The 72089-nt window shown below is 37.7% G+C and overlaps 1 protein-coding gene across 1 annotated transcript; it reads left to right on the top strand.

The window, feature by feature from the left end:
* Window positions 1–3936: 3936 nt before the first annotated feature.
* LOC140231022 (epithelial sodium channel subunit gamma-2-like) lies at window positions 3937–20440 on the top strand. Its single transcript, XM_072311175.1, has 8 exons — window positions 3937–4288; window positions 6096–6224; window positions 11609–11625; window positions 14029–14306; window positions 15371–15471; window positions 17830–17993; window positions 18831–19029; window positions 20364–20440. Exons 1-8 carry the CDS (start codon window positions 3937–3939, stop codon window positions 20438–20440), a joined length of 1317 nt encoding a protein of 438 aa, XP_072167276.1.
* Window positions 20441–72089: the final 51649 nt, after the last annotated feature.

Raw genomic sequence — 72089 nt, forward strand, 5'->3', positions numbered from 1 at the left:
TATCTTCGATGTATTGAGATATTTCTTTATTTCTGCAAATTCTTTGCAATAACTCAAGAAAAACAGCCCCTATCACCCCCATATTTTGCACATGTTTAGTTGATGTCACGTACATTATTTCATAAAATAACAACTACTTGATCGGACACCATCTTGGGTATGTGAATTAGGGTCAAAGGTCATAAATGTTTTATCCTGTATCTTGGTGAATTGGAGTCTTGTCCTATCTTTCCCATATTTTGCACACGCAAAAACCATTTTACAAGAATCATTTCACAAAATAACTACTTTTTGCTCAGATGCCATCTTTGGTGTGCAAATGGGGTCAAAGGTCAAATATACTTCATTCTGTATCTTCGTTAGTGCATACGGAATTCAGTACCAAAGACGGCAGGTCTGACTCCCTTTTCTAAATGAGACGCCAAACATCACATGGCCAATGTCCCCTCAACACAGATGAAACCTGTATGGTCATGCCTATTGGGATCAGGACTCAAATCATTGATTTCCCAATAGATCGGATCACCTAATTTGTCAGTGTTGACAAATTCCGAGTCTAGTTTTAATTTAGTTTATACTTTCTTCACTGTCCCTGCATGACGTCACAAAATGTTGCAGTCTTCTCGTCCTTGCGACAGCGGTATTGTAGAATTCATTAACTTTTTTGAACGGATTGAACAATTTTTCTTAACCATCACCGATGTATTCCCCTGACGTTGCTGCATTCACTCAATCCACTTTAATATATCATTTGAGTTTCACACGCAGCGGCATGTGGAGACCAAAACCTGAGACAAATCTATGTCATTGCATTGACAAGATAAAGTTTGAAAAACCCCATGAATCACAGCTATTTCATTCTATCTGGTCTTACTGACATTTCATTTCATGACTACAGGTCACATGAACAACGAAGCAGTAGAAAATAAATCTGAATCCATGCTAATTACATTTTTTTTTTCTCTACAGAAGTACTGTATTCATTCATTTCCAAAACTATACATCGAGCTATTCCTTGTTTAAAACAAATATTGATTACCAGTATTGTATAATATTAGACTATGATATTAAGCTACTTCAATTTTTGTCAAAACTTGGTAAGTTGAATAGTCACATCTGTTTTTGTCAAAACTTAGTACAATGTAAGTTAACTCTTTATGGGCCACGTTCGCACGTCCGGCTCAGTCGACGGCGTGCCAACTTCGCATATTCTGCTCAACAAACAAAGCCGCCAAAACCGATCGATAAATCGCTAATCACTGCTAATCCCGCGGCACAATGAAAGCGTTTTTCGTGCTTTTGTTCCTCTCATATACGGCTTGCATTCTATGTGGTAATTGACTATCAAGTGATGTTCCCAACTAGATTTGCTCGTACATTCTACGTTTCTGTCACGGTTTTATGTGCAAAAGTCATGCCTTTACAGTAATGTAGCAACTGGTCACTCGAAAGAGAAATTGAAAAATAGATTCGTCATACAAATTATATCGAAACAAAGTTTGGCATTCCTCTTTAACTTTGCCTACTATTATGCCCATCTTAACAGAAATTTGTAGAGGTCATGCAAATTGGAAAAACATAATTCTTTCTAAAAGCATGACTACCTTCGTGTCTCGGAATAACGTGGCACACAGGGGGTTTCCACCATGGCACATAAAGAGTTAAATAGCCATTTCAAGCGAAGTATAAGTGGAATATTTGCTGCTGCAATGTGGCTTTGGCAATTCATCATCTTAATTTGACTATTGGTGTCGTTGAATATTAACAATTGTCGTGACGGAGAAAAAACTAATACTCCTTTGATATGGTATAGCAGACTTCATGCTAATGTGAACTGACGCAAATCATCCTGGACGTCCTCAACAAGTTTCAGTGGGCAATTACAGTCAATTATGGCTGTCAACGTGATATCACTTGTAACTATTGAATGTTCACCACACTCGTGTATCATAACCGTCTTCTGTAGCTTTTGTTTTGGTATAATTACGTACATCGTTTATGTCTATGCATAGTTTTGTTCTGTAGGCATTTTGCCAGGACTCTGTATTATCATTAAAGTCATTCGAAATCCATGCATAGCATCCATTCATTATTTTTTAATGTATGAAAATTGAGTATAAGGACATTATGTTTCGCGTAGTAAATTAACACTTTGTCTATGCAAGGAAAATATGTTCCAAAATTGTTCAAAAGATTATTGCTCCATGATGTTTTTTAGCTTATAGAGAGAGATTCTATTCAACCTGACATTGTAATTTGTGGTCTATAGAGATCCATGCAAACCGGATAACCGGAGGTTTTAACCGTGGAGGCCAGAGTACACGAAATGGTTCTTACAGGCATTCAAAGCGACGATCCAAGAAATAATCCAAGAAACCGTAGAGCAGGTGCATCTGCTGGTCTCGTATCAGGACAATTACCCCCCCCCCCCCCCTTTCCGGGCAAGTATCCCCGGCTAAACACTAGTTAGTGATAAGGTTAGAGTAAAAATTTCGATTAGGGTTAGGTTTAGGGTAAAGAGTTTGGGTTAGGATTAGGTTCAAGATCAGGACTATATAGGATCAGGGTCAGGGGAAGGGTTCGGGGTAATTGCCCTAGACAATACAATACAATACAATACAATACAATACAATACAATACAATATGGGTACTTATATAGCATTCTTTCAGTGAGTGAACATGTATCTCAGCGCTTCACAGAAATAATTTATGATATCCACCTCACATAGGAAGCAGGAGAGATCTACTTAAAGCTTTTCCTTGAAATTACGTTGGATTATGGAGCAGCATAACTCTGTATAGTTCATAATTGATGAAAGTGAAGGAAAACTACTTTTATACAGATCAAGAGCAGTGTAATTATAGCCAATGCCTATCCTACACCGTATGAAAGCTGATATTCACTTTCACATTTTAACGGACTTATTCATATTGACTTGAAATATGATACGACTTACCGTCCAACACAACCGATAACACTTGGAAAACACACACACACACGCATTTGATTTTGAAAAGTCGTTTACGTATGCGACATGCATTTCAACAATTTTCTGCCGATCACACTTTAACATTGATAGTCATAAACAAAATGCGAAAATTCTATCTTAATCTATAGAAAATGAGATCAAGTGAATGCTCTGCTTAAAGGTTGTTAAGAACAAGTGAATGCTCTGCTACAGTTCACAAGGCTGTTAAAGGAGCACCTCACCAGATATCAATAATTTGTTTCTTTATGAAAAAAAAAAAAATCAGCGCTCTTGAGAATTTGACATTGTTATGTATAAATAGATGCATATCAAAAACACAAGTGATGCGTATAGCGCACTATAAACGCTATATGCTCGATGGTAGCTGGTAAAAGAGAGAACGCATGAAACGCAACTTGGCATTACGTATACGTCTTTCATATTTACATACATGTCGCCCTGAAGAAGACGTATGATTACGCCTAAAACTTGGTTTAAGCAAACATTCTTGTTGGACTTGCAAGTGCACTTTGTATCTCCCTGTTAGGGTCAAGATAATTTACTTTTGTTGTCAATGTCGTATTTGGACCAAATCCGTACTTGCCAGTTGATCTCTGAAATATACAAGGACCTACTGACAAGTTGTACATGGACCGTTTTATAGTTATGTCTATGAGTTTTCCCATAAGTATGAAAAACGGCACAAATCAGAGACGTATCTCCCGCCTCTTTTTTTTTTTTTTTTTTTTGGGGGGGGGGGGGGCAGGGCCTGAGAACGAAAACTGATATTTGAATCTTTTTAAAAGATAAATGCCGGGTTTCTCCTAAAGCTTGGCAAGGACCAATCTTGATGGCAAAGGAAAAGTTCAAATGCTTCAGAACACTAGGAATTGACAAAAACAAAAGGTTCCTGGAATACAGTATTTGTAGTTTTTTATGGATATCTATTATGCCGCAGTGAGGAAACATGGAGATGACCATGAAGACACAAGGCCAAGACGCTAAGGATGAGGAAAAGATGAATGACTCCTCGTCCCCGATGAGTACAGCTGATGCCATCAAGGACTTCGCTGATAACACGACCACGCACGGTGTGCCACAAATCCTGAGATCAGATCGGTCCCGTCTATTCCGTCTTACGTGGGCCGTCATTACAGCGACCGCCCTGAGCGCGCTGCTGTTTCAGGGCTCAAACACCATCATCGACTTCTTCCACAAACGGACGACGTCGAAAATCTCTCTCATCACCAGAAAGGAACTTTACTTCCCGTCGATCACTATTTGCAACCTGAACATGATGAGAAGAAGCAAACTGAACGGTAAAAAAAGGAGGGGTGACCAAATGCCAAAAAAAAAAAAAAAAAAACCTCACGTTAATCAATGTATAGAACGTTGACTGTGGTAAGACGGAAGAAACAATATGAAACAAGTTCATGAAAAGGCCGTAACGAAATAAAGGGCCTTACAGGCTTTCATAATCAGAATCTCATTCTTTTTTTTAAAATCACAATACAGTGATATAACGGTCTCAACCACTGTTATGTAGATGAAGGTAGTAATTTCACAGTTCGCAACTCTTCTTTTGCTCAGAACCACTATCTTTGGTGGAAACACGTTATTTGCCAATTATCAGAAAACTTATGCCCTTTCCTCTTAGATCCTAACATTATTATTTTTTTTTTGTATCATCTCATCGCGAATTATTACAATTTACATTTTATTATTTATCATCCAATGATTAATAAAAGTGCGGGCGTTCCAAAAGTGTCACTTTACTGTGTGTGAAGGCATACAGGGCCCTGTTTCATAAAGCTGTTCGTAAAGTTACGCATGACTTTACGTACGACTGGAATATGAAGTGTCAACATGTGTGCCCATGTATTCCCTTACAGTTTAACAAAGCACGACTGCATGTCAATATTTCATGTACATGGGGGGGGGGGGGGAGAGAAATACACTATCAATTAAAACATTGTGTAAGCATCATAATACAAATAATCATTATCATCTGTAATTTTCAACTTTTCAAATTAACAATGATAAGGAAACCCAATTTGCTTTTCATGTCTAAGTGGTTCGTAAAGTCGTGCGTAACTTCAGGGCCAATGTCTGTATAGCGTATACACATATAAGAAAGGAAGGAGATGTGTTGAAGAATAAGGAGGGAAAGCAGGGAGAGAAAGAGAGAGAGAGAGAAGAGAGAGCTACTACGCTTTACTACTGACTATATACTACTAAACACGATTAAATCGGTGCTTAATTACATCGATATAGGCAGTTATAGAGCAATTTGTAAATGAGTTGCAATACATTGAAACAACTCGAAGTAAGAATTTCATTAATTTGAAAAGACATGGAATGTATGTATAGATATGACAATATAATATGTGACCGTGCATCAAAAAACGAACAAAAAGTCGCACCCTTTGATATTACGTGAGGACTCAAAGGTGAAACGGGTCAACCAAGTCAATCTTGAGTTTTTCATATTTTCTGAAACAGTTATCTTTCTACATTATTCTTAAGTTTGAGATCATAACATGAATGGGAAAGTGTGCTTTGAGCAGTTTTTCTACAAGGCTTTTTGGGGAGAGTGTAATGATCAGGTATGTCTTAGAGGCCCCTTATTATTTGTCTAAGTGCCATACTCTTCACTTTCAAGTCTACTAACTTTTAGAAGGATAAAGCTACTGTTTTGAAAGTTGGCATTAATCATGGACAGAATGTGTTAATAAATCATGCCTAATTTCAGCTTAATTTGATAATCCCTTGATTGTTGCTGCTCCGGTTGCTTACATCCTGTGTTTTGTCCCTTTCATCACAGCTATCGCGGCTTGGTAAAGATTAAGCACTTGAATTATAGACCCTGTACTTCAGAGCCTTTTTTTTTTCTCAATCCACACTTTTCCTGAGTGTGTGCTTTCTTTCCAGTATTCAGATATGTTAGGGGAGTCTATTTGAATTGGGTTATACATCATTTTAAAAGCTTAGAGTCTGCTCGTTCAGAATCTGCCCTGAACTCAAAATCCATATCTGCCCATTTTTTGTTGGTTTTGTGATGCAGGGTCACATTATAGCCTATCTAGGAGGCAGGGGCCTAGATCAAAACTCTTTTGTTCTTATCAGGGACACGTTTCGAAGGACTGGTAGCTTTGGATGAACAGCATGCTCACCTCCAGGACGAATCCACAGCGCAAGGATCAAGCGACAGCAGTTTTGACTTCGGGTTCTCGGATCTGTACCTGGATTCAATCGGTGAATTCATTTATTACCCCACCTGGGAGGACGGGATCATCTCTTCGCGAATTATTGCAATTTACATTTTATCATTTCCTCCAATGGTTAATGAAAGTGTGGGGGTTCCAAAAGGGACACGTTACTATTATATAACCCAATCATACAGGGCCCTGTTTCATAAAACCCCGGTCACACAGCGCTTTACGGCTTAATCATGGCCAAACACCTTAAAAAGTGGTCTCCCGTGAAGCAGACGATGTTGTTCGCATTGATGTCGAGCTTAAAGCCCTGGTCACAACTCGCCGTGCGTGCTTTTCGTCCGTACGTTCTTGGCGGAGGCCACGGCGTTCACGTTTTTTCTAAAAACGTGGGGAGGAAGTGACTAGCGCAGGAAGTACGTCAACGCACGACACTCGCACGGTTGCGCAGGATGTAAGTACGTGGCCCGCACGCCACGCCTGGCCATGAGGGGTTACGTGCATCGTACGTTGTGCACGTGGTATGAGTTGTACGTGCTTACAACTTACAATCTGCGTGAGATTGCTACGTTCTCTTGCGGAGGCTGTAATTACACGTGCTGCTCACGTAAGGTATCCCTACTCTGTCGCATGTTGTAAGTGCGCGCAAGTGCGATGATTTTTTTTTCTCCCCGTCAGATGCTAGGGGTAGGCCTAATTATAGGACCACCTTCCAAGGTTCTTCAGATGTATGATCATACTTCTTCTCCATAGATGTATATGGTAGTTTAACCTTCTGTGTGTCATATTCATTTCATGTCTATAGGTTTTTATATATTCTGTTGAAAGAAATGAGATTGAAATAAATAAACTAAGTGAAATATGTGAAATGTGTGCATATTAAGTTGACTCATTGACAGAGAAAGGGTTAATAGGATATATCAGGTATAGGACCATAGAGCTGTACAGCTCTATGTATAGGACCTAGGTTACATCACGTATAAAATGGCATTGTATACCTGATGTAGGCTAATAGGCTAATGTCAATATCAGGTATACAATGACATCGTATAACATTGTTTGGATTAAAACATCCTAACACATTGGCACTTGAGGTGAGATGCGTATGATTTGCTGTAATGAAGTCTGCCATCTTCCCATTTTCAGAGGTGGTGGCATTTCAGACATGGGGGCATTTTTTAGCTAGATTTATCAGCATACTAATAGAACAATGAATGTAGGCCTATGGGTTTGCAGTTTCATCTGAAACTAAAGGTGTCACGTTTGCAATGAAGGCCCTAAGGTAATACTGTCATAGAAAATTCTTCCTTGCTTAATTTCAAAATATACACATTCTCAATATATTTCAGAGAATGGTACTGACTTTATCACTGTTCTGCATATACAATGATAATTAATGCCTTTTAACCACGCTTGTGCAGATCTTAAATGTAACATTTTTTTTTTCAAAACTCCAAAAATCTTGTCACTTCATGCATTGACCATTAAGAGCTCAAGATTTCTATATGTTTTGCTCCCTCAAGATTTTTTTTTACTTTGCCTTATGTGCCACAAAATATGGTACAAGTGTATACAAGTGTATATATATATATATATATATATATATATATATATATATATATATATATTACTAATCGCTTACCAGGCAGAAGGGTCCTATAACATAATCATTTTGGTTTGTGACACAATTCGAAAGAGTTTTGAAAGCCCTTTCAGGTGATATAACAATCATTTTTATACTGTGTATGCGATTTTTTCGATCCTATAATCCTTACAGGGAGTTTCTGCCCGGTAGGTGAAATAGAACAGTATGAATATTATAATTGCCATCATCATGACATCTTGGAGACGAAAATGATGATACTCGTCCGTCGGCTCGGTTCGTGTACCTTGCAGAGATCACTGCGCACAACTTGCGTTTTAAGTGCGGAGCAGGTGCTTATTCGGCAAGTTCGGTACGGTCTGCGTGCTCTATTGAACAATTGAACTCAGGGCAGTGTCGAATAAGCACGGGCTGCGCACTTATTACGTGCTCAATACGTACGTGCTACGTGTGCCGTCAGCCGAGCAAGTGACGGTGGGAAAATTTTAAAAAACGCACGGAGTCAGTGCGTTGTACGCACGTTCGCTGTAGAGTGCACGTACGTTGCCCGCACTTAGGGTAAATCCGTAACCCGAACGCAGCGAAAGTTCCTCGGGTCCTAAAAGTGCTACGGCGTGTCTGCGTGCTCGAAAATTCGTGCGGAGGCGGTACTTACTACGTACGGATCCCCAAATTTTGCCAACGTTTTTGTAAGTAGACAGCACGCACTTGCAAGTACGGCGAGTTGTGACCACGGCTTAAGACGAGCTCACGGTCGATTTATAGACGTGGGAGGACGCGGGGAAAAATCTTAACGGAGTCGGACGCGGTAAACAATTTGAACTGCTCAAAATTTTATTCCGCGGACAACCACGGGCGGCACACATGGTAAAGACGTGCAACACACGTGCAACACACGTGATAATCCGTGTTCTGGCAGTAATTAAAACTTGGGGAGACGCGGTAAAGACGCGAAAGTTTAGCGGTCTCTCACGGGCAGAGCACGGTCATATGACGCGTGTTACCCGTTGGTATCACTGGAAATAGCGTGTTTTTAGCGGCTTATCGCTGGCAAATGGATTTTTTCCGCGTACACACACGTGGCTGGACGTGGTTAGCCGTGCTCAGGCAGTGCTTCAGCAGTGGAACAGCCGCCAACGGCCGTGCCCCGTATACAAAACACGGCCAAACCAAAATTGACCAAAATATTACCACTTACGACCACGTACACCAGATTTTCATAACTTTTTGTACGTGATTTGGACGTGGAGTGCTGTGTGACCGGGGCTTTAAGCTGTTCGTAAATTTACGAATGACTCTACGAAAGACTGACATATGAAGTTTCAACGTGTGTGCCCATTTTTCCCCTCACGGTTTAACAAAGTACGACTGTCTGTCAATATTTCATCTACATTGGTGGAAAATACACTATCAACTTAAAAAGTGCGTAAGACCGTAAAAACAATGCAACTATTGAAATTAACAATGATTAGGAAACTCACTTTGCTTGCCATATCTATTTAAGTCGTTCGTAAAGTCGTGCGTAACTTCACGAGCAGTTTTATAAAACAGGGCCCAGGTCTGTATGAATATAATGTGTATACTACAGCATATGCGTATACACGTAAGAAAGGAAGGGGATGTGTTCAAGAATAAGGAGGGGAAGGTAGAGAGAGAGAGAGAGAGGAGAGAGAGAGATAGAGAGAGAGAAGAGAGAGCTATAATGTTACGCTTTACTTCTGGCTACTATACTAAACACGATTAAATCGGTGCTAAACTACATCGATGTAGGCAGTGGTATGGCAATTTGTAAATCAGTTGCAATACATTAAATCAACTCGAAGTAAGAATTTCATTAATTTGAATAGACATGCAATTCACGTATAGACATGACAAAATATAGCCAGTGGCGTATCTAGGGAAAACGGCGCCCGGGGCAAGCACGAAAATTGCGCCCCTAATTTCTGAAAAAGTGTTCAACCCCAACCCCATCCCGGTAGGGACTTTAAACAAAGTCCACATGATGCTTTTTCAAGCACTTAAAAGGGATCTTTTGAGGGTGATTTAAATGTAATGAATTTTGATAGATTTTGGCGAGCGAGCGCAGCGAGCGAGCCGAAAATTTTTGTATTTCAGCTTACAAAACATGGAATTCTTGTCATTTTTTGCTTACCAAATCTTAGTGACAGCCTTATAGATATCGATTTATACCAAAAAACTGAGGACTTAAAAAAAATACTCTAAATTAGTGCGCGCGAGTGAGCTGAAATTTGTAATGTCCTCGTCATCATCACGTATTGTTCTTATCTTTTTTTATATAAATTTTGGCGAGCGAGCGCAGCGAGCGAGCCGAAAATTTTTGTATTTCAGCTTACAAAACATGGAATTCTTGTCATTTTTTGCTTATTAAATCTCACAATTATAGTGACGACCTTATAGATAACGATTTATACCAACAAACTCAGGACTTGAAGAAATACTCTAAATTAGTACGAGCGAGTGAGCCGAAATTTGTATATTATTTCTGCGTCATCATTATGTTTTTTTTCTTATCTTTTTTAATTTTTTTTTTGCGCCCCCTCCCCCGTATGTTCGAAACCGTTGGCGTCCTCTTTTGATCCAATCGGCGATCGCTTCAGAACGAATGAAATTGCAGTCGCTGCTCCGTGTAACATTTTTCCTGCTAAATATAAAATGACATGAGTGAACACAATAGACATTATCATTTTGTCCGCGTCATCGTCACGTTTTGTTCTTATCTTCTCCTCTTTATTATACAAATTTTGACGAGCGAGCGCAGCGAGCGAGCCGAAAATGTTCGTATTTCAGCTTACAAATCATGAAACTCTTGTCATTTTTTGCTTATTAAATCTTACAATTCTAATCAAGATATAGTGACGGCCTTATAGATAACGATTTATACCAACAAACTGCGGACTTGAAAAAAATACTCTAAATTAGTACGAGCGAGTGAGCCGAAATTTGTATATTTCCGCGTCATTATTACGTTTTGTTCTTATCTTGTTTGATTTGTTGTTGATTTTTGGCCCCCCCCCCCATGTTCGAAACCGTTGACGCGCTCTTTTGATGCAATTGGCGATCGCTTCAGAACGAATGAAATTGCAGCCGCTGCTCCGTGAAACATTTTGCCTGCTAAATATAAAATGACATGTGTGAACACAATAGACACTGTCATTTTGTCATCATCACGTTTTGTTCTTACCTTCTTTTTTATATAAATTTTGGCGAGCGAGCGCAGCGAGCGAGCCGAAAACTTTTGTATTTTAGCTCACAGAACATGGAATTTTTGTGTGAACACAATAAACATTGTCATTTTGTCCGCGTCATCATGATGTTTTGTTTTTTCTTCTTCTTTTCTTTTTTTTTTTCTTCTTCTTCTTCTTTTTTCTTCTTCTTCGTTTTTTTTTTAATTCGTTTTTTTTGCGCCCCCAAGGAGTGGCGCCCGGGGCACGTGCCCCCCTTGCCCCCCCCCCCCTAGATACGCCACTGTATAATAAAATAGCCTATCTAGAAGGTAGGGGCCTACATCAAAACTCTTTTGTTTGTATCAGGGACACGTTTCGAAGGACTGGTAGCTTTGGATGAGCACCATGCTGTTTGTTTATTTGTTTGTTTTATGTATTTAAACACGGGTTTAAATACTTTCACTCAGCCGTTAGACTGTTTTTTTTAGCAAGTCTGTATGATATACACTGTACAAAAAAAAAACACAAACACATAATTTGGTACAATCAACGTATAGGATTATGCATAGACAATAATCAATATAACGAAACAAAAAAAAATGAGAGAAAAATGCATAACACAACGCTCTTTGGCAGAATCAAATACAAAAACAGTAGAATGCAGAAAGAAATAGATCTCGGAAAGTATGTGAAATCAAAACAGAAATCAATCCTCAGAAATAGAAAAACTTATAAATCAAGTAAGAAAACAGAATCGATATCCTTCAGAATTGTGCTAACCTTGTATAATTATGTTCTCGTGGCTTCCGGTAATTGTTTGAATTATTGAGCTGCTACGTAAATAGTACTACTTTTTCAGAAATGTTTTTTTTTTTTTTGGGTTTTGGTAACAATACTTTAAATGCTGAGTTCCTGAGATTATAATTAGATACTTTTACATTAACTTGATAAGTCAGAAAATCAGGTAAGAGGTTATTTAAGACTTTGTAAATGAAAACAACAAGATCTTTTTTTTCACTTTGGCACTGAGGCAGTCAATGGGCAGCCTCCCATACAAATCTCGTCTATTGTGACGATAATCCACTTTCAGAACAATTAGCAAGGCTCTGTTCTGAAGTATTTGTAGTCTTTTTATGTTACCAGAATTTATTTTCATCCAGATGGTGTTACAGTACTCAAAGTGAGGACAAATCATTGTATTATACAGGGTTAATGCAGTGTCTTGATCAGTGGTCTTGCCCTTCTTGAAGCGTACAAATTACATAACACTTTACTTTTTTAGCTGTCAACTTCTGGTTTCCAAGAAAATTCTGTATCAATGACACAACCTGAATATTTACAACTTTCTACCTTTTCTAAATGAGTAGCATCAATTCTTATACTAACATTTTCAAATTTCTTATGAGTACGTTTGGTACCTATAAACATACATTTAAGTTTTTTTTTTGACATAAGCTAATTATGAAGTAGCCATTCATGCACGGCACGTAAGTCGTCATGAAATACTCTTTCAAGTTCAAGAGGATTACTGGATTCATAATAAATACGAGTATCATCCGCATAAAACGACACTTGACAATTTCTAACTACCCGAGGCAAATCATTCATATACCATGACGAACAACAAAGGCCCCAAAATACTTCCCTGAGGGACCCCACAGAGCACCTCACCCTCCTTTGAAACATTACCATTAACAATGATTAATTAAAGTTTGTTCTTTGACTGAAATAATTTACAAACCAGATAATAGTATCCTCGCAAATTCCGACAAATGTTAATTTTTCGATCAAAATATCAAAAAGGTGCATATCAAAAGCCTGTAAAAGATCGAGGGTTACCACAACAACCACTTGTCCAACATCTATAACTTTATTAACATTTTCAGTGAGGTTAATGCCATTTCTGAAGGAAAATTCGGGCGAAAGCCGTATTGTTTTTTGTCAATAAATCATTTTCATCAAGATAAGCATACACTTGTTAAAACACCAATTTTTCTAAAATCTTTGAAGCTACAGGCAAAACAGATATTGGCCTCTTATTTGAGGGATCAGTTGTAACACCACCCTTGAATAGAGGTGTTATTTTGGCACACTCCCACTCGTTCGGGATACCACCTTCTTTCAATGATAAATTTACTAAGTGGGTGAAAGATTTAGGGATAACTGACACAGTGTCCCATAGGATACAAGCTGGTACGGTGTCAAGCCCAGTAACCTTATTTCGAGGCGTTTTATCAATACACTTCTTTACCTCATCAGCTGACAGTGCAGTGAATTCAAAAATTGAACACACTCCCGTGATTATTTTTCAGTGCATATGCAACATCTTTTGCCCTGTATACTCGATTATCAAAGATAATTTTGTGAACTTTCGTAGAGGATTTAGGGCTCGGGATCAGCTCTCTTAAAATTTTCCACACAAGGATGGAGTTTCCTATATTTTCTCTATTATTATCAATAATAAATTTCCTTGTAGCTTTTCTCACAGATGATGTTACCAGATTACGCAGACTTCTATATTCCTGCCACTCATAATCATTATTCACGCGTTTAGCGGACTATTTTGCCTTATCTCTTTCTCGTATCAAAGCCATGACGCCACTAGTCATCTAGATGACCTCTTTTGTCGAAGCCTCTTCTTTTTGCTTGAGGCATGCTTATCCCACAGAGATCTTAGTTTATGAACCCAGGTGTGATATGCTTTCTCTGTTGATGTTTCTTGTAATATTTCATCCACTGAAGAATCATTTAATTCATTTACAAATATTTCAGTATTTGTTAAGCTTTCTCATGTTGCGTGATGAAATATAACAGTGGTTACCACCTGATTTCGGTTTACGCTTACTCCATGAGAAAAGAACCATTTCATGGTCCCTTATAGGCTGAAAGGCAAGTTTTGCATTGTGAAATATTTTCACTCTGACTAATAAACATGATCAATGAATGTTCTAGAGTGCTTTGTTACCCTTGTTGCCATGGAAACGCATTGAGTCAATGAATATTCTTCTGCTATACTTTGCATGCGAAAAGTATGATACTAGAGTTTCTTGCTCTAGAGATCACACATTCACATCTCCTCACCTGCAGGACGATTCGACAGCGAATCCACAGCGCATTCGTCCTCGAGTTCAATCAGTGAATTCATTTATTACACCTGGGAGGACGGGACAGACCCTAACGACTGGGAGTCTATGTACAATCGATCTCGAATGTCGGATTTTAGCGACCTGCAGGACGACGTGAAACCAACACGGGAAGAGCTGGACGAGTACGGACAGCCTGGCAAGGACTTGATTAGACAGTGCACCTTCGACAAGCAGCCGTGCTCATTTAAGTGCGTTCTGACTTACTGTGGCTGACCAGTGCTTGATATCTTGTTTGTATATTACAATTGTATTTCTCACTCGATGCTGATAGAAGAAAAAATATCATTATTGACCCTTAAAAACACACACACACACAAAAAAAAACACCCGAGTTTGCATCCAGAGGTGCATTAAACACTGAATCTTTTTGGCCAAAATTATTGACTCTTTTCCTTCTTTCCTTTTGGCGGCAACTTGTCAGTGACGTTTATTTTATATGTCTCTGTAAGTAGAATGGTTGTCTTTAACAAATTTTGAACACGTGGAAAATAGGGCTAATGCAACAGAAACTTACGGGTCTAACATGCTTCCTGGCCTTTAACCTGATTTTTAACGTTCCACTTTATAAAGCGCTGGACAAAACTTTTCTCAGGTTAAGATGTTTCGTGGTATATTATAGCCTGTAATGAAGGAGGGCTGTCGTGGCTGAGTGGTTAGGTCGGGCCACACGAATAAGACATAAGTATTAGGCTACCATGTACGTATGAATGTTCGAGTCCGAGCCCGGTAGTAGTGCCCTTTCGCAGGCTAATATAGTCGAGTGCTGAGACCAACACATCACAGTCACTTCGATGACTGAGATTTCCAAAGGATTGATAATCATGATGATATAAATGCCACAAAAAATAGGTATACCTACTCACACAAGATTATGTAACCACCTGTTTCTACTGGTATCAAAATTTAATATTGCAATCTTACATTGAGTTATACATTAACCTTATTGGAAGTAAGATTTGTCATACGTGGGCACAAAGGGAGTAATCAATACTCGCTTCAGAGAAACACTGGACTGACTGTTTTAAGTCTCCACCAAAGGACTATAGGCGATGAGAATAAGTTTTTTTTTTTTTTCGCTTATGGAACAAGAGCGCTCCTGCACGGTTATTCAAATCTGAGATTGATTTCAGGATTTATAACCCATGGACCTTATCTCTCCAGTTATATTTCGCTGTCCGACTATATATATATATATATATATATATATATATATATATATATATATATTCTATTTATCTACTTTGATCCTCAGTGACTTCACGAAGATCCAAGACATTCGCTACGGGAATTGTTACATTTTTAACCAGTTCAAGAAATCGGCCAAAAAAACAAGAAGAACGGGCTCGCAATACGGTAAAATTTGATCAGCGCTTGGCGGCAAATTTTAGGCGTCCGTTATGTTCTTTTGTCAATTCTTTGCCACATTTTGGATGCATTCTAAGGAGAACAACCACACTAAAGTCTTTGTCTTTGAGGTATGCTTTTCCAAATGCATACTAGTACAAAATATGCAGAGCTTAATTCCTAAAGGCGCCGAGTTCCCATTCAGTTACTGCCAGTACATCAAGATTCGCTTTTATTTTCTTTTTCAGTTTTGAATTTATTATCATTTTGTTTCTTAGTTCTCTACCACAGGCCAAGAGGTCATTTTGTTTTGGTATTAGATTTGAGCCAAGTCTTGATAAATGTAAGGAGTTAGAGGAGTTTGGATTAACATATTTATGCAGCAAAACGTTTCGCAGCATAATTTTACACATATTTTTATTTTTTATCTAGTGAGCACGTCATCACCCATGAAAGGTACGTTTATTGTAATAATGTGAAACAGGCCACGATTTCCCCTTCGTAATAGCTGTGTACTAAACATACTATTATGAAATGGTACAACAGTCCATGTAATCATGAATCATTTATCAATTAATATTTTAGGAGGCAATAATGCGGTAATGGTCTCGAGTAAAAATACCCAATGCGGCAGGGGGGTGCCTATTCCTGGTCGGGGCATTTTCCTCAATAAAACAGCTAATGAATATCATGTGTGCTTAGTCCCACTTTATATCACGAGCAGGAGTTACTCGCAAGTGTTACGGGAAGCGACACCTGGTACGGCCTTTTCATCAATGAATGAAATGGCCCTTGCCGCAAATAGGCACCCTGTACAAAGCTTGCCGCAAACACGGTATTTTACTCTATTCGAATATATTATATTAAGAATACTGACAGATCTAATAAAGGGCAATATGGAAGGGGGTAATATTAGAGATCTTTTCTTCAAAATTCTAATAATTGTCAAGTGATAACGTTTATGTACTCGAAAATCAATAATTGATTTTATTAAAACGAACATCACCCATCAATTATTGATGGGTGATGTTCGTTTTAATATTCCGATGGTTCGTTGATCCGAAAATGAACTGAGATGCGTTATTCCGAAACACACAAATTTCCTTTACCTATAAAAATTTAGTTTATCCGGAAATAAAGTAAGGTTTGTTAATCGGAAAATGAACAGAGAAAATTTTGAATCAAAACAAATAGTGCAGATAATCACTGATTAAGAGAGGAATTCACGATATACAGATTCTAAAAAGGTAATAAAGTTTGAAAGCACAATTAAAGTTAATCACTGGAAGAATAAAAACCACAACACCACCTGAACTCGGTATATATTCGTCAAAAAGTTTCCAATCTAATTCTTAATTTGAAAATATCTAAAGGCTTCGGTTATTCGAAAAATAAAAAATGTTAATATTCAAGCGAAGTCGAGCAGTCTATTTTCAATCTTATATGATAAAAGAGGAGAGGAATAGTAGGTAGGCCTATATACATTAGTACATGAAAATGTTAAACTAAATTTTAAATGGTATATTTTAGATGATTTATCTCCGACAGGAGGTAAAGGAATAAACGCTACGAATTTAAACGTTGTTACAACATGGTCGAGTTGATTTCAATCGGATAGCAAAACAAGAGAGGAAACAAAAATTAGTGGTTTAAAATGGTTTAAGAGGGTTTTTTTTTCTTCTTTTATAAAGTGTGATACCCACTTTTAATTTGTATTACATGTATTCAATACAAATTTGGAAAAGCGGCTCTCATCATCTTATAAGAAAGACATAAAAGACTGTTTTCTGTGTGAGTGTGACACTGTAAGGCTATTATGTAGTTATTACTCCCATGAAGTATATAAAATTTTTGGAAACAACCGACTCAAACCACAAGTACAGGAGCCTTTGCAAGTTCTACCTAAAACACCAATTATACACATAACTTTTTCTTTCACATAACCGATGATGTATTCCTGCAATGCTTATATAATGACGAATGTATAATTTCCCTGTAGTAGTAGAAGTCTTCCGTTTTCATGAGATCCCATATCATACAATATTCAAGAAGTAAAACTCTCTTTCTTACATTGTTACAGTCACGACAGTTGCTATTATTCACAATGCGAGTAACCCCTTTCGTCGTCTTACCACCACTACATGCGTCATAACTGATGTGATCTGCGACAAAATGGCATATTTCGTGTATGTTTTCTTGACAAATATAAACGCAATAAATCATCTGTTGTGATATGCATGTACTCAATCAGAGACATACTGAGTGAAATAAAACAAAAACCTGATTATTATATATTTGTTAAATAAATATCTATTACTCACTTGCATTGTTGTTGTTTTTTTTACCTCTCTACATCACAACTTTTAGGTCTGCACTTGACTCTGTTCGTTAATGAGCCAGAATATGTTGGTGTCCTCAGTCCGGAAGTAGGAGTAGTCGTATCCATCAATCATCCATCTATTTTTCCCTTTCCTGAAGATGATGGCATCCTCGTATCTACCGGACAGGTGGCATCCATTGGGCTTAAAAGGGTATATCTTTATTTTTTATTAGCGAAATTAAAAGTAAAACATTGCTTCGGTATGCCTGCCGCATCTGTTAATTTTACTATAAAATGGACACGTTATATCTAAAAGCAATGCGTGCATTAACGCTGTCTGGCATGTAGTTCACTATGACCGATGCCCTAAAAATCAGTGGTGCCTGGTCGGTCACTGGTCGATCACGGTCGTTGTCCGACCGAAATTGGCTAAAAGCTTGCCGACCGGTCGCCGAGAAGGCTGATTTTGGGGGTTGTGACCGTAGCCTAATCGTGATTCTGCAAAGCATATCTGAACGGAGAGGGCGATAGATCATTCCTTCAAAGAAGACTCTCTGTCGTCTGTTTAATATGTATAGAATTTTTTTTTTTAAATGAAACCTAATACAGTTCAAGTTCAAGTTCAAGATTTGAATTAACACGTGGGATAAAAGACGTGTCATACGATCAAAATCATAATACATTTTTGGTCTCCAAATACTCATAACCATAACGACTCATTCTCACTGCAAATAGCGTCAGCCGGACAACTTCCTGGGTGAACTCTTTGCATATACTGCTAGCAAAGCCCCAATAGTGGCAGATGAATTTGAAACCTTCCCATGTTTGAAAATACTACAAGTAGACCTACATGTCAAAACCGGTCTTTTCAGATTTATGATTGTTGATTCTTGTCATTCACATTGTTATTGAAATGATATACATCAAGCATAACAATTCATAAGGAGAGATATGGCGAATCAAAGAAACGCACACACACACACACACACACATACACACAACAAACGGAAACTGAAGTATTTTTGTAATTGTCATCGTTTCCCGAAAGACGCACATCACTCGTCTCCCAGAGCCATACGGGGACTGCGGGAAAGGCGGTGAGGATTACTACGCTAAAGATGAATACGACTTTTCCCAGCGTTCGTGCGTTAAGATGTGCCTGGAAAGAGAGATGTCGAAGCAATGCAATTGTGTCACCGACATCCTCGTCAATGGTACCATGTGCTCCCCTACTAACATAACAGAGAGTAAGTCAATCATTTTTGTTTAAGACTCCTTTTTTGTGTTAGTCTTGGAGTAAACAATTAGTTAATTCTGCCGGGGACTACATTATGATTATAATGTAGTCATAATTATGATTATGTCTCTTAGTGGGCCGCCAAACTTTTTTTTTTTGTGACAAATTTTCTGTGCTGATTTGGTGCTGTTTTCAATTCAATTCAATTTTTGCATCGACCTTTTAATACAAGAGGGGCCCACACTCTACAAGCATTGTCTTTTTAGTGGGTCCCTCCGTTGTTTGTTTGTTGTTGTTTTTTTTGTTTCACACAGTACAACAATTGCAAAGTATCACTACTGTTAGTTTTTTATTATTGTTTTCTCTGTACAAATTGTATGCATTGTTTTTTGTGACTCAAGAAAGTGAGATTTATGTGTATATAATAATTGTGGGAAAAAACGAATAAATTTGAACTTGAACTTGAACTTGATGATAGAAGCAAAAACGCAATGTTGTCTCAAAGAGGAGAAAAGTCGATTTCAGTTCAAGGTCAGGTTTATGGAAATCGTAATCACGGTATTATGGTATTTTCATTAAAAAAGAAAGTCTAAATCAGAGAAATTGAGAGACTCACAAACGAAAAGGAAATACATGTTATATATGGCAAACATGTTATATTCCTAACTATATTCATAAATCACTTTTAATGCAAAGATAGTATTACAGGTACATTTTTTTTTCTTTCACAACCAGATGAGAAGAGAGCAAGATGCATTAAAAATGTTTTCTGAAATCATTGATATTTGATGATAGCTAGATGAGTAGCAGAAACAGACGAAAGTGTAGCTCAATTTGGAATATATTCATAATACCGCTTTAACAAATTGCATGTATCTGTAAAACTAAGAATAACCCAGTCCAGACAGGTACTGATAAACAATGAAACACTTTTCAAACAACGGAAATGATAATGTTCATAGAATGCAATTATGCATTTACTGGCATACATGCACTCTGAAAATTCAAATGGTCAATCTAACACCTCAAATGTTGTCAATCCTTGAACCTTTCGTAAATATCAAATATAACTCTCAAAATGTTGGGTTTACCATTTCCCCCCCCCCCTTTTTTTAAAGAGTGTGCCATTGTGGTGTCGTACACACAGATGAGATGGGACAATTGAAAAAGCGATCATTCCTGTTACAGGGTGCTTTAACAAGTTCTCAACTTCAGCAAAATAAAAACAGAAAAAAAGTTAAAGTTTGCCACATCATCTATCCACGCTTCGCTTTTAGATAATAGTGATCAGACAAACTATTACCGTGTTATTTCATGCCACGTATTCTTCTCATTCACACGAAGAGAAATGCCGTGCTAAAGTCCTCAAAAAGTACATCAGGAATACACTTGGCTGTGAGTGCGAAAACCCGTGCAAGTAAGTACAGTTTGTTTCCATACAACACTTGATTATCAAAATGTGGATGATATCATTTTGATGAAATTTGTCTAGATATTGACAGGCCAAAACATTAAATTCTTCTATGCTTTCATTGATGGGCTATTGTTGTTCAGTCGATAGAAAGGACATTGGACTCGATGGACTGTCCATTCGATCTCCGTATCTCCTTGGTTCCAGTTCACGATTTGCTGTAGTTGCGCCCCCATTAAAAAGCTAAGCGAAGCACGTTCAGCCTCGTTGTTTAGTCCTTGGAAAAGGGGAATTCACTCAAAATAATCATAATATGTGGATTGAGCTAATACAACAATAGGCATGATAGAAGGAAAAGATATCAGTGCATGTGGGGGAAAACGGGACAATCCAGAAAAGACGTCGGGCCCGTGGTTGCATTCATTGCTTTTAATACTTGGCGGGATCGTAAAACAAACACGCACACACACACACACACACACACACACACACACACAAATGTAATCATGATACAATTCGGATCTTCAGGACGTTAAATCACCACATCAACCTTCTACGAAATAGGGCTACTCTGGCAGAGAAGTTATTATAGAAGGGAATGTCTATACCTTAAATATTTACAGAAATCAAATATTCTATTGCGTTCAATTTAGCTTGTTGAAGAGTTAAAAGAAAATAATTGTCCTTTAAACGGTAAATTAATACAAACACACGCACACACACACACACGCATGCATACGCACGTGCACGCACACATACAGTCACACGATCACATATGTCTGGAAGTTATGGAGTACATGTACACGCAAATTACTAACCTAACATAACTGAGAAAAAAAAAACACACACACACAAGCGCGCGCGCACACACACGCCTAGGATGTGAGAAAGATATGAAGCACGTCTCTCAATGTATACCGTTACTGCTGATGTGTATATCTGAGTGGTTTTTATGTTTTATTATTTTTCTCTCTCACAAAATGACAAAGTGAAAACGTCTACAATGCGAAAATCTCAACGGCTCGATGGCCCAGTGACCGATACGAGGTATGTAACTTTTTTTCTCTCACACATATATACAATGAACACGTATCACCAAAACGAAGTGAACACATTGTTTTCAAACTGCTAAAGTGTAACGCAACACTGACAGGTGAATTCATTAGGGTGGAATTTCACGGAGGACGCGAACGATTTGCGAAGGACGCGAATGGCAAAATCCAGCATTCGTATTTTAGTCTGCAAAAGATCGCCAACGAACGTGAGGGTTCGGAAGCGTCGTCAATTGTTCGCGAATGTCGTTTTTACTTCGGTGAGAATTTCAAAAAAGTTTGAAATTTTTTGCGAACCTTTTCCGCACACTTGGTCGTGATTTGCTCGTGAATTGTTCTCGAAAGTGTCTTTAAAGCCTCGTCATATGCGCAAGACCTTCGCAAGACACGCGCGATGTTCGCAAAATGTTCGTGAAACCCCAAACAGACTCCGAAACTTTGGAGAATGTCTCGCGTATGTTACGCGAAATCTGCGAAGTTTTTCCGATCATTTTACGACGTAATCGCAAACTGTTCGCGCACCTTTTGAGACATTCTCGCGAACGTTTAGCGCACGTTTGGGGGATGTATGACCTATACGTTTTCTACAAATAAAAATCTTAGCATACATCTAAACATCAAACAATTATTAAAAACTACAGTAACAAAAGAAATTAAAGACTAACAAAGAGAAAGAAATGTTTGATATACAAAAAAAAAATCGCAGAATACACTTAATGTTAATCTAAAGTATGCAAAATTTCATTTGAACTATAGAGATTATGTGCTGGAAGAACTGAAAAAAAAAATCAAATGCTTTACTAGTGGAGATAGGTCCTAGGAAAAAAAAATGTAGGCAAGCACACGATAGAAAAATGAGAGAACAAGAAAGGAGAAATAGAGGAAAGAAAAAAAAATTCAACTCAAGACAGCTTCCACCTCTCCTCGGGTACATTTTCTCCCATGATTATTGAAAATTTTTCGTTGTTCGCATTTCCGTCGCGTGTTCTTCGTGTACGTAACATGCTGTACTTTAGCAATGATACAGACGACATTCGCACATACGTCGTGGAAACTTCGCACAAATTGCGCAAGAATAGTTTTCGGCTTCATTGTCGGAAAACATTCGGAGAAAAACTTTTCCGAATGTTGGATTTTGTCATTCGCGTCCTTCGCAAATCGTTCGCGTGCTCCGTGAAATCCCATTCACGGAGCACGCGAACGATTTGCGAAGGACGCGAATGACAAAATCCAACATTCGGAAAAGTTTTTCTCCGAATGTTTTCCGACAATGAAGCCGAACATTCACGGAGCACGCGAACGATTTGCGAAGGACGCGAATGACAAAATCCAACATTCGGAAAAGTTTTTCTCCGAATGTTTTCCGACAATGAAGCCGAAAACTATTCTTGCGCAATTTGTGCGAAGTTTCCACGACGTATGTGCGAATGTCGTGTGTACCATTGCTAAAGTACAGCATGTTACGTACACGAAGACCACGCGACGGAAATGCGAACAACGAAAAATTTTCAATAATCATGGGAGAAAATGTACCCGAGGAGAGGTGGAAGCTGTCTTGAATTGATTTTTTTTTCTTTCCTCTATTTCTCCTTTCTTGTTCTCTCATTTTTCTATCGTGTGCTTGCCTACATTTTTTTTTTTCTAGGACCTATCTCCACTGGTAAAGCATTTGATTTTTTTTTTTCAGTTCCTCCAACACATAATCTCTCTAGTTCAAATGAAATTTTGCATACTTTAGATTAACATTAAGTGTATTCTGCGATTTTTTTTTGTATATCAAACATTTCTTTCTCTTTGTTAGTCTTTAATTTCTTTTGTTACTGTAGTTCAAATGAAATTTTGCATACTTTAGATTAACATTAAGTGTATTCTGCGATTTTTTTGTATATCAAACATTTCTTTCTCTTTGTTAGTCTTTAATTTCTTTTGTTACTGCAGTTTTTAATAATTGTTTGATGTTTAGATGTATGCTAAGATTTTTATTTGTAGAAAACGTGTAGGTCATACATCCCCCAAACGTGCGCTAAACGTTCGCGAGAATGTCTCAGAAGGTACGCGAACAGTTTGCGATTACGTCGTAAAATGATCGGAAAAACTTCGCAGATTTCGCGTAACATACGCGAGACATTCTCCAAAGTTTCGGAGTCTGTTTGGGGTTTCACGAACATATTGCTAACATCGCGCGTGTCTTGCGAAGGTCTTGCGCATATGACGAGGCTTTAAAGACACTTTCGAGAACAATTCACGAGCAAATCACGACCAAGTGTGCGGAAAAGGTTCGCAAAAATTTTCAAACTTTTTTGAAATTCTCACCGAAGTAAAAACGACATTCGCGAACAATTGACGACGCTTCCGAACCCTCACGTTCGTTTGGCGATCTTTTGCAGACTAAAATACGAATGCTGGATTTTGCCATTCGCGTCCTTCGCAAATCGTTCGCATGCTCCGTGAAATCCCACCCTTAAGAGTGAAATACGATGTACAGAATGGTAGGGGACTATACCAAACATGAGCATTAGATAAGATTTATAAAGTTTCCACATATGTATTCACGAAATTGAGATTTAGTCTGAGATAGAACACTGCAAGTTTAATGCAAGTGGAATTTAATGTTTTTACATGTTAAGAAAGAAAAAATTAGCTTACATCACATTTTGGAGTATGATGTCAAATGTAATAAACTTTTGATTGGACTATGTACCTACACTGTAACTGTATTATTTTTACTCTTCAAATGAAAACAGATGTTCATTATTTCATTGAATAAGTGTTGGCCAACGGCATTTCTACCTAAAGATTCTATTTGATGATATCAAAATAAAACGCATAAACTGGACTTAACCTTTATATTGGGTACTATAAAGTAGTGATTTCTGGGTGCTTAAAGTAAGATAAAGTATTGAAGTGTCTGTCTTCTATCAGGGAATATTTGAGATACCTGCGGAAAAGAAAACGTCGCCTAGAACTTTACTGATAATCAGTACATAAATCGAATTCAAATCTAATTTCTAGGAGCATCTTTACACGAAGCTCAGGACTGAAAACGGATCACCTGCAAAATTTAGTTCATTCAAGAACCAGGCCAGGTAAGATTCATAGGGACGCGTGCCGCTTTACAAGCAGGGACAAGACGAAACCAAATGTACACTACTGCGATTAATTCTTTAAAAAATTTAATCGTTACTACAGAAATATCTGCACATCGCCTCATTTCACTTCTGTGTTTTGCTATGGCATGTCATGAGTAATCGCATACAATGCAAGGTAATGACACTTGGCGACTAGTGTCTATATACAATGTATTTCGGTGACTCGACATTTGCTCCTGCGACAATTGCTCCTGTCTTTTTCTCCAAAGACTTAGTTAATGTTAGGGTTGTGATAGGGTTTAAGGCTTGATTTGATGTGAGGATTAGGACTATGAAAAGGGTTAAGCATTTGCGTAGAATTTATTTTTGGCTTAGCGTGCAGATACTTCATGGGAGCAATTGTCGCAGGAGCAAATGTCGTGGAACAATTATATTTCATAGTATAATAGTCCACGGTACATAGCGGATGAGCTGGATTCTACTCTGCACAAGATCCACTTTGAAACTTTAAGAAACATCTGTAAATTGCTCGTTTGGGTTAGGGTTAACGTTGACGTTAAACATTCTATATCGAATTTGCAAGCAAAGCCAAACTCATAACATAAGTTCTCCAAGTCAACAGCAATATTCAAAGCTTAAGTTTGCCATGGCTTAAGCAATCACTTTGCGGGATCAAATCTGCAGTTATACATTCATGATTGGTTAGCATTTCTTTAACACCCGGAGAGCTAAACTGCGGGTAATGTATGTGTATAACATAAGCATTAAATATCAAAAAAAAACACAAAAAAACAGAATCATTGCTTGATGTGTTATCTAATGTGAAAATGAATGAGCTGGAACTCAGTTTTTGGTTTGGTTTGGTTTGGTTTTATGGATTGTCTACAGCATGCAAGTATTTTCCATGTTTGAGACACACACATTATAAAGATGAATTATGTATACATGTATTATATTGAGTGTGTTTGTTGTTATTCCACTTGACAGATCACTTTATATCAATTGTATTGGTTTACAGTATGAAACATTTTCCAAATTGGTGATATTGCATGGCAACTCTGCCATGGTGCATCCCAATTAATTTGGTAAGCAAATCTCGGTCACTCAATGAAGACCTACCCTTGATTGAACAAACACCAATACCATACTATTGCATAGCACACACACACACACACACACACGCACACAAACACACACATACACACACAAATTCATTCATAATTCTATTTAAAAAAAACAGTTCACACTCTTATTTGGCCAAGAGGATTACTCTATTGAATGATCCAAATGTTCTCTTTATCGCAAATCAGCAAAAACCTTGTGCGTGTGAAGATATACTATGAAGAACTCAACTTCGAGAGGGTGGTGGAGACTCCGTTAAACACGGTATGTTACAATTATTCATTTTGATGATATGCTGTCGTCACATGTATGACACTTTTCAAACCTTTAAATAAACAGATAACCAGCGAGGGAGTCAACTCCATTTTATCTCTTGATAACATTCATTCGTATGTTGCATTCATGCATATAACGAAATGTGACAAGGAGTGGTATGGCTACCCTAGGATGAGTATTCATGACCGACCACAATGGCACATGAGCTGAACTGCTGCCTTCATCTACAATGACATTGTTGCCATTAAAGCCAGTTCGTAATTAGGTCATGTACACCTTGGTGCAAATGACCTTTCTTTTTTCTCAGTTGGTTAGGCACTTCACTCATTTTAAAGCGGTATAATGCATAACCTTGCCCGACATACCAATTTATGGAATTCGTGTTCAAACAAAGCATGAACTTGTGTTTAGAACAGGTGACCAGAATAGTCCGTCATACCAGTTGACACAGGCATCTAATTCATTATTTCGTATGGAATGCAATAACAACCTTTTTCTTTTGACATTGCCAAATACCAGGCTTGCTATCAGGTGGATGTGCTGGCAAGCACTATTTAAACAAGGATCACATGAATAATCATCACATCACAGATACTTATGTAAGTGAATTAATAAACCAAAATGCCTTTTGGTACAAATGACATTTTTCTGCTCATGCGCAAAGTAGAATTACGAACTTGTCTATTCTTTCCGTTCTCACTGTTGTTTTTTATTCCGTTTTCTATAGGTCACACGTCTGTTCGGCAATATTGGTGGTTTGATGGGTCTGTACGTTGGCATGTCAGTCATCTCCATTGGTGAAATTTTCGTCCTCGTTTTCCACGTCATCCGATCGGAATATCGCAAGAAGACTAGTAAAGGTCCAGTAAACCTTTTGGAAGCAGTGATTTAAAAAATGTTCAAGATATCACATTTGATGCATATGTGTAGGTCTGTTGTATCACAAAACATCCTACCATATAAAATTTTCACAATAAAGCCTAAAATATAAGGAGATATCAGCATTTTTCTCAATAAGCCATAACTGTAGACGGTTTAGTCTGGAAGCATTCTTATTTCAACTATTGTTCACATTTTTTTGTTTTTAACAATACTTAACATCGATTATACAGATTCAAATTTTTACCGTGGTTATTTCTATCCCTAACTCACATTTTAGAACTATTTTAAAGCACTAATGCTGGGTTTTTGTTTCACCTGTAAATGGTAAATTATGCCTTTAAACGTTAGAACGGCACCTTTGCGTCGGGAATACAAATCCCGTTTGAGTCCTTTACTTAAAGTATGGTGAACGAGAAAAGCGCCGGTAAAGAAATTACTGTCGGTTGCTGGCTGTGCGTTAGAAACTGTCGGGTACTACTAGTACCAGTACTACTACTAGTACAGTAGCAGGCCCTACTACTACATGTACTAGTATTCGGAGCCCTAGCGATAGCTTGAACCCCACATTGAATAAAATATGTTAGGCGTCGGCGTTTAGCCTAGGAACATGGTGGGTTAGCAGCAGTATGGTTGGCAGAAACACTACCAGCAGCAGGCCCTTCTACTAGTAGGCCTGTACAGGTAGAGTACGGTAAACGCTAAATACAATGAATTGTAGGCGCCTAGGCCCTATCCGTTATAGAAACGAAGTAACATTAGAATGCTTACATGTTAGAAGGAAGGACAATGCCGCAAAAAGTTGTAGGCCTGCTTGAAAAGTGAGGTTAGCAATTTCGAGTAATTTAATCAAGCATACGAAACAGAAGGCCTACTCACCAGTTCCCTCGTTATAGGTTGTATTTGCCGGTAAAGTGATGGTATGCTAAATCGTCTTTTTGGTTTTGTTTTGTTTTCGTTTGTTGTTAGAACATCGTCGTTGTGTGCCTGCTGCTGGCAAATCTCCTCACACAGAAATCATGAACACAACTTCATCTCTGGTGCATTCTAGCCTTCTAGGGGCAGCTAGCTACTAGTAGAAGTAACCGTTAGACATCTTTTTCTTCTTTTTTTTTTTTAAGGAGCGTGAGGCCCTAGTAGAATCTCTAACGTTGCTAGTACAGTACTAGTCTAGTACATATTAGGATGACATAACGCGTTGCGACGTGTGTCATGCCGCTAGCTATGCGGTAGCTAGGCCCATATCGAGAAAGTCAAACTTAGCATCAGTCGGACAATACAAGCGCAGCCCTGTATGCCGAACACGGTCTGGTTTATTGCTTATGGTTATGGTGAGCCAAAGTAAATAATGTTCGGTACTATTAAAAGCAATATGAAAATCAGGAATTCAGTACAAAATCAATGAAAATGTAACTCTTATGTAAAAATCAACATCATTACATGAAGCCTCCGCTATTTTCAACAAAATTAATAGCGGGGAAGTGATATTGTAACAGAACCAGACACGGTTCCTTTTGGCGCACCATAACAAAACACAACAACCCGGACGCACACTCCGTCCACACAGTGGGCTCCGTTGCCTCTCCCTCGCCTTTTCTACCACCCCGACTTTGCCACTAATCCGTGTCATTGTCACTGTCATCACTCAGTTCACTCTCGATGTCAAACTTAAAGTCTCTCCGTACAATATAAGGTAAAAATTGGACGTTTTAATGTCTCAGCCGACAAAGCAGATGCGACTAAAGACAGGCCAGACATCCGCTCACCAAGAAATACGTGCTTTATGAATGGCGGCCTCGATGTCCCGCGCGCGCGCTGCCCTCCTAAAGGGTTTGGTTCATTTCGTGACGTCATATTTTAAGGCTCGGAAATGACAGCTGTTCCGGAGCGAATATCGGTGAAGCAAATCAGTCAGTTTTAACTCGCGATTTCTCAGTGGCGCGAATATCTTTTACTAAGTCACATATGTTCTAGGAGACATTTCCCTCTGCTTTGACGCCTTCTTTTATATGATTTTCTTGATTTTAATGTCTCGTTCACCATACTTTAAGAAGTTGACTGTGTCACGCGCATTCACAGTGTCCTTTCAGTAGATCGGTGCGAATTAATATTACTCATGGGATATCGACTTTTCGAAATATATTGTCTCCCATATTATGTTTGTGCATGTGAAATTTTATGAATATTATTTCTAAGTAAGATTAGCAACTACAACCTCTGTTTCATGGTAGTGGGAGAATGGTGAAATCAGGTCTTACATTCATAAGCAAATTATGTTTATCATTTGAATTCTCTCTTTGTCGACGTACCGAATTAAGTTACTTCAAATATGTCTTCGAAGCTAAAGAATGCAAGAAACCAAGTTGTATGATAAAGAACATACAAATGTATATGCCTAAAGTTTGTTAGGAAAAGCGTCGGACTATAGTGTCTTTTGTAGAGTTGACAGAACTTGAATGAAATGTTAACTGCGTGTTTTATAACGTCTCTTTTGTGTTACTTGTCTTTTATAATCATGTTTAAGACGGATGTTTACTCAGAAAAAAAAAGTTCTGTACGTCGTTGAGCTGTCGGTAACATAATACACGCATTATGGTAGATTCAGACGTGGTAGGAGACTGAATAATTTCACAATTGCTGGATGACAATCTTGTTAACCTACGTATTATGAAAACTTTGCACTTTTGATGTAAGGGAAAATTTTTACACTCTGATTAAAAAAGAACAATCCGGGGCGGGTTTTTTGACTCCATAGCTCCTAGAAGCTTTTGCTTGAAATTAGGCCTGTTAACCTTGAATTGTGTAAGCAGACATGTCTGTGAAGTGGCGTTAGTTTGTTGATCAAGTGTTTCCTCTTGATATGCAGATGTTAACCACTTAGGACGGACAGGTTTCCTACTATAAGATTGATGGAAAGAGTAGATAGCACATTGTATGTTATGCATGTTTCCAGGCTTTTATATGTTAACTGCGTGTTTTATAACGTCTCTTTTATGTTACTTGACTTTTATAATCATGTTTAAAGCGGATGTTTACTCAGAAAAAAAAAGTTCTGTACGTCGTTGAGCTGTCGGTAACATAATACACGCATTATGGTAGATTCAGACGTGGTAGGAGACTGAATAATTTCACAATTGCTGGATGACAATCTTGTTAACCTACGTATTATGAAAACTTTGCACTTTTGATGTAAGGGAAAATTTTTACACTCTGATTAAAAAAGAACAATCCGGGGCGGGTTTTTTGACTCCATAGCTCCTAGAAGCTTTTGCTTGAAATTAGGCCTGTTAACCTTGAATTGTGTAAGCAGACATGTCTGTGAAGTGGCGTTAGTTTGTTGATCAAGTGTTTCCTCTTGATATGCAGATGTTAACCACTTAGGACGGACAGGTTTCCTACTATAAGATTGATGGAAAGAGTAGATAGCACATTGTATGTCATGCATGTTTCCAGGCTTTTATATGTTAACTGCGTGTTTTATAACGTCTCTTTTATGTTACTTGACTTTTATAATCATGTTTAAAGCGGATGTTTACTCAGAAAAAAAAAGTTCTGTAGGTCGTTCAGCTGTCAGTAACATAATACACGCATTATGATAGATTCAGACGTGGTAGGAAACTGAATAATTTCACAATTGCTGGATGACAATCTTGTTAACCTACGTATTATGAAAACTTTGCACTTTTGATGGAAGGGAAAATTTTTACACTCTGATTAAAAAAGAACAATCCGGGGCGGGTTTTTTGACTCCATAGCTCCTAGAAGCTTTTGCTTGAAATTAGGCCTGTTAACCTTGAATTGTGTAAGCAGACATGTCTGTGAAGTGGCGTTAGTTTGTTGATCAAGTGTTTCCTCTTGATATGCAGATGTTAACCACTTAGGACGGACAGGTTTCCTACTATAAGATTGATGGAAAGAGTAGATAGCACATTGTATGTTATGCATGTTTCCAGGCTTTTATATGTTAACTGCGTGTTTTATAACGTCTCTTTTATGTTACTTGACTTTTATAATCATGTTTAAAGCGGATGTTTACTCAGAAAAAAAAAAAAAAGTTCTGTAGGTCGTTCAGCTGTCAGTAACATAATACACGCATTATGATAGATTCAGACGTGGTAGTAGACTGAATAATTTTACAATTGCTGGATGACAATCTTGTTAACCTATTACTTTGCACTTTTGATGTGAGTGAAAATTTTTACACTCTGATTAAAAAAGAACAGACCGGGGTGGGTTTTGTGACTCCAACTTACTATACTCCATGGTATAGTAAGTTGTAAGATGTAGGCCTATCTCTCTCTGCCGTGGACGTCACAGCCTATTGGCAATTGTTGATGCAGTAATCATCCTCCTACAGCGCCCTCTGTGAAGCAAAGTGGACGCTCTTTCGCAAGTTATCCCAGATATAGTGGAAAGCAACGAGAGCCGTTGTCATCATGGCCGGTGGAACCGTGGGGGCCGTGGGGGCATAAAAAGGAATACGTAAGGTGTCATCACTTTGGGCCCCCACACTTTTTTTTTTAAACCCGGAAGTACGTAAGTGGCACTAACTATTTCCACTGAAGACCTTTTTTTTAATCATTTTTTTAATTTATTTTTTTTATTTTTTTTATTTTTTTATGAACCCCGGAAGTGGGCCCCACGCTTTTGAAAACGCTCCGCCGGCCCTGGTCATCCACGTCTACAAATACAATCAGGACTAGATGTTCCGCTTGCATTTTCCACACGATGTTTATCTACTGTATTCTTTCTTGGACATAGCGATTTGCTTCCAATGTCGCTCCCATTACGGACATTTTCATACCATTGTTCTTGGTGGTGCTGGGGGTGATGACAATGGCAACACCCTCGGAGACCACTGTTTCTAATGTTGAAGCGACTTCTCTGAGTTTATAAAAAATACAGTACATTTATAGTAAAAATCGAAAATCTATAATTACTTTAAAAATATCCTTGTGTGGTATTTATTGTTGATTGGTAACACATACATTTTCTAACCAACAGAGAACATTACAAAAGGCTTGCTATTACGCGACCAGGATTATCCAATCTCTGACTGGCATCTGACCGGTCGATGTGATACAATGTTTTGCTATGGTGATGGTCAGCCTGTTGGGTAGGCGAAATTCGGAGCTGTCTGTTTGATTTTATATGGTTCAGACTGAAAAAGACATTTTACACTCATTTGCATTAACAGGATATTGCGGCCCATGAAATATAAATTGTTTTAACTTCGATCATCTGAATGCCGTCAATGCTATTTTTTTTCAACATTATCTTTTTTAATGTTGTTGATGCTCACGTATGATATGCTGCACCCCACCAAATTAATACCTAAGTAATATAATACAAACCGTGCTTTTAATTAAGGCTTCCCCACTTTGGTTCTTACTCTCTAAAAAAAATCGAGTGAAATTGAAAATTGAAAAATGAAGGAGTGAATAACAGAAAACAGTGAATTTTGAGTGAAAATGTTTATTTTAACTAATTTTGGAGTGACCTCGAGATCACTCAAAAATCTTCAAGTAATCATGAGATCACTCTGAAATGAGTGAAGATGAACATTTGTACTCGATTTTTTTTTAACAGAGTATGAATACTTCTTTTGTTCCGAATTAATTTCATAACAAAGTGTGATATTAGAGTATGTGTTTCGATGATTTTTGTACGTCTAAAAAGACAAAATGTTATTGTATAATCATTGTAACACATTTATGTTTGTTTTTGTGAACACAAAGTGGAAATAAATGAGAATCGATCAGTCAAATGAATCATATTATTCGAAATCATGCGATGCCTTTGTTGTTACTTTTTAACTGAAATTAATGAATGAAAAGAAATGTCTTTGTCGTGATGAATAGATTTATCTCATTTGTTAATAAAAGGGATTATATCACTTTTTTGTTGTTGTTACTGGGATGCCAAACTTCTGTATCTCGGTTCCCTACGGGTGATTCCTGTAAACAGACAGATAACATAGAAATGACACTTGTCCGATTCAGGTTGAGGGTCTTCCTCGGCCAAATCTTTGAGATATTAAGCAAAGAAGGAATTAAAACAACAAAATTTGTGGTGGGAACAACTGAACAAGCAGAAAACCGAGCTGGAACATATGCTCGGGCCTGCGGACAAGACTAACTCAAGCATAAACGCACACACATACACACACACACACACACACACACACCCACACACACACACACACATACACACCATGACTGGAATGGTTAACACAAAGTGACCTGATGAAGAATTGATATGAAATTAGAAGAAAAGATAGTAATTCCCTTACAATTACATAAAAGAGTCTCCCAGTCTCTTTTCTTCTTTTAGTCCCTTTGCTTGTTGATGCCGAACATAAAACTGTCTGGGTGTGGCTATTAAAGCAAGAAGCATAACGCATGTGAAATTGCAAATAAACATTCACAGATTATACCTATTCTCTGTCTTGGACTTAAGGGACTTAAGGGAATATTGGACTTAAGGGAATATCAAAGCAATGAGTTTTAGCAAGATTTAAAATAACAATAAGACTTCTCCTGATGAAGCAGTTGCTTTAAGTACTTTGGACAATATGAATCAATGGTTCTTACATTATACATCACTTTCAGTCGGAGTTTCCATGTCTGAAACTGCGATGTAAGTCAATACCGATGTGGTAGATGAAGTTTGAATGAACACGTATACCTCACTTTGAAATCGGACTCCGTAGGTTCTATGCCAGCGCATTACGGAAATGTTAGTGATATTGATAAATTTGACTATGATGCATTCACTAATATATTGTGCAGTGTCTTCCATGGCCGGCGCCACGTTTTCAAAAGTCCGCTCAATTCACGACGCAGAGAACTACACTAACTTGATACACCAAAATGTTGTGCCATTTTACTTCTTGTAGGTTGCGTCTTCGCGTAATCTGAAGCTACTTTTCAGCACGACGCAGGGAGAGAGGAGAACGTCCAACGCACTCGTCGTCTCAATCGTCCCCGCCGAAAATCTAAAGCTCCTTATTGGGCCGAATGCATAAGCAATTGCTTCAAGCAAAAGCACAAGCTTGTCTAGCAAAAGGTCTAGCTCAAGCAATTGCTTAAATCCATATGCATAACCTTTTGCTAGTGCTTATACCTTTTGCTTGTCCCGCACAAGCAATTGCTTGCGTTTTCAACAAAAGGGACGTCACGCCTGTGCGAACACAAGAACAAAGGCGAGTGTGGCAGCATGCATTTGAAAGGGCATGTGTGTGCAGAAACATTTCCTGACATAGCAGAAGAGTTATGAAATGACACTCATAAATGCACACACAGACGCACACACACACAACTATACACACACTCGTATTACTGGCTGATTCCCATCACTGCTCACAATAGCCCGCATCTGCCAGATCGCACGTGGAGAGACGTCTCCTTGCTCTCCACCGAAGTGAGACATCCTACCTGTTTTTCATCAAATTTTGCGTGCTAACCACTGGACATTCCCGTTGTTGAAATGAAAAATTTCTTACTCTACTTAAGAGTAATTTCTTGTAGATTTATACCACTCCTTCACAATTGTTGTCTTTCTTCCATGAATATGAAAATGATACTTAAAAGAGAACGTCCCAGATAAGCAAAAGCTCAAGCTCATTTTACAGAGCTTGGAAAATCGTAAGCAATTGCTAGCAAGAACTAGCAATAGGTATGTTTTATGCAAACGTTTTTAAGCAAATGCTTGGTCTCTAAGCAATTGCTTGCGGACAGCAAGCAATTGTTTGTACTTGCTAGCAAGAGCTTCTGCTCGCAAGCAATTGCTTGTTTTTATGCATACGGATTCGAGTAAAAGGCTAGCACAAGCAATTGCTAGCGTTTATGCATCCGGCCCATGTCTTTCCCGATAATGTTAGTATTATATATTGTACATCACACTGTCCCGATGTTGACACAAGGTGGCAGTGCGAAGTTGACCCCGAACATGTTCAAAAGTCAATCAACATCCGAAGTAGGTACAGAAGGTTACATGATTGCACCCGAACCACACAAGAAGGGTACCGTGAAGTTGTGCATTTTTATTAAGAAGTTTGCTCAAAGGACACACGAAGGAAACGCAATGACTACACGGAGTTTTTGCTCACTAATTAAGCTGCTCCCCCGGAGCCTAAGATACTTCACAGGTGTAGCAGTGTAATGCGCCCAAGAGCTTTGATCCCGCGCCCCCGGGTTAGCATTCCTGAAATGGCAAGAATACGCGCCTCCCCGGGCCCTGACCACTAGAGTGTTTAGGGGAAGTTGCCTCCCTCAAACTGGGTTAGCCAGGAATGAGTGCCTCCTTCCGTACCTAAGCGCCATCTATATTTAATGTGAGATGGGGGGAGGGGGGGGGGGAGGCATTTCATGAAGCGCTTTGGTCAGATATTTTTCTGACAACTGTTACAAGCTACTGAAATCCTGCATCTGATTGGCTGAGAGCAAATTTGTCCGACAACTTACGGTCTGACAAAATGCTTCATGAAATGCCCCTGAGGTCGCTTTGCCGAAATCCCCAATATATCTTTACCGAAGATTTAATCTGGGCCCCGTTTTAAAGTCTACCAATGCAAAGCAACAACTTCACAATTACAAAGCAACAACTTTACAAAATAATCATCAATTTTTCGCTTGCAAAGCAACAACTTTGCCATTTAGGCATCAACTTCACAATTGCAAAGCAACAACTTTACCGTTTAGGTGACAACTTAACAATTGTATAGCAACAAATTTACCATTAAGGCATCAACTTTACAATAATAATGCAAAGCAACAACTTTACCATTTAGGAATTAAGAATACGAATGCAAACTAACAACTTTACAATTGCAGAGCAACGACCTTACCATTTAGGCAACAACTTTGCGATTGCAAAGCAACAAGTTCACCATTAAGACACCAACTTTAAAATCGCAAAGCAACAACTTTACCATTTAGGCAGCAATTTTACAATATTGTCACTTTACCATTAAGGCAACAATTTTACGATTGCAAAGCAACAACTTTGCCATTTAGGTATCAATTTTACAATTTCAATGCAACAACTTTGCCATTTGGGCATTAAAAATACGATTACAAATCAACAAGGTTACCATTTACACACCAATTTTAAAACCACAAAGCAACAACATTACCATTTAGGCAATAACTTTGGAATCGCAAAGCAACAACTTTACCACTTAGACACCAACATTAAAATCGCAAAGCAACAACTTTACCATTTAGGCGACAACTTTACAATTGCAAAGCAGCAAGTGCATTATTATGTGCAAAAACTATAGGGCCTACGTGTCCTACTTGTGAATGGGGACACAATGATATGTGATATGCCAAGAAACGGTGTGTACTGAGCAAAACGAGGTTGTGAGTTTTCGAACGGCAGAATGACGTGTTCAAATGTGTTCAAAAAGACGTGTTCATAGATTCCCTCGGGCACAACAAGGGGAAAAAATAAAGATCGCTTGCACGGCTAATTAATTTTGTTCTGTACAGTATGTCCCCAAAAAAATTACAATCAGATTTTCGCATCGATAACACCCAATATGATTAAACTATCAAAATTCTACTTCAGGGACTTAAGATATAACATCTTAGCTCTATTTTGCAGAAAACCCCATTCAATTTGGTTGAGCAGTCACAGAAAATTGTGGATTGTTGTAAAGCATGTCATGAGTCTGATTCTTCCAAGTTTAGCACTTCGATGCTCTTGTGTGTGAATACAATAGACAGAACTTGGAGGGATGAGATTCCTGACATCCTCTACAAAATTCTTCATTTCTCTTTATCCACTGAAGCAAATCGGATGGGGTTTTCTGTAAGATGTGGGCGATGAGTTATAGTTTCATACCTTGAATTTGTATTTAGATTGATTCACTATTTTTAAGGATATCATTGTGGAGGGTCCCGTTGTATTTTTTTTTTTTTTGGGGGGGGGGACATACGGTATAAGGTTGTCGGTGTAAAATTCTTACAGCCTCTATCACAAACCTGAAAACAGATTCGACAAGAGATCAGCTGTAAATAGAAATTGCGAATTTCTCTCATTGAATTTGTCATGAACAGCTGTGTCTGGGGGTTATGTGAATGATCTCCTACCAAGAAAAACTGAATTAAATTCATCTTAAATTGTGCGCTCTTTTGAGCTATAATAATAATAATAATAATAATAATAATAATAATAATAATAATAATAATAATAATAATAATAACAATAATAATAATAATAATAATAATTACTATAATAATATAATGATAATGATGAAAAGAAGAAGAAGAAGAAGGTCATTTTGTTATCGAGGGTAGCCTCTTCAGTGTTGCAAATCACCACTGCTCTACAAGAGGGCCCTGCTATTATCATCACCCCAGCGTTGCCGGGTACCCATTTATACACCTGGGACGAGAGGGACGTGGTGGGTAAAAATATCTTGTCCAACAAATCCAAGGGCGTAAGCACTGGGTGTGGCGCAACATGAATTTAATCAGCAACAACAATTCAACATGAATTTAATCAGCAAATTATCAGAATCTAATTTGGTTTACGTAATCATAACATATGACATAAGTGTACAATTTTATTCATCCTTACCAGACAGGCAGTTATCTGGGTATGTTTACTACAATTACGGAAATATTCTACTTGTCAAACGTAGGACACTTTATTTAATGCAATGTCTAAAAAAAAGCGTCAAATGAAGACCACGGCATGACATATTTGAGGTTAAAAGGTTAAAAGGAATAAAGCGTGGATCTATGAATACATTTCTTATCACATGCCATGTATAGATTGTTGTCTCAGACTTAAAATGAAGTACATGTACCATAATGATTAAAATGAGGATTTTCAGTTTTCATTTCAAATTGAATAAAATGCCAACCCTTTTAGCTTGTCTTTAAAGTAAGAGAGGGCTGGACCAAAAACAACAAAACAAAACACACAAACTAAAACAAAACAAATCCTTTGGGGTGTGTTTGTTCATGTGTTATAATGTAGATATCCTATGCCATTATACCGTTGATTAGGTGCCTTATTTGCACTGAAATATCAGCCATTTGTACATGTCGGGTGTCAAGTAAAATAAAAAAAAAAATGCCTCTGATATGTAAACGCATCGCTGTATTAAAAAATAGTTGTAATCTGTTTAATTTTCCGAAAAACGCCTGTGAAACATGGGGACTCCGGTCTTCAATCACACATACACACACACACACACACACATACCGTGTAGGTTCATTACGCGTATAAATGAATGCTGACCCCTCAAAAGTTAATTGTGTCAGGCCCATACTAGACAAATTACAACCGAAATGAAACATGGCAAAAAATTGCAACAGTACGCACCATAACAATACAGATTGGTCCAATCAAGTTTTAGGTATTGAGTAGAACATTCATTTTGTGACATATCTATCACTGTTAATATTGTATTAACCATCAAAATGCATATTTCGATTATCAAAATCAATTAGAATTACCATCTTATCAAAATTATCGACTGCATGTTTATGGAACGATTGCTTAATGTGAAAAAAGAAGTGAAGAGGCAATAAGATCGATTTTAAATGCTACATCTGCTGCCGGATTATTGACTTGTACTTTTACTGTTTAATGCTGTGAAATGCACTCTGCCATGATGAAGCTTATCGGGGAAGTAATAGGAAGTTACAAGTTGGTTTCTAATACTATTGTTCATTTGAATTTATTTTCATATTTCTCAATTAGATATGAATCAAATATGATAATAGCAAGAAAAAGAATGATGTTCTATATCCAGTTTCTATGCACAATATGGTATTACAATAATGATTATGGCGTTAAATCATGAACATTTGAGTCTAAGTAAATGATGCTAGAGAAATAGTATTGAACCTACCAGCATAAACGGAGTGTCGAGATCAAGATAAGGAGCTCGGAAACAACTTGGGACAAAAAAAAAATGTACAGGCAAGCAACTGGTTAATACAGCAGTTCCTTAAAGTCTATAATGTATATTAAGCCTTCCTTTCATCATGTTTATTGGACTTTTTATAAATTTATATCAGATAAAGTAATGTGGGTACATTCGAATTGCGTATCAATTTTTGAATGATATGTTTGAATGGACACACAAAAAAAATACTTTGCAGTGATCGTATTTTACTGATCTGGGAACTGGCTATGTACAGGTGTTCTTACAAATGAAAGAAATAATACAGTCTCATTAAAATGTATTGCAACTTTTATCATCTAATTAGTTGAGTCAATTATGAACTTGCATCTTGTGACCTGCATTATGAGCATCTGTTGAGCGTCGGCTTTGGTTTTGAATTACTGAGCACATTAAACAAAAAGCGAGCAGAGTGTATAATGGCTCGATATGACTGAAGTAATTATGCTAATCTACATACAAGGGTAAATTAAAGTAATGAGACCAGTGATTACGATCACGGCATACAGGGTAGTATGCAATGCATGAATTGTGGATTCATGAGAAAGATAAGGGCGTTAAGTTGCCACTTAACCCGTAGGCCCGAATTCACAAAGGTGGTAAAAATGAAACCATGGTTAATAGGGCTCACACCCGTAAATAGAATGGAATGTCCCAGACCCCTTCACACATTCGTACCAAAGATACCAAAATAAATGAAGAAAAAAATAATTAAAAATCAACGATGTAGTTTGGCAAAAAACTGAATAGCTGTAGACATTGAGTATGAATTCCTCTACAAACTGCATTTTGGTTGGAAGATGAAAGCTTTTCTAATGGAATTTGAGGGGACTATATTTCATTGGGTACGTGTTCGGAAAATAGGTGATTTTTTGAGTGACAAGAACTCGCAGTCTGGCTTTGCGGACCCCTGGACAGAATTTGAGCTGACGATTCCACCCTGAAAATTTGATGGATGAAAGGGCATATCTCACTTATCCAGGTTAGTGAAACTGAAACACCTCATTTCTCCCAGCTATTTTACAGAATTTTTTGAAATTTGATTTTTAACACACATCCCTATGGGGAAATATTTATGGGTGTGAGCCCTAAACCATGGACAGAAACCATGGAGCGCCAAGTGTCGCACGTAATATTTCGTTACGAAATTTCGTTGACAAAATGACCGTTTCGCTAACGAAATGTTCATTTAGTTACAAAATGTTGTCATTTCGTAATACAAAATAATCATTTCATCGACGAAATGACTTATTTCGTAACGAAATATTCCATGCGACACTTGACGCTCCATGGTTTTTGTCCATGATTTAAACCATGGTTTCATTTGTACCACCTTTGTGAATTCGGACCACAGTGTTCAAGACAACTCAACATCCTTCTCGTTTTCAACTGACGATAATCATGATATGCAAGAACTCTGGTTGCATTTACGGCCTCCTACCGTGTTACTTTAACTTCTATTCGGACTCTGATAGCCCGCCAACGATCTCGAGGAAGCCCGACGTGATCGCAGTGGACGGATCGGACGGGACTACCAAAAGGCAGTCAAAGTACTCACGAGATGTTTTCTGGAGTGTAATGATAGATAATGATGAACCTGTAACATGCACACATAGTGACGTTCACACGCTGTTCCTTAACTAAGTTTAGGTCGAAAACTTACCTCTCGATGGAGAGCTTGTAGTTTAACGCCGTGTGGACGCTCGCGAAAGTTAGCAATCTTAAAGTTTAGTCTATGATTAAAACCACAAGAAAGATACCTTAGGGTTTACGCTCCATCGACGAGCCACGGGGGTCCCATTCGTAGTTTGGACAACGAGCTTGTGAGTTAGCATGACCTTCGCTTCTCGTTCGCTTCTGGGTTAACCTCCATCTGCGCTATTTTGTATGGGCATAAGAGTCACCAGTGGCGTATCTGGGGGGGGGGGGGGAGGGGGGGGGGGTGGGCAAGGGGGGGGGGGGGGCACGTGCCCCGGGCGCCACTCCTTGGGGGCGCAAAAAAAAAACAACGCAAAAACGAAAAGAAGAAGAAGAAGAAGAAGAAGAAGAAGAAGAAAGAAAGAAAAAAGAAGAAGAAGAAGGAAAAAAAAAAAGGAAACCTCGCCCGGACGGGGGGAAGGGAGAAGGGGGGGGGGGGCAGAAAACCAAATCAAACAAGATGAAAACAAAACATGATGATGACGCGGACAGATAAAAATATTCATTGTGTTCACACAAGAATTCCGAATTCCATGTTTTGTAAGCTGAAATACAAAAATTTTCGGCTAGCTGGCTGCGCTCGCTCGCCAAAATTTATCAAAAAAAAAAGATAAGAACAAAACGTGGTGATGACACAGAAATATACAAATTTCGGTTCACTCGCGCATACTAATTTAGAGTATACTTTTAAGTCCTTAGTTTGTTGGTATAAATCGTTATAAGGCTGTCACTATATCTTGATTAGAAATTTATTGTAAGATTTAATAAGCAAAATATGACAAGAATTCCATGTTTTGTAAGCTGAAATACAAAAATTTTCGGCTCGCTCACCAAAATTTATCCAAAAAAAAAGATAAGAACAAAACGTGACGATGACGCGGAAATACACAAATTTCGGCTCGCTCGCGCGTACTAATTTAGAGTATTTTGTCAAGTCCTTAGTTTGTTGGTATAAATCGTTATTTATAAGGCCGTCACTATATCTAGATTAGAATTGTAAGAATTAATAAGCAAAAAATGACAAGAATTCCATGCTTTGTGAGATGAAAATTTTCGGCTCGCTCGCTGCGCTCGCTCGCCAAAATTTATCAAAAAGAAAAGAAAAAGATAAGAACAAAACGTGATGATGACGCGGAAATACACAAATTTCGGCTCGCTCGAGCGTACTAACTTAAAGTATTTTATCAAGTCCTTAGTTTGTTGGTATAAATCGTTATCTATAAGGCCGTCACTATATCTAGATTAGAATTGTAAGATTTAATAAACAAAAAATGACAAGAATTCCATGTTCTTGTAAGCTGAAATGCAAAAATTTTCGGCTCGCTCGCTGCGCTCGCTCGGCTCGCCAAAATTTATCAACATTTATTTCATTAAAATCACCCTCAAAACACCCGTTTTAGGTGCTTGAAGAACCATATCATGTGGACTTTTTTTTTTTTAAGTCCCTACTGGGATGGGGTTGGGGTTGAACACTTTTTCAGAAATTAGGCCCGCAATTTTCGCGCTTGCCCCGGGCGCCGTTTTCCCTAGATACGCCACTGCATAAGACTCTGCACTCCAGTATACTCATTGAGCGGGATTCGCTCGTAAGTTTTAGTGAAGCGAATCATTGACAGTTAAGTTTTCGACCTAAAACTTCAAGTTTGGCAATTGTGTGTGAACATAGTTACATACTGGGTAACGTCCGAGCTTCAGCCGCCATCAAAGAGAAAACAAATAGGGCTCTGGTGAAACAATACTACATGAAAAGGATTGGATTTGGTAATAGAATGAAGCAGATAAGACCTCGTCACTTTGTGTTTGGAGTTTATTCAATTAATTTTGCACTGTCTTGCACTATCTCTCTTGCACTGTCAACCTGCACACACGACGCACTGTCACTCGCACACACCTACACTTCTATTGTCTATTATACCGGTAGTCAATGGTGCTGCATGCCGGGTTTTTTTTTTCCTTAATCACTGTTTTTCTTTTCCGTTGTTTTTTCCTTCTTTCTTTAGCAAAATGTGTTTCGTGTATCAAGATTAAGAGTTTTATGAGTACATTTATAATTGGTGTTGTATTATATTTGTATTACGTATACATGTATATATATAGGGCCTCATCCACGTCAAGCTCTGCTTATAATGACGGTCCCCTGTATTGATTTCTCCTTTGTTTATAGATACAGTATGCCTTTATGTTCTTTTGATTCATATGTCACTACAGACTGATGTTGTTATGAAAATGGTATTTCTTGTATTGATTTGTATGTTAAACTCTCCTTTTTTTGCACACTCTGTATCACTTTGTTTTCATTTGTTATTGTATTTGGAGAATACACACTAGCACTGATATGAACTGTTGTCCCATTTTTTTAGTATTTAAGAATCTGAATCTGTAAGTCAAATTAATGTTTTGTTTTGCTTTATTGTGAAAGACTCTGTATCCCCTCACGCTTATACTTTGAAATACTTTGCTAAGCAGGTGTCAGATGTACTGCATGGTTCCCGGCAGTCTGATAATGCTGGTTGCTGTAACATTCTTTTCATGTACAATTCAATTCAAGAAAAGAGTTGACACCTCAGGGCCTCATTTCAATGCGTAGCCTGTATGGTTCATCCAGGTCACGACTACCGTTATACCCATTCCTTCTCAAGCCACAGCTGGCTTGTTTTCATCTTCACTTTCATTTTTCAATTTATTTAACAAACAAAAATATCCCTTTTCAGCTCCCCCCCCCCTTACGTGGTTTTCTGTGATGGTGTGTTCGCCTAGTGCTCGGGGTTGCTGAGGGGTATAAGAGAAGTAGTGGCAATGCCACTGTGGCGGCTATGCTCCTATACTGTATGGGGCATACAACGATCTTTGTATTTCAACTGAACTTTAGCTAAACATAGTACTAGTATTCTGTGCACTCGACCCGTTGTGCGCTCTGTACGATGGGTGCACCTCCCCTGGTGGGTGCGCTTCCCGCTACGGTGTCGTTTTTGTTTTTGTTGCTTTTTTCCCCCTTCGCGACTTTGGCGAGTGGGGGCTTTCCATTCCTGCGGACGCTGCTTATGATGATCAATGATCGAGCAAAAAAGTCAATACCATTTGTTTTTTTCACTGATCTCATCTCGTTCTCATTCTCTCTGCAAACTTGAAATAAATAGAAACAAGGAAAAGTAGAAATTACGCGGTGCGTAATATATGTCCCCGCCGGAAGTAGCATTTAGTAGCACAATGTACAATATAGGTAAAAAGATCAAGGTCAAAGGTCAAAGAAGTCAAAGGTCAAAATTTTGAAGCCCTCACCTAGTGCCATCACATAAGGCAAACGGAATCGAAATCGGGTTAGAAATGGGGAAGGAGTAGCATTTTGTAGCCAATGTACAATGTAGGTAAAAACTCAAGGTCAAAGGTCAAAGAAGTCAAAGGTCATAATTCTGTGTAGAAGTTTTGAAGCCCTCACCTAGTGCCATCACACAAAGCAAACGGAATCGAAATCGGGTTAGAAATGGCGAAGGAGTAGCATTTGGTAGTAATATGTACAATACAGGTAAAAAATCAAGGTCAGAGGTCAAAGAAGTCAAAGGTCAAAATTCTGTGTAGAAGTTTTGAAGCCCTCACCTAGTGCCATCACTTAAAGCAAACGGAATTGAAATCGGGTTACAAATGGCGAAGGAGTAGCATTTTGTAGCAAAATGTACAATATAGGTCAAAAATCAAGGTCAAAGGTCAAAGAAGTCAAAGGTCAAAATTCTGTGTAGAAGTTTTGAAGCCCTCACCTAGTGCCATCACATAAAGCAAACGGAATCGAAATCGGGTTAGAAATGGCGAAGGAGTAGCATTTTGTAGGCAATGTACAATATAGGTCAAAAATCAAGGTCAATGGTCAAAGAAGTCAAAGGTCAAAATTCTGCGTTGAAGTTTTGAAGCCCTCACCTAGTGCCATCATATAAAGCAAACGGAATCAAAATCGGGTTAGAAATGGCGAAGGAGTAGCATTTTGAAGCAAAATGTACAATATAGGTCAAAGGTCAAGGTCAAAGGTCACAACTGAAATTCTGTATAGAAGTTTCAAAGCTCTCATGTAGTGCTATCATATAAAGCAAACAGAATCAAAATCGGGTTAGAAATGGCGAAGGAGTAGCATTTTGAACATTTTGATCACACACGGACGCACGGACGGACGCACGGACGGACGCACGGACGGACACACGGACACACAGACACACACACGTACGGAGCCCGTTTCATAGTCCCCTGCTCGAACTCGTTCGGCGGGGACAAAAAATGAAAACTTATGTATATATGGAATAATCTTCAATTACGTTAAGCAGATATTTTGTTTCATTCTCTTCAATTTGAGTATAACTTTGTTTGATGTGTTGTAATGGTAGGGATGGGGTTGAAGAAAGCTTACGATGAGGTGATATTCGGGAAAGCTGGTAATATTAATCAGTTATACGCTTATTATCTAAACTCTCTTATGAGATGTTCTATATTTGTTATTTGTTTTTCTTTGTTCTTCTCTGATTTCTTTTCCATTTTTCTCCTTCATGACATTCCCAGCGAACAAATATTTAGGACTGATTTCTACATCGTAGTTTGTCTGTATGACTTGTGAAGATATTACACTTATTGTTTTATTATGGCCAATAGGCACTCACTGTTAATATCAGAAACTACAGTGTAGGTGTTTACAGTAAACATTACAGTTCTATTCGTGTCTCCCTTCGTCTCTCTCCTTCTCTCCTGACTCCCAAATAACCTATAAAAATTTATATTGATTGTTTGAATTATGTACGTGAATATATCTCGTATGAAATTGATATTTTTTTTTTATATTAAGGGAGCTCACTCACTCAAATGCAGTCTGTTGTTAATCCATGCTGATATTATTGCTTATGCCTCGTTTTGTCTTGGCAGAGCAGAAGCAGGCCACGGACGTGTGTGCCCAACTTGTTTTGTTTGAAAAGATTTATTTTCTGCATTTCATATTTTCTTTCAGAATAACAAAAATAACAAAGGCAGGTTCAATTACACAAATACAATTCTGAAAATTATTGACATATTACATAGTATGTCATATTTTGTATGTAAAGACAAATGAAACGTTAAATAACATACAAAATGTTTATATGGCCAATAATGACTTAATTCACAGTACAATATATAATATATACATATGATGCAGAGGGCCGCCGTTATAAGCCGTGCTTGAGCAGACGGACAGCCAGAGTTAAATTACCATTTTTTATTGTAGTACTTGAACACTAATACAGATGGGCCATGTTAAAGTGCGTGTAAATCCAGTTTTATACAATTACTTGGTAAACAGGAGTGGTGCCTGTGAGTGCGTGTGCAGGTGATGAAGCGCGAAAGTGTTGATGGTCAGCACTTCTAAGAAAATGATTGGATATGTTATAATATGGGCGAAGGGTCAAGCAGCAAAGTAAAAGAAAAGGAAAAGGGGGTGGACCAAATATTGCCTTGTTGTTGAGTATAAGAGGTACATGTTTAATGATTACTGTACCGTATGATATTGTGCCAAGAAATATTTCTTTGTGTTTGCCTTAAAGGAATAGAGAGATGTGCACTGTTTTATGTGGAGAGGGAGTGAATTCCAAATATCAGGCCCGTTATGCCGAATTGATTTTTGAGCTAATAGGAGTTTAGGGTTATTCAAATGGAAATCATTACGATGGCGCGTGGGATAAGCATGGACATCCCTGTTAAGGGAAAATGCGTTGTGGAAGAGTGGGAGTAGATTTTGCGTGTATTTGAACATAAATATTGCTGTTTGAAATTTGTGTATATCGTCAACTTTAAGAACTTTTAGTCTAAGGAATAATGGATCAGTATGTTCTAGATAATGTGAGTTGGTACATATTCTTATTGCCTTTTTCTGTAAAAGAAAAATAACATATACTTTGGTTTTATTACAGTTTCCCCAGACAACATTACAATAATTAATGTACGGTAAGATTAATGCATTGTATAACATAATGAGTACTTCTTCCGTTACAAAATATTTTAATCTCCGAAGTATTCCAATGGCTTTGGATATTAATGTGGTTATATTGTCAATGTGGTAATTCCAATTTAAGTTGGAGTCAAGGGTTACCCCTAAGAACTTGGTTGATTTTTTTTCCAATAATGGGCATACCATCAATAATAATGTTATTAGGCATTATCGGTTGCAAATGTGAAGTATTGAAGTTTATAAAACACGTTTTATCTATATTTAGTGATAATTTATTGCATTTAAACCATGTAGAAATTTTTGCAAGCTCAGAATTAAGTATATCAACTAGTGTGTTTAAACAGTTGTGAGAGTAGAAGACACTGGTATCGTCCGCGAATAATACATAGGTGAGAAGGGTTGAGGAATTTATGATATCGTTGATATATATAAGAAAAAGTAAAGGTCCTAAAATGGATCCCTGTGGTACACCGCAAGTAATATATGACTTAAGCGAGGTACTTGAATGAAATGCTACGTATTGCTGACGTTGGGATAAATAATCTCGGAACCAGGAAAGAACTATTCCTCTTATGCCATAATTATGTAGCTTTTTTAATAAAATTCCATGGTCTATTGTATCAAAGGCCTTGCTCAGGTCCATAAAAACTCCTATCACGTGCTGTTTGTTCGCAATAGAATCGATAATTTTGTCACAAGTTTGAATGATTGCAAAATCTGTAGAAAAATCTTTGCGAAAGCCAAATTGGTTAGGATTTAAAATGTGGTTATCAACCAGAAACTTATACAAACGTTCATGTGCAATCTTTTCAAGGATTTTGGAAATGACGGGCAATAATGAAATTGGGCGATAATTCTTTATTTGGGACGCATCATCTTTTTTGTGAATAGGGATTACTTTCGCAATCTTTAAAGAATTTGGGAAGATCCCAGTAGATAATGATAAGTTACAAATATGTACTATGGGGGTTACTAAAAAATGTATTATTTGTTTTAGTAAATGCATACTTAATCCATCGTGGCCACAAGATCTACTCGACTTAAAAGATCGAACAATATTCAGTATTTCATTTTCATTCGTGGGAGTAAAGAATAAAGAATTATTATTACTTTCTGGAAGGTAATCTGTAAAATTTCCAGCGTTTGGAAGTATTGTTGAGGCGAGATTGGGGCCTATGTTGGTAAAGAACTTATTAAAACAATTTGCAATGATTTCAGGGTCGTTAATATCTTGGTCATTTTCGGAAATAACGGTCGGGAGTTCTTTCTTTTTATTCTTAATAAGGTCATTGATAGTTCGCCACAGTTTGGTTTTACTGTCCTTATTTGATTCTAGTATGTCTGAATAATATCGCTTTCGAGATGCCCGGATTAATGTGGTTAATGTATTTCGATATGTTCTGTATTTTGCTTTGTTCTGTGGTGTTGGTTTACGTAAGGACATTTTATATAAGCGATTACGGGTGAGTATAGAACGCATTAGCCCTTTGGTAATCCATGGTTGTTTTGTTTTTGCGCGATTGTTCTTATTAACTAAGGGAATACGATTATTATAATAATAAAGAAATTTATGCAAAAACATTTCGTAAGATAAATTCGCGTCATTGACCGAAGTCACATCTTGCCATTGTTCGCGTGATAAATCAGATATTAATGAATTAATATTTTCGTGAGATTCTTTTCTTCGCGTTCTATAGCATTTTTGTTTTGGTTGAACGTTTCCAATCTGCTCGTGAATGGTAAATATTGGAAGATGATCAGATATATCTGAATAAAGTATGCCATTAGTATAGTTTTTATCAATAATGTTAGAGAAGATGTTGTCGATTAAAGTCTCAGTTGACGTGGTGTTACAGATTCTCGTAGGCTTATTAATGTGAGGATAAAGACTACTTAATGATAATGTGTTATGAAATCTAGAAGAATTATGGTTTGTCGTACTTAGTAAATCAATATTGTAATCCCCCATTAAGAACAAACTTTTATTTTCATGAATAATTGTATTTGAAAAAATTTCAATGCTGTCTAGAAATAAATCTATTTCGTTATTTGGTGATCTATAAATAATACCTATAATAATATTTTTAGTTTTATCATTTATAATTTCGACGAATAAACTTTCAACACCATTAATGGATAAGTCAGGTCGGAGTTTGTAACGAAGTTGATTATGTATATACAAGGCTACTCCACCTCCTCTTCCAGTCCTTCTATCTGCACGAATCATATCATAATTTTGAATACTAAACATATTTGGGGAGACATAATGCAACCAAGTTTCAGAAATTCCTATTACGGAAAAGGCAAAATGGTGAAGAGAGTTTAAGAGCGTTTCGATTGATTCAAAGTTCTTATTCAAACTTCGTGAATTGATATGAATGAGGCTGAAGTATTTATCTATGGAAAAACTGTGAACAGATCGACTGTCATTTCCAGTTTGGGGGCAAAATTCGGAATTGAATTCGTCAATTGTGAAGCATTCACTATGATGATCTGTTAAATATTGGTCCTCAGCTTCGTGTGCAGGTTCGTTATTCATTATTCAAAGGAGAACACGACGGAAGAAATGGAGGCCATTGAACACAGACGCGCGTCGTACTGTGGGTGAGTGCAAGTGAATGAGTGGAAGGTTGCCTATTGTGTGTGTGCATCTCGCGTGCGAGAGGGAAAGATACAAAATGTTTAGCTTTACTGGATTCGGACAGTTATAGCAGACTATCTTTGTGAAGTGCAGGAAATATTGCAAGTCTCTGATAAATATCTTTATATGATAATTTAGGACAAAACTTATTATTTTGTTCAGTAGAAGTTTGTAGAAATTTGTAAATTGGAATAATACAAAGAAATAGTTCAGAATCAATGAATACTAAAAGTCGTCGAATATGACTGTAATTGTTCGAGAAATATATACATCAAAAATTCGCAAGAAACAAAATCTGGCATAAGATACTGTAGCGATTCTCAAAACTAAATTCACGATAGTATGAATGCGAGAAATATCAGAAAAAATATAGATATCATTTACAGTCTCACTAATTCTTAATTTCCGATACCCCAACAGATAGTTGTTGGAACAGGTTTGTGACTTGTTATTATGTAAATAAACATCTTGGAACCGTAAACATTTGAAAATTTCAAGCTTCTCTTGAAAATTGAAAATGACTCATGCATCTTGGACGATCGGGTGCAACAAAATTTTAGTGATGCATGTTGCCTATGCTGCATGCATGATAAGAAGCAAAGACATAAAATTATCAATTGAACAAAGACATAAAATTGAACAAAGACATAAAATTATCAATTGGAACAAAAACCAAAAGGCTACGGATATGGCGTTTTTACCCCTTTCCGCACACAATAAAAAAAAAACAAAAAAAAAAACAACTGAATTTGAATAATTCAGTACACTGTAATAGTATCACTGGTGTTTTAACTACATAATGTACATAAATCAGGTAGAATAAGTAGATCGATAAATTGATCGATTGTAAGTAGATCGATCGATCATGAAAATTGAAAATGAATCGTGCGTCTTGCACGATCGAGTGCAACGAAACTTTGATGGATGTTGCCTATGTTGCATGCATAATAATGAAGCACACAGTAAAATGCATGTATCTAGTATAATGCGTTTGAAGAAAGACATAAAATTATCAATTGAAACAAAAACCAAAAGGCTACGGATATGGCGTTTTTGCCGCTTTTCGCACACAATAAGAAAAACAACAACTGAATTTGAATAATTCAGTACACTATGATAGTATCACCGGTGTTTTAACTTCATAAATCAAGTGGAATAAGTAGATCGATAAATTGATCGATTATAAGTAGATCGATCGATCATGAAAATTGAAAATGAATCGTGCGTCTTGCACGATCGGGTGCAACAAAACTTTAATGATGGATGTTGCCTATGTTGCATGTACAATAATGAAGCAAACAGTAAGTGCATGTATCTAGTATCATGCGTTTGAAGAAAGACATAAAATTATCAATTGGAACAAAAACCAAAAGGCTACGGATATGGCGTTTTTGCCCCTTTTCGCACACAAAAAGAAAAACAACAACTGAATTTGAATAATTCAGTACACTATGATACACTGGTGTTTTAACTTCATAAATTTGAATATTTTGAGTATTCAAAAGATATATGATGCGCTTCCGGTTGGTTGGAAAAGGAATACAGAGAACACAGAGATAGAGAAGAATACAAATGTAGATGAACTGAATTTTATAAGAAACGGGAAGGAAATTCCTCTGGAAAAGATTACCTCTAAGGACATTTATGTTGAATTAGTGAAGAAAGTAAGTGATGATTCTTCGGTGATAGAAAAAATGAGAAATTTATATTTTTGTGATTTTTCTAATAGAGATATAAAATGTATTTTTAGTAGGATAAGAAGTAGCACTTTGAGTTCTGCTTTGAGGGATTTCCAATATAGATTATTGCATGGAATAGTATACACAAATCATCAATTATTTCAGTTTAAGTTCGTAAATGATAATTTATGTTCTTTTTGTCATAATGAGGAAGAGACGTATAAACATATATTTTATACATGTGATTTTGCTAGGAAAGTTTGGGGAAAATGTAGTACTTTCTTTGAATATGTGGATCTGCAACAGTTGAGTTGGGAAGAGATCTTTTTTGGTATAGAGCTACCAGATAAAGGAAAAGCTCAGTTAGTTAACCATGTTATAATTTTGGTGAAGAAATTGCTTTTTTTAGGAAGGGAAAATAAGACACCCCCAACGGAATATTTCATTAAAAGGTCTATAGAGCAGGATAGGTTAGAAGAAGAAAAATTAGCAGTTATACGTAATACGTTGTCAATACATTTACGAAAGTGGGAAAACTGGAAAAAGAATTGAGAATTTGCTTTACGTTTTAACAGAGTATGGTCTGCCGCACATCCACCACGAAATGCCTTTTCCACGCACTCGTATTAAGTGTTATAATCTAAGTCAGGACACACAGGTTTCAGTTGCTTTTGAGGTTTAGTTGTGATGGGGGTTCTGGAAGGGGGAGGGGGGATGGGGTGGGTAAGTAAGAGGGAGAATGGACGGGGGTATTGAGTAGGGGGGTGGCGAGGGGGGTTGTTTTTGTTTTGTTTTGTTTTGTTTTGTTTTTTTTTAACAAAAAACTTCAATCAATGGATATTGATAATTTAGGTTGGATTGTAGGAAAGCTGAAAAGAAATATTTTTGGGGTAATTGATTCAGTTAATAGAAATTACTATGTAATGAAAGAAAAAAATTGTTAAGAGATTGATAGAATTAGTAATGTAAAACTAGAAAAGAAGAGATGTTTATATGGATTGTATATATTGATTGTGAAAAAAATGTACCAGAGTGTATCAAAACATGTTAAACCGATGTAAAGTTTTGGTATCAGTGTTGCATCCAAGGTTGAAAAGGACTATAAAATTGGTCCGGAGATTTTTGTATCAATTTATTTGTATATTATGTTTCCATTGATGAAGAATAAAATATTCTTTAAAACAAAAAAAAAATAAATCAAGTGGAATAAGTAGATCGATCAATAAGTTGATCGATTATAAGTAGATCGATCGATCATGAAAATTGAAAATGAATCGTGCGTCTTGCACGATCGGGTGCAACAAAACTTTAATGATGGATGTTGCCTATGTTGCATGCACAATAATGAAGCAAACAGTAAGGTGCATGTATCTAGTATCATGCGTTTTTACCCCTTTTCGCACATACAATAAAAAACAACAACTGAATTTGAATAATTCAATACACTATGATAGTATCACTGGAGTTTTGACTACATAAATCAATTGGAATAAGAGATCGATCGATAGTAATTTGATTAGAATGGGAGAATACACTGATGTGACCCGTCGGCACAATACCCCGATAAAGTCGCATACCCCAAATGTATAAGGAAAATTGCAAAATATTGTAATTGAGATGGAGAATAATGATGAGGGTGAAATGTCCTTCGATATCAAAAGTTCAACGTCCATTACTTGCTGCAAGAGTTAGAAATGTTTTTCAATAAAAGTATTTAGTTCTATCCCTTTTCGTAATTATGTTGTATGATAAGCGACTCCATCAGGGCACCGCGACAACGGGTCACATTATAAGCTTGCTGCGATAAGACTAACCCCTGTCTATAGTTAGGGGCAGAGTATGTTGGCCGCGGGAAGCATTAGACCTGCAAGCTAAAAATATTGATATCATCGGCTATGTCTTGTCTGCGTCCTTGTTGTTTCCCGTGTCTTGTGTGTGTCTCATGTCTATGTTTCATGTGTGTGTTTCGTGTATGTGTTTCATGTTTGTGTGTATGCGTTTCTCTTTCTCTTCTTCCAGGTCTGTACATTCCCACATAACTACAATCTCCAGGTCTAGGTCTAAGTGGAACTCTTGTCGATTCCGGTGTGATTTTCTTAATACTTATGGCTAATCCAACATTTGTTTTCAACTCTGTGAACGATGATGAATTTTATGATACAGTTGGGCGCTCTTTTACGTCCGCGCAGGAAAACAAAACTTCCACTTTATATGAAGCATACATATCGAACAAACTTAATGCTTCGGCACAAGAATTTGAATATAATATTGATCCCCAAGATCCTGTACAAAGTTCATCATGTGTTTATCTGACTGTAAACCAGTACAAAACAATTATGTTATGAATAGTGATGATGATAACCTTTTGTTAGCTCATTTGAATATACGAAGCATAAGTAGAACTTTTGATAAGTTACGATTATTTTTAGAAAACTCTGGTAATAACTTTTCCGTTATAGGTCTGACCGAAACATGGTTGACTCCCAATATAAGTCATTTATTTTCTATATCCGGCTTTGATTTCGTGTACAGAAATAGAAAAGAAAGAATGGGTGGTGGTGTGGGTTTATACATCCCCAACAAATTTGAATATTCTATCCACGAAGAACTAAATGTCATGACTGATGTAGTTGAATCTCTTTTTGTTGAAATGGCAAACGCGAATGGGAAAAACATATTGATTGGAGTTGTTTACAGACCCCCTGGATCGAATCCGAATGATTTTTTGTTGTATATACAAAATTTAATGCAGAACTCTATTTTTACAAATAAACATGTATATTTAATTGGTGATTTTAACATTGATCTTATGAAATGTAACTCCCAACATATTTCGCAAGAATTTGTAGAAACCTTAATGTCTGTTTCTTTATTACCGTTAATTTCTAAGCCGACCCGTGTTACTGACCAATCTGCCACTTTGATTGATAATATTTTTTGTAATGTTCTCCCAATTCCAGAGTCTGGTATTGTTTTATCTGACATCTCCGATCATTATCCTATATTTACACAAGTGCCAATTAAGTTATCTCCTAGGCAAAATAATTATCAGAGACGTCGTAAGATTACGACCAATAATCTTATTAATTTGCAAAATAGTTTAAAAGATACTGATTGTTTTTTTTTTGTATACAACAATACCGATCTTGATTTGTGTTATGATTATTTTATGAAAACTATCACTTTTGAAATTGATGAACATATTCCGTTTTGTACAAGGAAAAGTAATTACAAAAAAACTCCAAGACTCCCGTGGATAACCCAATCACTTTTAAGATCGATTAATAAAAAAATAATTTGTTTTATAAATACAGGAGTAACCCCACGGATAGAAATAGACAAAAATATGTGACTTATAATAACACGCTTACTGATTTATTGCGCTTACAAAAGAGAAAATTTTATGTCAACCAGGTAATGAAATATAAAAATGATATTAAGAATACTTGGAAAACATTAAAAGATGTTATGAATACATCTAATGATGTATCTAGTATTTCAGAAGTACGATGGGGTAATACCTCAAGCAATGTACCTGCTGGCATGGCCGAAATTTTTAATGATTTTTTTTTGCATCGATTGGGAAAAATTTATCACAAAGTATCCCTTCATCTAATAAAGTGTTTTATGATTTTTTAGATACACTTAATCCTAAAACTATATTTTTGGACCCTACGTATAATGAAGAAGTTATTGATATTATTTATAATTTGAAAAAAGGGGAAAGCCCAGGTTGTGATGGAATCGATAATTATTTGTTGAAAAATATATTTTTTTCAAATAATAGATCCTTTAGTATATGTTATTAATTTATCACTTATTACTGGGCTTGTACCAAATCAGACGAAGACTGCCAAAGTTATACCTATATATAAGAAAGGGGAGAAGAATTATGTCAATAATTACAGACCAATATCGTTATTAACTTCAATTTTTTTTTTAAATTTTGGAAATAATAGTATATATCCGAACTATAATTTTTTTTTTTTTTTTTATATGAGTAATATATTTACGAATTTTCAATTTGGATTCAGAGAAAATCACAACACCACCCACGCTTTACTTACCTTTGTGGAAAAGATTATACTTGCACTTTATACATTTTCGCATACAATAGGCATCTTCCTGGACTATTCCAAGGCTTTTGATACGATTAATCACGGTATACTTCTCTCTAAGTTATCCCATTATGGTATTCGCGGAAATGCCTTGCAATGGTTTACGAGTTATTTATCTGACAGATATCAATATGTACATGTGAACAGTTTTGATTCTTCTATGAAGAAAATAGAATGTGGTGTTCCGCAAGGAAGTTTGTTAGGCCCACTGTTATTTATAGTTTGCATTAATGATTTTTATAGATCTTCAGATAAACTCTCTTTCATATTATTCGCGGATGATTCCAATCTTTTTTATTCCCACCCTGACCTTAATACTTTAATTAGTACAGTGAATTATGAATTGAAGAATGCCTCACAATGGATATATGCAAATAAATTGTCACTGAATATTGAGAAGACAAAGTAAATGTTTTTCAGTAATTCTTTAGATAGATTACCAGGTAATGTTATATTTGACACTACTCCCCTAGAAGAGGTTTCGTCTATTAAATTCTTAGGTGTTTGTGTTGATAATAAGTTATCATGGAAGTGTCACATAAACAATATTTGTAATGTAATTGCACGTAACATAGGCATAATGAATAGATTGAAATAATATCTTCCTTCTTCGGCTTTGATTACGCTTTATTCAAGTTTGGTATTGCCGTACTTGAATTACGGACTTCTTGCTTGGGGGAATACATATTCGACATTGCTACATAAACTTTTTCTTCTGCAAAAGATGGCGCTCAGAATTGTTCTTAACCTGCATATCCGAGCACATACTGACAAGCTGTTCCTTGAACACAAAATTCTGAAAATAAAAGAGTTGTATTTGTTTCAACTTGGTCAATTTATGTTTAATTACAACTGCAACCATCTACACAAAATATTTCATTCTCTATTTCACTGTAACAGCCACGTACATAATTATCCCACGAGACAATCTAAAGAATTTCATCTTCTCTTAGTGAGAACTGTACACACTCAAAATACATTTGTTTATACCGGACCCAGATTTGGAATAGCTTAGATAATGATCTAAAAGAATCTGTGAAGTTAATTACATTAATGTATAAACTCAAAAAATAAATGTTTTCTAAATATACCAGTTAATTCTGTTCAATGAAAAAATACGTCATGTTTCACTTTTCCTTGAGATTTTGTAGCGTGTCCACAGACCTTTTCCATCCCTCTCCTTTTCCCTCTCCTTTTCCTTCTCTATTCTTCCCTGCTCCTTTTTCCTCGTTCTTCGTTGTCCAGTATCCACTGGCGTAGCCGGGGGGGGGGGGGGGCGATGGGGGCGGTCGCCCCACCTAAGATTTGGACCGGGGATTTGGGAGGCGGAAAAAAAAAATGCGTGTATACTGTATGCATGCACATGAAGCGGGAATCCTTTGCAACCTTTCATCAAATGAGATCATATTTTTTTAATATTTCACTCAAAGTGTGCACCAGATCGTTGAATTTCAATTCAAAATATGCAAAATCTTTCGTGCTTGGGAGGGGGTATCCCCCTCCCAAACCCTCCCCCTCTCTGCCTCTTTCCCTAGCTTAGTACACTTTTTAGATTTACACAAAATTATGAATAATTCTGAGTGCACAAGACTTATCACTTATATTCCGAAAACTCAAAGTTCCCTCATGTACAAGGGGAATTTCCCCTTTAAATCGACCCTTTCCTCTCTCAGTTCCCCCCCCCCCCCCATCATTTTTTTTAATGATTTCCCAAATATTTCATCAAATATGCGTATACGAGATATCTCAATTTCAACCTTAAAAAGGCAAAAGCTCCATCGTACGGGAAGGGTGGAGATAACACTCGCCCACGCCTTCTCTCTGCTCGCCCCCCCCCCCTCCCCCTCCCCCCCCCCATGCGTAGAAGTAGACTGTGGCTACACTTTGAACATAAACAGTTTTCCAAATATGACACAAAATGTGTGCACCAAAACGTTTAACTGCAATCAGAAAATTATACAGAATCTCTTTCCATAGACTTGCTACACTTCTCTTCTGATTGACAAATTTCCAGATATTCCAACAAAAGTGAGCGCCAGCTTGTTGAATTTCAGTTCTAAACAGGCGCGGTGGAGCACCCCAATTATCTCGCAGAAATCCATCGGCAGCCGAGCCTCATTTGCATAAAGTAAACAACATGTACTCGCGTAGTTGAGAAAAAGTAAACAACTTCTCAAGCTAATAACAATTTAAGGAAACCTATTTTCGGATTGAAATTGAGTTAGTTTGAATTTGAAAACATCTCCGAATATGCACATAACATATTAAAGGATTTGACAATGATAAAATGTGAAATTTTAGCGAAAACCCGGCGAGCAAAATTACCAAAAATATGCCTCGAAAATCATCCTAAAATTCACGAAGTGTGATTGCGGAACCAAAGCGCCATTCGAACAAAGTACACCGAAATTTATTTATCTGCTTGCATTTTAAATTTCATACCGTAATATTCCCGGCCATGGTTGTGTCGGAAAAAAACAGAAGGTGATGTCAAAAATGACACGAACGCAAAGCGTACAGGTGGGTCCCATGTATATAATATTAATCGCGTCACTGTAGCGTTGCATGTCACAGCACACACAACGCATTGCTGCATGCAGCGTGCGCGGCAGCAGCTCAGTAGTCACCGCCGTGCGACACTCAGCAAAATTGACTGCGTCACATGCAAACCAATCCTGAATCTCACGTACCACGCATGCCCAATATTACGGGAAAAGAAATGACGTCATTTTCAATTGTTTCGCTGACTACAATTTTCTATTCCAAACCCTGCAGAAACATGTTGATTTCTCAAAAAGTACAGGTGGAACCGAGCGAAAACTTTCACCATATGTGGATTGAGGCCTGATGAACTTATGCTGCCAATTTCGGACACATTGGAGCCCGGCCATAGTCCAGTCGGAAAAAAACAGAGAGCATGTTTTGCGAGAGGTGATTTTCAAAACGCTTTAATATCTCAAGATCTAGTGCACCAAATTTCATAATTTTTTCATCAAAAGGAAGGTTTTTAAAAACTTAGATAGTGTGGGAAGTTTGAGTTTACTAGCGGCACGCATAGCGGCACAAGGAGAAGGTAAAGCTTTGACTTTTTCATGCACACAGTTTTGGGCAGCCGTGGATGCCCTTTGGAAATTCAAATAGAACGGGGCGATAATGAGATGCAAATTGGGGTGCTCCACCGCGCCTGTAAAAGCTTAAAACTGAAAAAAGGCTCCCTTGAATATGGGAAAGGTATCATGCCACCCTTCCATTGCTTAATTGTTACCCACTATAGACTAATAGTACATTTTTGGGAATGACAATTTCCGAATTTTCCACAAAAAAGTGTGCTCCAGATCGCTTTGTTTCAATTCTAAAATCGCAAAAGCTCTAGGAGCGGGAGGGGGAATCCCCCTTCCCCTAAGCTCTACCTCACTAGACTTTGTACATGTACATACACACAGATGATGCACATTCGGAATAAGAGCTGAATTCCGTGATTTTAACACTTCGGTGAAAAAGTATTGCACCAAAAATTTGCACCCGATCACTGAATTTCAGATCTGAAAATGCAAAATCACCTTCGTATGGGAGGGGATGTGCCCCTATCTACACCCTCGTCTTCATGCTTTTTCTGTTTGATTGCTGAACAGACAGCGTTCATGATATGCAGTGTAAGAATTAATACAAGAAGATTATTTAAATGACACCATTTTATAGGCAAATTGTTCAATACTAATCTACACTAAAATAATACTGCAACCTTAAACAAGTGGGACTGTTTCAACTCGTTAAAACACGCAAAAACATGCATCAAATTGCACCATTTGCAACGTCAAAATGCAAAAAGTTCTCACCGTGGGAGGGGGAACACCCACCTTCCACACCCTCCCCTCAACCCTCGCTCGCTCCGCTCGCTCGGGTTCAGTCTCGTTCATGATATTCAGTGAAAAGAATTAATACAAGAAGTGTATTATAAATATTGTTCAATAATAATCTACACTAAAATATACTGCAGCCTTAAACATGTGGGACTGTTTCAACTCCTTAAAACACGCAAAAACATGCACCATTTGCAACATCAAAATGCAAAAAGTTCTCACCGTGGGAGGGGGGACACCCCCCCCCCCCCTCCCACACCCTCCCCTCCCCCATCGATCGCTCCGCTCGCTCGGGTTCAGTCTCGTTCATGATATTCAGTGAAAAAAATTAATACAAGAAGTGTATTTAAATTATACCATTTTATAGGCAAATTGTTCGATAATAATCTACACTAAAATATACTGCAACCTTAAACAAGTGGGACTGTTTCAACTCGTTTAAACACGCAAAAACATGCATCAAATTGCACCATTTGCAACATCAAAATGCAAAAAGTTCTCACCGTGGGAGGGGGGACACCCCCCTCTCAAACCCTCCCCTCCCCCATCGCTCGCTCCGCTCGCTCGGGTTCAGTCTTGTTCATGATATTCAGTGAAAAGAATTAATACAAGAAGTGTATTTAAATTATACCATTTTATAGGCAAATTGTTCAATAATAATCTACATCAAAATATACTGCGATCTTAAACAAGTGGGACTGTTTCACGTCGATAAAACGCGCAAAAACATGCATCAAATTGCACCATTTACAACATCAAAATGCAAAAAGTTCTCACCCTGGGAGGGGGGACACCCCCTCCCACACCCTCCCCCCTCGCTCGCTCCGCTCGCTCGGGCTCGGTCGCTTCGCTCCCTCGCAGACTAACCGCCCCCCTAAGATCAAATCCTGGCTACGCCGTTGCCAGTATCTGTCTGAGTGCATTTCCTCAAGTTCTGTTATTTCTGTGTTTTGTGTTATTGTTGTTGTTGTCGTCGTTGTGTTTTTTGTGGCCGATTGCATATCTTCCTTTCCGTTCAATTTTCCTGGCATACCTGGCCCCATAGTGTCTGTGCCACAAATGTGATATGTTACATAGTTTATACGTTTGCATTCTAAAATCCTAGTAAGTATTGTTCATAGTATCAGCGTCATATTATATCAATAGTAAAATGTGCAATAGTATATAGAAGAATTTAAAATGAATATGTTTTATTGGTATAACAATTTGGTGATGTTGTTGTTTTGTTCAAGTGTTCCACATCTTACAAGCTTGGCTTTTTTTAGTGGAACACTGTTTTCCATCATTGTGATTATTTACTATTTTTGTTGCCATGGCAAAGTGCATTGTTTCTTTTTTACGACATCATTCGTGTATATTCTTTATATTGTATTTTAAAACAATCTTTTATCAGACGAGTGTAAGAGAAATGAAAAAAAAATTGTATCACTTTGGATTATGTCAACTTTTTCTTTTCTTTTCTTTTTGATGATGGAAATGAATAAAATATTGAATTGAATTGTATTGAAAAAATGCAGAAATAAACCAAACCAAACCAAACCAAGCCAACCAAACTAGACCCGTATGAAGTCGGAGATCAGAAGCGGAAGAAAAATGCACGTAAAGCTGACTTTGGAAATACAACCCTTACAGTTTTCTAACTTCGGTTAAAAAAAAAAATAGATCCCTGTAATGAATAGAGCTAATCATATATCAATCTAAAGCTAAGCATCTGAAGAATACATATCTGCTAAAAGTCAAAATATAGTTTTCCTGACATTATACGTCTTTCCTGATGACGCATGACATTTAATGTTTTTACAATGTAGGGGACAAGAGCCGAAACTACATATCTGTTTAAAATGTAAGTATACGGCTATGAGTCTCTGCTCTTCGATTATAAAGAGACATTTCTTGACAAGTGAAACTGCATTAGAAACGACGATGAGCGGTACGATATAATCATAATGACATGCAATTCGTCAGTAATTTATCGCTGGCATGCAAGAGGAATAATAGTAGAGTAAATTGTTAGCGTGCATATGAAAGAGAGTTCCCGAGAAGATGATAGGGGCCGCAAAGACAATTGAATGAAGAGAAAAATAGTCGCGTGATAAGTGGGCAATAAAAGGCTGACATGACAAATGGGCAGTGCTGACGTCGGATACATCAAATTGCATCCAAGTGTGCCACTCGATGATACTCGAGTCAGATATTGAAGAATCTTCCCCATGTTTCGCTCCTGAAACTAGTGAAACATCTCATTAATTTTACAGCAGATGATTAGACACATCGACATCGTCACTCTTGTGGCCCAGCTCAGTGGCGGATCCAAAGGGCGTGCACCCCATCTTCATTTCTTGTTAAAACTAAAAAAAAAAAAAAAAAAAAAAAAAAAAAATTGCAAAGGTGCCTCCCCTTTACGGAATTCCTGGATCCGCCCCTGTAGCCTGTGGTCAAGCAGTGATTTGGAGCAACCCTCGAGGCAAAAATTAGTGAAGTACACATTTCAGAGTCCTTCTTTATCATTATTATTATCATTATTATTAATGTTGTGATCATTGTTATTAGCATAATTCATGGTTTATTACTAACAGCAATGAAATTGCCGAAAAATTATTACACATGAAAGACAAGCGCATACATATACAAACAGCTGATAGATATAAGAAACGGTCTATTACTGCATGTACTATACAGATACAACCACAAAATCACATTTAATTTTAGATATAGGGTAAGATTGCTAAAAAAGACATAAAATTGTTGATCAACCAACATTATCCTCCTACCGGGTACCCATTTATTCTCCTGGGTAGAGAGCAGCAATGTGAACAAAGTGCTTGGCTGCAGGTTAAACTTTATGTCGAGCTTCGCTGGGCTCGATCACACGAACCAAAATCACGCCCATTTGGTTCAGAGACGTGTTCTCTTACCCATTACACTCGGCCACGACACCCCCATCGACACATAACATTATAAGAGTTTTGTGTGTGTGCGTGTGCGTGCGTGTGTGTCTGTCTGTCTGGGTCTGTGTGTGTTAGCGGGCGTTTGTAAGTCAATTGCTTGTTTATTATGCTGTAAAAAAAAAAGAATATGTTGAATTTAGTTTATACTTTCTTTATGTTACTGTCTATGCATGACGTTACGAAATGTTGCAGTCCTCTCGTCCTTGCGACAGCGGTAATAGGCCTATAGAATTCATTAACTTTTTTGAACGGAATGTACGATTTTCCTCAAACATCATCGATGTATTCTCCTGACGTTGCTGCATTCACTCAATCTACTTTAATATATAATTTGAGTTTCACAAGCAACGGCATGTGGAGACCAAAACCTGAGACGAATCTATGTCATTGCATTGAAAACCCCGTACCTCACAGCTATTTCATTCTATCTGACATTCCATTTCATGACTACATGTCACATGAACAACGAAGCAGTAGAAAATAAATCTGAATCCATGCTAATTAGATTTGTTTTCTCTCTACAGAGGTACTTTATTCATTCATTTCCAAAACTATACATCGAGCGATTCCTTTTTTTAAAACAAATATTGATTATTGTTTAATCAGATATTAAGCTACTTCAATTTTTGTCAAAACTTGGTAAGTTGAATAGTCACATCCATTTTTGTCAAAATTTGGTATTAAAGTTAAATAGTCACATCTATTTTTGTCCAAACTTGATAAGTTAAATAGTCATTTCAAACGAAGTATAAGTGGAATATTTCCTGTTGCAATGTGGCTTTGATAATTTCTTATCTTAATTGGACTATTTGTCGTTTTATCTTAAGAATTGTTGTTACCGAAAAAAAACTAGTACTCCTTTAATACGGTATAACAGACTAAGCGTAGTGACTACGCAACACTACGCCACTATACGCTGAGAGAACGCAGCTCTACGTAAAGATGGTTCCACAACGGGATTTACGTAGAGTTGCGAAGAGTTGGGTAGCGACTACAGTCTGTACGCCGAAATCGTACTCATGCGTACTCATGAAAAAATAATTGTGATGATCCGCGCAGTATGGGCGTAGTCCCGGCGTAGGGTTACGTATGGTTGCGTAGGAAGCGCGTATCAACGTAGCTTATTCGGCGTGTAGCGGGTGTAGAGTTGCATACATAAACGTAGGTCGGACGTACAGGCCGCGGAGAGCTGCTTACAGTTGCGTGAAGTTGCGTACAGCGGGCGTATGCACAAATTAATGAAACTGCAGAGCTACTTCAGCATAGCTTTCTGCTTCTTATTTCACTCTTTGGTCTGGTTTGCTTGCTGTTAAAACATGATATGATGGGGAGGTTAAATCCTTTCCTGGTATCTTCAGTTCTCCAGCAGTTAGCTGTCCTAGAAACAGCATTCGCACAAATACGAACGTTTTGCAAAAATGAATAAAAAGAAGAAAAATGAGATGTTGCAAGAATCAGAATTAAGTAGTGTGTGGTTCAAATCTCGGATCCAGCGGCGATCAAGAGGCAATACGAACAACTGATGAAAAAACTGCTTGCCGACGTTTCATCATTTATCAGTTTCATGTGAATGGAGCCACAGGCGTTCAATGAACTCCTGACACGAAATGCACCGAGAATTACATAATAACATATCAATTTCAGGAATACTTTAGAACCAAGTTTCAAACTTGCTATAACCTTCATTTGATAAAGATGACCAGCAGTATTATCATGAAGTAACTTCAGGTTCGTGGAGACACAATGCCCGTCTGCCAGACATGGAACAACTGTAGCATGGTAACACAAGCAAAGCAACAAATGAGCAAAGTAACTACCACATGTAGTATTTCAACTCGTCCTTAGGCAGTGTGCCGGCAGTGTGCCATGGGAAGATGAGATACCCATCATTCAGATCAGTGTGACTAAACACTTGCAATTGCAGTTACTTCCTCTACCTTGGGCATCCAAGCCACCAATAACAAAAGGAGATAACATGTCTTTATACCGATACTCCCTGATGCTCCTCCAGAAATCACCAGCCTGCCAACTTTATCTCGTTGAGTTTTCATTCATGTCTGCGTGCGCCAGCCTGGTTGATCACCAAACTGTAGCCTACCTTCCATCCCAATCTCCACTTCTTCTTTTTTTTTTTTTTGATGACTGATACAGCAGCTTCTTAGCATTCTTGTTATAGTCTTCACAAGCCTTATCATAGACCATCGTATGCTATTGAACCCACTCCATAATAACGTGTACCTTTTCTTGGTCAGTTGAGAAGCACGGTCTGTTTCCTCTACTTCGGTGATTTTGGGAACTTCCCATGGCAGCTTCATTGCCAGATTAGTTCACACAGTCCTGGCGATTTGTTTGCATCTTGATCACTTGAGGCATGTAAATAGTGAGTAGGAGAAGAACTCTTGCCCCTACCACAGCAATTTGCTCTTCCTTTTCGGCCTTTTGCAGTCAATAGGTCTACATAATGAAGACTCGAAGAGCACAGGAAGATACATTCACCAGCCATTCAGAGTCCAGTAGGATGAATGATATCATGCAGTTTTCAAACATGGATCACACTGGAATGCCAAATCTTCACCAATAACAGTCTACGCAACTGTAAGCAACACTACGCAAATGTAGGTCTACGCAAGTCCACACAAATGTCTATGTAACAGTACGCAACACTACGCCATGTCATACGCGAGCCCCAAAAGTGCCTTCGTGTGAACACGGTTTGATGGCGTACTGTTGCGTATAAATGGCGCACAGTTGCGTAATGTTGCTTAAGCTACCCTGACACTTGCACGAATTTGGGCTTTCGCACTGCGCGGAGGGTACGCCAAAAAATTAAACATGTTTAATTTTTGCGTGCATCTCGCGTACTTTTTTTTTGCGTCCCTCGGCGCACTCTTCCGTAGAGTTGCGTACTGACAGCATACAGATACGTAGTGTTGCGTAGTCACTACGCAACACTAGCAACTTTACGCAACTCTACATAAAGCCCGGTGTGAAACCCCCTTTAGAGTATGCCCAGGGACGCAAAATAGGTACGCGAGATGTTTGATTTTTTCGCGTACCCTCCACGCAGAGTACCGATACGCAGGTTTTGCGCAAGTCTATAGCTACCCTGACACTTGCACGAATTTGGGTTTGCGCATGGTTTGAGCATTGTCACGTATCATTTCGTGCCAATGCGAGAAACATTCGTGGCAACCTGTGGGAGGATGCTGGCCAATGCCGTCAATGCGTGAAAAATTTTCAAACTGTTTAAAATTTTGGCACGACGAAATTTTTGTACAATCTTTTAATCATCTATGCACAAACTATGCCCAAACTAGACGTACCAGTACGTACTAATGCTTGTCCATCAACCTAGTGGAACGCAGGTCACGACTAAATCACGACTAATTCCCAACTAGTTCACGACTAACTTGCGTATCCTTTGCGCATAAAATACGCATACTCCCGCATAGTTTTCGCATGTCAATCGCATGGTCTACGCATGATGTGCGGGTTAAAGGAAACCAAAACCCAGATATGAATTTGGATTAAGTGAAATAGCAGTATAAGCAGATCATATAGTGTATCAGCCAAAGTTTGAAGAAAATCTTCTGTCGACTCAAAAGTCATGATCTATATAATTATATTCGGTGCCTTAATTGCTGGAAAAGGAGGCTACTACATGCAATTCATGAAAAAGTGTCATATTCATGAAAAGTACACATTCAATCGACAAGCTACTGGAATAGGTTAAAGGTGATAGTATTTACTCCACTTTCTGAAAGAGGTATCCCAGATGCTCATTCATAATGCTAAAATGTGAAAATATGTTGATTTTCTTTGTATTTTTTATGCATTGTTATCCATTATGATGTAATGAACTGTGGTAGTCTCATTGTCCAGCAATGGCAACAGCGAAACATTAAAAATTCATAACTTATGAATGGAATGTCCAATTTTCCTCTAACTCTTACTGGTGAGATAAATTAATGTTGCTGCTTCCGCTCAATCCACATTTATAATTGGGTTCTGGTTTCCTTTAAGATCAAAAGCAATCGTCACAGTATACTGATAATAATCTGTATCATGGCACCAACCAGCTCCTCATAGAACCTCTGGAGTGGCAGAGGCTTCATCAGCCAAGTCCTCGGCGCAAGAGCGTCATCTTCCACAAGGAAGTAGTTAAGTGGCTAGTCATCATGGGGCAGAGGGTCTGCTGCAGAGAGGTTCAGCTTCTCGGTTTTACTGGCTGTCTTGAAAGGGCTCTGGTTGAACACCCCAGCATCAGAGCCAGACCCAGTCTGTCCTATGTCTACGTACATGAAACTGTAGTGAGCGTCTACAAATTCCAGCAGGGTAACCGAGAAGAAATTTTTGAAGTTATAAAACAATCTTCCCGGGTCTTTGCAGGTTTCTTGATGACAACATATTATGTTTATGAGCAAATCGAAATCCATATTTTAGGGTCTTGTAGGTATTGTCAATGGCCAGAAACCTCAAACTTGCAGCAAGTTTCAGGTTCCAAAATTTTCCAGAATTTGGCATCTTGTTTGTTAAAGGTCCAGTTTACCTTTGGGAGCAGTGATTTCAAAAATGTTCAAGATATCACATTTGATGCATATGTGTAGGTCTGTTGTATCATAAAACATCCTACCATATGAAATATTTGCAATAAAACCTAAAATATAAGGAGATATCAGGGTTTTTCTCAGTAAACCGTAACTGTATACGGTTTAGTCTGGAAACATTTTTATTATAACTATTGTTCACATTTTGTGTATTTAACAACACTTAACATCGATTATACGGATTCAAATTTTGACAGTGGTTGTTTTTATCCCTAACTCACATTTTAGAACTATTTTAAAGCACTAATGCTTTCATCTGCAAATGGTAAATTATGCCTTTAATTCTAATGGCATTTTTGTATCAGGAGTTCACTGATTGCCAGCCTGAGGCGCCATCCTTTTAAAATTTATCATAAAATCTTCGGAATAGGCCCTACAGTTCTTTTTTAATCATCAGTTGTTCATATTGCCAAATCAATGTATGGGTCGACGCTGGATCAGAGGTTTGACCCACACACTCGATCCTTCTCATTCTTGCAACAGCTCGTTTTCTTCTCTTGTAGTTCTTGAAAACATTAGCATTCTGCGATAAAAATGCTGAGGAATTAAAGGTAGTAGCAAAACATTTAACCTCCCGCACAATATTGTGCTAAAGTAGCTCCACAGTTTCATTAATTGAATTGTGCATACACTGGCGGCACGCAACTTTACGCAACTGCAAGCAACTCTACGCGGCCTGTACGCCCGACCTACGTATATGTAAGCAACTCTAAGCCTGCTATCTAGACGCAAATTACGCAACGTGGATACGCGATTCCTACGCAACTATACGTAACCCTACGCCGGGACTACGCCAGTCCTGCGCGTATCACCATAACTATTTTTCACGAGTACGCGGCTAATTTCGGCGTAGACGCTACGCAACTCTACGTGAAACCCGTCGTAAAGTAAAGATTTTAGGCTACGCTAAGAGGGCTTACTCTCGCGATTTCGCGTAGTACGCTCATGGGCGAAAAACTGACGCCATTAGCTGAATGACCGATAGAGGGCGTACGTGATCATAACTCAGATTTTATAATAGTGATATTTGTCTGCCTCTCATTTTCCCCCTTTTTAGGGGGCATACAGGGGAAAAGATGTAATTAGGACTTCGTTTTGTCATACAGAAGTATCATTCCTGTCTAACCATGAAATGCAATTGAAGAAATGTCATTTATTTTCCAATATGCAGTCCCACAAAGTTTGAGCTAAAGTAGACCGAGAGAGAAAGAGGTAGACGGCGTTTGTCAGCTCAAATACAATCTTTGAAGGACTACAGATTAAAAAGTAATGACTTTTCTTCAAAAAAAAATTTTAACGTATCGACAGAAAATACTTCTGATATTTTGAGGCCTGAAACACCATTCTGGCGCTGTTTTTTTTTTTCTTAAAATGAAGAAAATGAAAGGAAGGTAGGGTTTTCTCCATAGGCTCACGTGTTAAGAAGATCGCGGTTTTGTTACTAAAATGGCCATTGTTGGGCTCCATGAGGGGCGCGCAGGGCTCCATGGCGTACTACACCCGTTTGCGTGCGAAATCGCAAGAGTATACCCTCTTAGCGTAGCTTCTATTCTCTTTGGTGTGAAGATCATCCTGGGCGTCCTCAACAAGTTTCAGTGGGCAATTACATTTAATGCAGGTCAGTTTAATGGCTGTCAACGCGATATCGCTTGTAACTATTGAATGTTCACCACACTCTTGTATCATGACCGTCCTTTGTAGCTTTCCTTTTGGTATATTACTTACATGGCTTGTGGCCAGGGGTCAGGTTCCTTTTAAATACTTTAAAGAACATTCTTTCTATTGTTAATATCATAGGATTACTATCAAGACTTGGCCATTTAGATACTACCGAAATGGAACTCGGAGATTGAAAATTATCTTGCAGTATCTCATTATCAGAAAGCACTTACCAATATAGAAACAACGCGTCTGCTTTTTAATGTCCTATATACAAGAAGAGTTTCACTTTTCCTTACATCTAAACCAAAACTGCCTGAAAAGATAACATTAGGTACAATAGGTAACGGTTTTTAAAGACACACACGCGCAAAAACACATACAAACTAGACTCGGAATTTGTCAAGACTGACAAATTAGGTGATCCGATTTTTTTTTTTTTTTAAATCAATGATTCGAGCTTACACCTGAGATTAGGGACATTGGTCGTGTGATGTTTGGATTCTCATTTTGAAAAGGGAGTCAGACCTGCCATCTTGGGTACCGAATTCCGTATACACTATCAAAGAAGCAGAATGAACTATATTTGACCTTTGACCCTACTTTGCACCCCCAAGATGGCATCTGAGCAAAAAGTGGTTATTTTGTGAAATTATTCTTGTAACATGGTCTTTGCGTGTGCAACATATGGGAAAGATAAGACATGTATTCACCAAGATACAGGATGAAACATTTATGACCTTTGACCCTAATTTACATACCCAAGATGGTGTCTGATCAAGTAGTTGTTATTTTATGAAATAATGTACGTGACATTAACTAAACATGTGCAAAATATGGGGATGATAGGGGCTGTTTTTCTTGAGTTATTGCAAAGAAAGTTGGAAAAAGAAAGAAATATGAAAATACATCGAAGATAATCTTTAATTTCAACCACTTTTTTGGACGTGATCCCGACACCATATGAAAAACAAAGGGGACACGTACGATAGCGGAAAGTCTCAGCTACAACATATTAAAATCTGGGAGAAATTCACCGAAGGGTAAGTGAGCTAGTGCTCGATAAAGACAATCATGTCAGTTTTCACATCTAGAAAAATTCCCTCCCATAGAGATAACACGTCATAACGAAGATAAAGAAAGAAGTACATATTACACTCTAAAAACGCATATGTTGAATCAACATTTAAAAGGGCCGAGGAGTGACAGCATATTTTGAAGTGTTGCATCCAACTTTTAGAATAACATTTTAAATGTTGAATCTAGCAGGAAAACCAACACTTTCAAAATGTTGTCACTCCTCGGCCCTTTTAAATGCTAATTCAACATTTGTGTTTTTAGAGTGTATGACCTTTGACCCCGATCTGCACAGACAAGATGGCATCTGAGCAAAAAGTGGTTATTTTGTGAAATGATCCATGTAACACGGTCTTTACGTGTGCAAAATATGGGGAAGATAGAAGATGTATTCACCAAGATACAGGATGAAACATTTATGACCTTTGACCCTAATTTACATACCCAAGATGGCGTGTGATCAAGTAGTTGTTATTTTATGAAATAATGTACGTGACATGAACTAAACATGTGCAAAATATGGTGGTGATAGAGTATGTTTTTCTTGAGTTATTGCAAAGAAAGTTGGAAAAAGAAAGAAATATGAAAATACATCGAAGATAGGCTTTGATTTCAACCAAGTTTTTGGACGTGATCCCGATACCGTATGAAAAAATGGAGGGCACACTTAAGATAGCCCAAAGTCTCAGCTACAACATATTAAAATCTTAGAGAAATTCACCGAAGCATAGGTGAGCTAGTGCTCGAAAAAGATAGTCATGTCAATTTTCATTTCCAGAACACGTAAACTGGTCAAATTTGACAAGATTACTTTCAATCCAATAATTATTATGAGGTGATGCCGTCATCTAATCAAAATGTTGTTATATATTAATGAAAGAGCATTTAGTAAGCTGCAACATACTGAAATCTGGGTGAAAATTGGCCAAGGATAAGTGAGATACGCTCGAGTGAACTTGTAATTTGATGACGTCATTTTGAAAATTTGCTCTTTTTATTTTATTAAGAAATTTGATATCTTTTAATCATTTTTCCAGCATCACCAACCCATGAAATGACATGTAGAACTCATCAGCTTTCAGAATATGTAAAGAAAATGGGGGGGGGGGGGGGGGGGTCACCGTCCATCCTGACGAGTAAAATCGGATTTAAAATTGGCGGTTTTTTGGCATTGTTGCACTGTATATCGCCATTGACGCGCGCGCGGAATTTCAACTTTGACGGGCCCTTATGACGTCATATTGAGTCGGATTGACTTGAAACTTGGTAGACATATTCCCTGACATTTCAGGCAGGCGATAAGTGTGAAAAAACGGGAAATTTCTTTTGCATATGAGCTGTGCGTGCGTATATGCGCGCGCGCGTACGCGTCCGTAAAATTTTTTCAATTTTTCAAAAAATGCTCCAAATGGTCTGAAACGTGTGCAAAAAAAAATTGAGCTCGATTTGAGCATACAAATATTTCAACGCGCGCGTACGCGCACGTTTTAAGGTATAGATGAATTTTGAGAATATGAATAGAATGCGCTTGACTTGAAATATATGTGACGTAAATTTCATTGAAAAATTCCATTCCATTAATGAGATATGATTGAGAATGTGTTTTCATATAATGACGTCATAGTGACGTCACGGTCGACTGATCACTTTGATTTTAGTTCGATTGCCGTCTTTGGGAGACGATACATATATGGTATAAGTTTGAAATTGTTAGGAAGAGGACTTTCTGAGCTAATCGATGCACAACTTTTGGGGAGAAAGAAGAAAAAGAAGAAGAAGAAAGAATCCGTACAAAAACAGAAGGTGATCCGAGAGGATACTCGGATCACCTAATAAACAAACAAACAAACACACTCAGAACCACATATCAAATCATTTTCTCCGTCTGAGATATCTAATCCCCTCATCTGAGAAACTTCGCACGAAACCTCTCAAGAATTCTTTGATAATCTAGTCCACACCTGATGAAATTACGATGTTGCTTCCGGATTCGCTTTTCATTTGAAAATTAAAGGCATTATCTACTGTTAGATGAAAAAAAAAAAAAAAAAAAAAAAACCCTCAGCGTTGGTGCTTCAAAACAGTTCTAAAATGTGAGTTAGATGGAAACAACCAATGTAAAATGTTAATCCGTATAATCAATGTTAAGCATTATCCAATAAATGTATAAAAATGTAAACAGCAGTGATAATAAAATCATTCATAACCTAAACCGTCTATAGTTATGGTTTACTGAGAAAAAATACATGTAGTGATATTTCCTTAGACCTATATTTCAGACTTTTTTGGAAAATTTTTACATAGTAGAATGTTTTGTGATACAACAGACCTACACATTATGCATCATAATGTGAGAACTCGAACATTTTTTAAGTCACTGGTCCTCATGGTAAACAATAGGCCCTACCTTTAATGAACGCATGAGTCGCCATTTAGTACAGCTGTACTGTACTACTATACGAGTGAGTAAATTCTGGGGATAACAAATTATTGAACGAATAGAACAAAGCATGCGCAGTAGTTCCTGGTCTGCGGTTAACGATTTCCGCTCACAGTGAGAATAGCCCTGTCGCTACATTGAATTCCGAAAAGCATTGCACCATTTTGTTTAATACAACTGGACTGAGGGGTTGTGGCCTATTCAGCTGCTTATTCGGCACAAGGATTGTCACATCGCACTTGATTCGGCATCGCTGACGGTGGATTTTTGAGTTCCCCTAACATTTGGCAAACTTAACCACTACACCAAGACAGAGTTTGGTGTATGTGATCCTGGAATTTATATTGAGTCTCTGTTTCTGAAGTGGTGAGTTTATTCTCTCCCAGACTTCGCATCGACATTGGATCAAACATTAGTTCTGTGGGCATTTTGCTAGGACTCCGTATTATCATTAAAGTCATTCAAAATCCATGCAGAGCATCCATTCATTATTTCTTATTTATGAAAGTTGAGTATAAGGACATTATTTTACGCGTAGTAAATTAACACTTTGTCTATTATACGAAAGGGGAACACGTCCCAAAATTGTTCAAAAGATTATTGCTCCATGATGGTTTTTAGCTTATAGAAAGAGA

Source organism: Diadema setosum, chromosome 7, assembly GCF_964275005.1.
Source record: "Diadema setosum chromosome 7, eeDiaSeto1, whole genome shotgun sequence".
Lineage (NCBI taxonomy): Eukaryota > Metazoa > Echinodermata > Echinoidea > Diadematoida > Diadematidae > Diadema > Diadema setosum.

Coding starts and splice junctions, on each gene's coding strand:
- LOC140231022 (XM_072311175.1), top strand. CDS start 3,937: ATGGAGATGACCATGAAGACACAAGGCCAAGACGCTAAGGATGAGGAA. Junction 14,307..15,370: donor AAGCAGCCGTGCTCATTTAA/GTGCGTTCTGAC, acceptor TTTGATCCTCAG/TGACTTCACGAAGATCCAAG. Junction 19,030..20,363: donor CCCTACTAACATAACAGAGA/GTAAGTCAATCA, acceptor ATTCACACGAAG/AGAAATGCCGTGCTAAAGTC.